Source organism: Salvia splendens, chromosome 2 (assembly GCF_004379255.2).
Source record: "Salvia splendens isolate huo1 chromosome 2, SspV2, whole genome shotgun sequence".
Classification (NCBI taxonomy): domain Eukaryota; kingdom Viridiplantae; phylum Streptophyta; class Magnoliopsida; order Lamiales; family Lamiaceae; genus Salvia; species Salvia splendens.
This window is the reverse complement of record NC_056033.1, coordinates 28,079,067-28,151,155: the sequence shown is the minus strand read 5'-3', so window position 1 is coordinate 28,151,155 and position 72,089 is coordinate 28,079,067. Positions and strand designations below refer to the sequence as shown.

The 72,089-nt window shown below is 39.5% G+C and overlaps 2 protein-coding genes across 2 annotated transcripts; both read right to left on the bottom strand.

Annotated features, from left to right (window-relative positions):
* Positions 1 to 27,074: 27,074 nt before the first annotated feature.
* LOC121777605 (receptor-like protein 9DC3) lies at positions 27,075 to 27,782 on the bottom strand. The gene has a single exon (XM_042174915.1). It carries the CDS (start codon positions 27,780 to 27,782, stop codon positions 27,075 to 27,077), a length of 708 nt encoding a protein of 235 aa, XP_042030849.1.
* Positions 27,783 to 36,847: 9,065 nt separating this feature from the next.
* Positions 36,848 to 37,333, bottom strand: LOC121777596 (B3 domain-containing protein Os03g0212300-like). Its single transcript, XM_042174903.1, has one exon. The coding sequence runs from the start codon at positions 37,331 to 37,333 to the stop codon at positions 36,848 to 36,850; it is 486 nt and encodes a 161-aa protein (XP_042030837.1).
* Between the last annotated feature and the right edge of the window lie 34,756 nt (positions 37,334 to 72,089).

Sequence of the window (72,089 nt, the reverse complement as noted above, 5' to 3'; positions counted from 1 at the left end):
CTAGTAGCATTGCTTGAAGCTTCTGGAAACTCAAATATGTAGAGATTTCCAACTCGATTACCCCTCCCAATCACTTTCCCCAGTAAAGCTTCCTGAATTTGGAAGCTATTATAAGTGAAAGATACAGTGCAAGCTAGAGTTTGAGTAAGGGCACTAACTGAGATGAGATTGAAAGAGAAGGTTGGAACATGTAAAACTGAGGAAAGAGTGATGAGAGATGTGAGATGGACAGTACCTAGATGAGTAACAGGAGCTGTATTGCCATTTGGGAGATTAACAGATGCATTTGATATTGGAGAAGCTGAATTGAAGAGAGATGGATCATGGCATACGTGGTGAGTGGCTCCTGTATCTAGGATCCAAGTAGATGAACTAGAGCATGAAGATGAAATAGAATTAATGCAAGGGGTGAAGGAAACAGTACCAGAGAAATTATTGGAGGCATGAGATGAGGATTGAGTAGAGAGGTCAGTTGCTGCAGAGGCTGATGTGTTGGCTGAAGTAGAGGAATCATGGAGTTTGTGGCTTTGCAAGAGACTGAGAAGCTGTTGATATTGACCAAAACTTGGCAGATTAGCGTTGTCTTCAACAAGATTAACAGACCTTTGGTGTTGAGAAGTGGAATTCCCAGCATATCCAGAGTTAGAATTTCTAACCGAGTGAGGATTGCCAGCATAGTTAGATGATGGTTTCCCCTTGCCTCTGCCAAATCCAGGAGGGAAGCCATGGAGTAAAAAGCATTTCTCAACTGGATGATTAGTTCTACCACAGTGACTGCATAGAAATTTGTTTAAAGCCCTGCCATAGGAAGATGTAGCATTAGCAAAGGGAAGCTCACTGAAGACTGGAGCACGAGCAGGAGCATCAATTGATCTCTATCTCTCTTCCTGGATAACTAAGGAGAAAACCTTAGATAGAGAAGGAAGAGGAATCATAGAGAGGATGTGAGATCTGAGTTGAGAGAAAGAGGAATTTAAACCGATTAGAAATTGCATAGTGCAATCATTTTCCTGATGCTGATTCCACTTCAAAGCGCTATCACAAGTGCATCTAGCACAAGTACACCATGATATAGGCTGAGAGTTCTTGTATTCATCCCAAATGATGCGGAGGTTGGTGAAATATGTGTTGACATCAGATGAACCTTGAGTTAGAGTCATGAGCTGCTGGCGAAGCTGGTAGATTCGAGCTGAATCACTCGTGGAGAATCTCTCCTTCAGATCGAACCAGATAGCATAAGCATTATCAATGTACATGATGCTCGAGCCAATTTGTGGAGATACCGAGTTGCGTAGCCACGAAACAACCATGCTATTGCAACGAATCCATGGTTGATAGAGTAGATCATCACGAGCTGGACGAAGGATAGATCCATCAACAAACACAAGTTTGTTCTTGGCGAGAAGAGCGGTGCTGAAGGATCTGATCCAAGCGACATAATTTGAACCAGTAAGTTGTTGTTGAACGAGCATAATTCCTGGATTATCGCTCGGATGAAGGAAATATGGACTGGAGGTATCCTCTGCAGGCAACAAAGGAGCACGATTGCGATTCGCCATCGTCAGAGAGAGGATGAACTGGAGGAGAAGCTGGAGAGAGATCTGGAGATAACTAGGATTGGAGGAGTAAGGTTGAGTAGATCAGAGAAGAAAAGGATCGGAAATTTGAAGATGTGAAGATATGAAGATTTGAAGATTTGAAGATTTGAAGATATGAAGAAAAGGAGGCAGAAGCATTTTTGTCACTGATACCATAATAGGTTTGTGGAGATGAACTCCATGAATACGAAGAAGATCGAAGAGAAGAGAGGAGATATTTTGGGAAAGAATATCAGTTTATTCATTGATTGGAAACCGAGTACAAAGGCAGCTTATATAGCTGAAACACAATTAACCACCTCACTTAACTAACTAACTAACACCAGCTGTCATTTAACTAACTCTAAACTAACAAAGCAACTAACTCTTCATCTTGTTCCACGGCTGTGTTCACGTGTGGATGAGGTGCATGGACGCTTACATGAAGTTGCATGGTTGAGATAACTGTGATATCGTTGATATACTAATCCATAGGTGCTGGTTTGAGAAGTGAACTTGCAGGCATTGACTTTCCTTTCTTTGTGTGTCTTTGGTCCTCCAAAGCTAAAGATGGGTTGTCTCTTTCCTCTACTGGTAGTCCCTTAATTTCCCTTGTTTCTTAGCAATTAACACTTGTTTTATCTTGGAGGAGAAAGAAGCAACTTGGCTGCCACTTAGCTGTCCCGGAACGTGGGCTCGCTGCCCTGGGCCCGACTGGCTGATCGGATACGGGCTGCAGTGAAGGGTGCGACTTGGGCTCGGGAGAAAGAGGCCTAAAGTATAGCAAAAGAAAAGATTTTAGTATCTTAGCTTTTTGGCCCCATTTATGAATATTTGTAAAGTTTCCTATATTTTTACTTCCATTCATGTAAGATGATCATGTAAATTAAAGTATTATTCCAGACGTATGCGAACACTTTCATTCAGGGAAAAGCTCTGTATCCTTGAACCACGTTCATTTTATTTTACAATATACATTAGCTTGTTTTAGTTCGTTCAATTATTTCTTTAACTCTTGTTCTGCGAACTAACAACATTAAGCATCCGAAAGGGAGTAACGAGTTCCATTTAAAACATGAATCAATAGAGCGAAAATTTTCTAGTTTGACATTAAACATTAATGTAAAGGATAATGAAAGAAGCGGGTATTACATCTACATTATTATTTGATGTACTTTTATTTGATGTTGCTTATAGTGTAATCTTCTTGTACTTTGGTTTGGCATTGCTTGTAGTCTAATCTCCTCAATGTCAATATTTTTGAATAGGTACAAAGCCCCCCAAAAATTCTTGGTAATGAGGACTTTGAGGAGGACATGCAACCTTTCCGAACCCATGTTATATTATACGTGCATAATTGTACATGACTTCAAAATATCATTCACCGCGACATGATGTAGCTATATATGTACATACATTATTCAGTAATATAATTACATTAATGTTTGGGATTCATACATTCAAATACCATTTTCATACATTAATATCGACATTAAACTAATTCTTTCGTACATTTAACTAAGTCTTTCTTACATTACAAAACCATATTCGTACATCAAGTTCTGTATGAAACCAAAATCAAAGGATAAAAACAGAAATTATAAGAAGGTGTTGGTAATATGCCCTAGCCAAATGGATTGTTAAACCCTAAGAGAAAAGAGTTGTCTCCTTGCTCTTGGTGAAATTTTCGTTAGTCAGTCGGTACTACAACCTAGCCCGATGGATCGCTAAACCCAAAGGGTATGGATGCAACGTGCTACAAGACATTAAACTAAATCTTTTATACATTAAACTAAATCGTTCTTATTACGAAGCCATATTCGTACATCATGATCCATGTGAAACTAAAAACCCAAAGGATACAAACAAAAATTATATAAGATAATGTACGAAAACAGTATAATAATGTACGCCGTCACTTTTGAACATAGCCATCATAAGGAGTTGATGTATTGGTTGATATAAAGATGCATCAAAAATAATTAAGTTAATCAACTAATATATTAAGATAAAGGTAGAAAATGCATGTCATAATGTATAATGTACAAAATATTTGGCAAAATGAATAATGTTACCATGTTGTAGGTTAAAAAATACGTGAACATTAATATTTAGCATACATTTTTTATTACTACACAGAAAATGAAGTGTCATAATCAAGTGTAATGTCATAATCAAAGTGTAATGTACTATTACAACATAATAATCAAAATATTTGGCAAAATGAATAATGTCATTTTTTTAGCATGTCATAATCAAGTGTAATGTACTATTACAACATAATAATGTATTTCTTAATTTATAGAACTGGTACTGCATATTAATGTAAAGCTTAACTAATAGTAATGTACAGGATTTAAAAAAAATAAGAGTACTCAAATATTAATGTACGAAATTCTTAATATAATTGAGGGAGAGAATAAAAATGAAAACGGCGTGTAATCGTGGAGACAAAATCTGAATCAATTAAACAAAATAATGCGCTGATATTTGCTGGAGAAAATTAAGGAATTTCCATAACGGACTAAAATGTGTCTTCCACAAATGACCTTGGCCGATTTTTTTTAATATTTTATTAAGGAACAAGTGGCACTAAATTCAGCCATTAGATGGACAAATCATGGTGGTGGTATTAGTTTTAGGTTTTAATACTTATTAAAACATTAATCTGAATACATCCCTATATGGGGTGCATTATATATAATATACATACATATATATACTAATAATTTCTTGATTTTTAATAATTTCATGATTTTTTTTCTCAAACCAGTGATTTCTTGATTCTTAAATTTTGCAACGTTACAATTAAACCTCGATATAAAAAATAATCAAATGATCTTAACTCATTGATATAATATTTTAAAGATACTCCCTCCGTCCCGCATTAATTGTCACACTTGTGTTTCTGCACTAGTTTTGTAAAAATGATAATAAATAGTTAAAATCGAGAAATAGTAAAATAAGAGAGAGAATAAGGTAAAGAAGAGTCTTCTTAACATTATTCTCTCTCTTACTTTACTATTTTTCTACTTTAACTATTTATTATCATTTTTATAAAACGAGTGCAGAAACGCAAGTGTGACCGTTAATGCGGGACGGAGAGAGTATTAAATAATATTTTCTTCATAAAACTTAATTACTATTAGTATATTCAAATTAATTTAATCAAACAATAATGTTATAATTCAAAAGTTGGATGAAAATAAATCACTAGTTGAATTTTGCAATATTAGATCTCGATCGCATTAAAAAATTATTTAATAAATTATTAGACCTATCTATTTTGCACCATTAGATCTCAATCAAGACTAATATGAGTACTATTTATGTTACAAATCAAATGATTAGACATGATTAATGTAACGACCCGTTAAATCGTTACCTACACGAAAGAATAAACCACGTATCAAATACACTTTCGACAACAAATCTAGACGAAAAGTTAGATAAGAATCGCGTCACATCAGGCACGTTTTCCAATTGGATAAGAATCGCATCACATCAGGCACGTTTTTCAACGCTGCATTAATTACTCGTCACATCAAAACGAAAAGACGTGAATTTTTTGTCTTTTATGAAATTTTTTTCTATAAATATGACCTCCCTCCTCTTTCATTTCTTTTACTTCTACGAACGAATCGAGAACCCGAGAGAGAGAAGAGAGAGGGAGGAGCCGATGGTGGCGGATCCGCGATGGCGGATTCGTGGCAGCGGTGAAGGGAGAGGGACGAATCGTGTCAACGTTTGTTCTACCGATTCGTTTTGTGTCAAAGAAGGTATATTGTTCACTTTCTATCATCCTACCCGTTTTGACCATGTTCTTGAGTCCTACATGCATGTAGAGGGTGTAGGTTTGATAGATCGCAAGTTTAACGGGAGGGAAAGTGTGTTTCGTAAGAACTTGATTGATTTTGCGCTGTTGATTGAAATCATGTGTGTTGGATTGAAATATTTGGTGAATAATATGAGTTTATGTGCAAATATGTGTATGAGGAACGTGTAAGCATGATTATGTGTTATCGAGCATGAAAAATCGGTGTTTGTGTTGTGGAAGTTTTAAAAACCCTATTTTCGAACTTGAACCAGAAATCTGTGATGCACGACCAGTGACTTATGATCTGTATTTGACCTATCAAACGAACGAATTTTTCTATGAAATTTTTACTGAGTAAACTTCAAGTTGTTTTCTGTGTCTCGTATAAATTTCAGCCCTTTTTGTCGAAAAATGAATTTTTGAAAAATGTTTGAAGTTGACTGCGCAATTCTGCCAGTAACGTGTGTTCTCGGCCAGAATGTTTCGAAATCTGTTTGACCGACCAAATGACCTCCGATCGATGTGATTCTTGAACTAGATGAAATTTGAAGTGTCTTCTGAGTCTTGTGAAAATTTCAGCCTTATTGAACATTGTATGAATTTACGGTGAATTTTTCAAATAAACTGCGCAGTGCTGCTAGAATTTTATGTTCCGATCAGAGAGTTGCATAAATGTTTTGACTGACCAAATGATATTATTTCAGTGTGAAATTTTAACTGGGTGAACTTGAATGTATCTAATGTGTTGTGACCAAATTTTAGCATCATATGAGGAAGGATGAAGTTTTGGTGAATTTTTGAAGTTTACTGCGCAATACTGTCAGAAATTATATGTTCTGACCAGAGAGTTCAATATGTGAAATGACTGACTAAATGGCGTGATTTCGATATGAAAATTTTCATGGATGAACTTGAATGTGTCCTCTGTATTGTGACCAAAATTTAGCATCTTTTGAGGTTGGGTGATTTTATAGTAATTTTTACAAAATGGTCGCGCAATTCTGCCAGTTTTCTGCCTTATTAAAATGACACCTAGTTTCAAGATTTAAAAGTGTTATATGATGCATGTATGTCCAAGAAACGTGTTTAAATGTTGAAATCACTTGTGATCAGTTGAAATGTGTTACGCGTGTCTTACACCTATGTGACGTATGCTGGGTTTGGGAAATTGAGGAAAACGACGAGAGAGAAGCGATAGGACATGCATAGTAAGATGATGTTGTGTGAGGCTGACTTGTGTTGTCATTGACAAGGGTGTTGTGTACTCGTGAACTCGAGGATCGAGAGTTGCTAAGTTGGGGTGTGAATTGCTAAGAGAACGAGGTGGGCTTTCTTTTACTAAACTCTTTTACGCTTTCAAAAGTATGATTATGGAGAAATAAGGGTGGTTTAAAGTGTTATGTCATGCCATGATGTTTTGTTTATGAGATTGTTGCCTGATGCCTAGTTCGTCTGAGCTTGCTCCGTTAGGCTATATGGCTGTAATGAATGAATGAAACGAATTCGGGTCTGAGTAGGGCCGCAAACCCTATCAGGCTGTGTACACAAGTGGGATCGTGAGCCGTCCTTGCTAGTCGGCCGGTCTCGTGGGCGAATAGTGTGGCCACACTTTCGTCGCACTATGGAAAGAGAATGTGATTGAATGATTGATGAGAAAGTGGGGAGATTGATTGTCTGGCCAGACTTTGAAATATTTTTGTGTTCTCGTGATATTTCTTAACTACATAAAACTCGAGATCACTGGTATGGATGACATAACTGTTTTTATGAAAATGTTTTCGGCATGAGCCCATTGAGTACAACAAGTACTCAGCCCTGCATGTGTTTTCCATATGTGCAGGTTGAGCGGGATGTTGCGGTGGATGTTGAGTCGGCATAGGGAATTTGGATGCGTTGTGTCTTCATACATAGGCGTCATCCTTGACTCTCTTTGAAACCTTATTTCCGCTGCTATATATATATATTTTTGAACTAAAATACTATTCTTTTAAGCTAATTGAGCATTTCTTATGAACTGTTATCCTTAAATGCTATACTTAAATGTTTGACCCTAGGTCACGATCGCCTCGTTTGTAACACCCCTAGTATGGGCGGTCGTGACAGAGTGGTATCAGAGCTTCGTTCTTTCGCTCTGGTCCGAGAGTCTTCTTTCACCTTAAGTCTAGAATAGTAAACCTTAAATTGGAGTGTCATGAAGGCTCAACATCCAAAGCATCACGCTCAACTAAAGAAAGTGAGGTATGTTTTAAGTTGTTGAAAGAATGTGAGATAGATGTATGAAATTGATGATGATATGATGAGGATGTTTTGGCAAGTGTACGCATGTGAATGAATGTTATACGTGAAGCTGAATTTTGATGATATGATTATGTGGAATATGAGTACGATTGACATGAAAATTTAAGCATGTGTGGTATGTTGATCATGATATTGTTATGATGTGATTATATGGAGCATGAGCAAGACTAGTATGATGACTAAGTATGTTTTATATGTGTGAAAGTACTACGACGTGAGCATGTCAACATAGGATGATGGAGTGTTTTACATGAATGACGAAAGTTGATGAGTTGTTTTGAGAATGTTAAAATTTTTAGAAAATAAATGAGTAATCTAAGAATGTTGTTTCAAACATATATGTGAAGTGCATGAGTGTTTTGTTTGGAATACAAATGTGTTATGAGTTTTGAAAGATTTGCATGGTTTGATATGTAGAAAAAAAAATGGAAAAAGGATTTTGTGGTTGATGTTTTGTAATATTAATGACTCGTTGTCTAGTGGAGTTTGATTGAGGAAAAAAATGTTTATGTTGTGGAAAGTTGTAAAAAAAATGAAAAAAAATTTTGAAAAAAAAAAATTTATATAAAAAAAAATTCCTTTTCGATTGGAAAATTTAGCTATGGAAGTGTGATGTTATATATGTTATGAGGTGCGAAGTATGAAGCGTTATTCTATGGAGTGTTTTATACGAGTGATGAAAGTGGATGTTCAAGTATGTTTTGAGTTTTGAGTCAAAACTTTTACTCTAAAGTTGAAAGTGAGATGTGAAAATTTTGATGAAAGTGTGAGAGTCTGAAGAAAATTTTATTTCAAAAGTTTTAAATGATAATGAGAAGTGTGAAAGTGTTTTGCTTTGAGATGTGAAAATGTCGTGTGTTATAGTACTTGTTGTGATATTTTGCTATCTACGAGATGATGAAATGTGTCGTGAACTTAGAGTGCCGAAGATGTAGACCTAGTTGACCACGCGGACCGTAGTTCTAATTTGAAAACTCACCTATTGCTTTCCCGAGCAATGAAAACGAACGAGAATGAAAAGTGGGGCGAAATTTCCAAATTATCGAGATATGAGACTAGAGTATCGAGATAGAGGATGGAGACCAGTGGACCATGAAATTTTTCTATTTCTTGGAATGACGCTATGAACTTTGTATGCGAACATAGAGTGCCTAAGAAGTATGTTAGATTAAATGATATCGAATTTAGTTGTTGACAACTGCAATATCACTTTTCCGAGTGATAGGACAAATGGAAATATGTGGTGTGAACTCGAACTTTATCGAATGATTACAAATTCAGAATCGTTTTTCCCTGAATGACGAGAACAAGGAGAATGCGAAAGGACGTAGCATATGATAAAGAGTTTAAGAAAAGAAGAAGTGCAAATTGAAGAGATGTTCCAAACGAGAAAATGTTCGAGGCAAGAAGAGATGCGAAATGATCCTACAATGGATGTAGAGATCATACCTGCGATCTAATAGATAAATCCGATCTTCGGTCAAAAGTAACGATTCGGCGAAAACGACCGTTATAGCATGTTGAGAGCGCGAGTATAACTACAACGTTTTAAGAAAATGACGATTATCACGTGCAAGGAATATATGAAGATATGGCTTTCGACTACTGTTATTAGTTGTAACGACACGATGAATCTCAACTTGGAATCCGCAATTTCGTAGAACGATGTTACCATGTTCGGCCTCAGAAAGATGAACGAGAGAGTGTGACCCTCGTGGCTATAATGAATGATTTTAATCAGCAGTACTTACTTGGATCCTAAGAAATTCTTTCTACGTTCTTTCGATTAACGGGGAGCCCTGTTCAATTTAAGACTCTGTTTGACTCAAACCTTGCAAGTAATGCTCATTATTTCTTTTTCCTATGTCATGTCATGACTCATTTTTCAGTTCTTGAAAATTTGTGCTTGTCTTTGTAACTTTGGACATCTTGATTAGTAGTCTTCTTTGATTCATCTTTTGTAAGGACAATATTTTGACTTTATGAACTTCCGCCTTTGAGCTTCATTTCTAAAGTTGTTTGCAGTTATGACTTTCAGTACGATCCCATTCTCAAACATGTTTCTTCAAATGATGGAATATTCTTCTTGGAACTTTTGTACACCTTTTTATTTCGTAACTATGCATGCGGCAAGTTCTTCCTTGCAGAAGTGAAATTTTTTTAGCTCAGTTTCACTACACATATTGTTTCATGCTCAATGATTTTTTTTTCTGCAACACCAAGTTAAGGCTATTGTGTCTCTTTTTCCTTAACGTGGTTGATCTAGCCGATCTTCCTAAAAAAAGTTCACTTCACGTTGGTTGCAACCCTGTGAATCCATTGATGTGACATCATTATTCAATAACATGATGTCGTCGAACCATGATCAGTGCTACCTCATGACATTTGTCTATGCTTCTAAATCCTCCCACGATTGATCATCTCGTGTCATGACATGTGTGAACCATCATTCATTGATTTTGCAAATTTGATTTGACAATTGAAATATCTTATTTGGCAGCCTACTATGTAATTTGAGACCTGATTCAGTTTCATCCTGTTTTCAAGGCCTATCTCATATTCTTTCGAGCTCTCGTCAGAAGTAAAGTCTCAACCTTTATGAGTTTATTTGAAACCTTAATTTCCAGAATGAACATGATCAAGATCAATGAAACTTAGACCCTGCCTTACTTTTTCAAACCAATTTCTGCAAGTTGGTGATTAGATCTAAAAGAGTCGAACTAGAAGTGTTGTTCTTGTTTTCTTGATTAATTCTACAACCTTTCTGATTAAGACACCTTCAGCAGTGTTGCTACAATTTTGAATTCAGTTCATATCCAAGTAAGACTGCATGATCAATTTTCGAGTTCTTGATACTAGACTTGGAGAAAAGGGAGGGGTTGAGCTTTTCGAATGCACACGGGGGAATAAGTTTCTATACTCAGACATGCGTAAAAGTGATGCACCAGCCAGAGGCAAATTTCTTTTCAAACCCCTGGCGACGAGCCGACTATTTTTTTTGTAAGGGATTTCTTTAAATCGACAAACCTCTATAATCTCCGCATTGCAAGCAACCATGATGATAAGGAAAGGGCGTCCGGCGTATCTTGTGTACTTGAACAGAGAGGAAAGGAAGGAATTGAGAGTGGAAGAAGTGGCAGTAGTACTAGATTTTCTCGATGTGTTTTACAGAAGCTTTGTCTGGACCGCCAACCGACAGAAAATTAGAGTTCACTATTGATTTGGAACCAGGGCCTGCGCCAGTATCGAAGGCGCCATACCGAATGGCCCCTAAAGAGTTGGCAGAGTTGAAGATTCAGTTGCAAGAATTGTTAGACTTGGGTTTTATCCGACCTAGTGTGACACCGTGGGGAGCGCCGGTGTTGTTCGTAAAGAAAAAAGGATGAAACGGTGAGAATGTGCATCGATTACCGTGAGCTCGACAAGATGACCTGAAGAATAAGTACCCACTGCCGAGGATTGATGATTTGTTTGACCAACTTCGAGGAGCGGGAATATTTTCAAAAAAAAAGGACTTGAGGTCGGGATATCATCAACTAAAGGTCCGACGAGAGGATGTACTTAAGACTGCTTTTCGCACTCGTTATGGCCATTATGAATTCGTAGTGATGCCATTTAGGCTGACCAACGCCCCGGCCGTCTTCATGGACTTGATGAACCGAGTTTTCCACGAGTATCTTGACAAGTTCGTGTTAGTCTTCTTCGACGATGTTTTAGTATACTCGAAGAACGAGGAGGAACATGGAGGGCATCTGCAAACTGTGTTGGAAACGTTACGAAGGGAGAAGCTTTATGCCAAGTTTAGTAAATATGAATTTTAGTTGACTCGAGTGAACTTTCTTGGTCATATCGTGACGGCAAATGAGATTCAAGTAGACCCCGCAAAGGTTTAGACTGTGCAAAATTTGAAATCGCAGAAAACGCCGAGTGAAATCCGCAGTTTCTTGGGATTGGCGGGATACTACCGATGCTTCATCGAGGGATTCTCTAAAATCGCGAGACCAATGACACAATTGTTGAAGAAAGGAATCAAAGAGGTTTGGACGCCGGAATGCGAGGCGAGTTTCCAACGATTGAAATAAAAGTTGACCACAACACTTGTTCTAACGGTGCCGGCAGCCAACAAGGACTTCGCCGTCTCTACTGATACATCAAAAGTAGGACTTGGATGCGTGTTACTGCAAGATGGGAAGGTGATAGCATATGCTTCCCGACAGTTGAGGCCGAATGAGCTGAATTTTCCGACTCATGATTTGGAACTAGCAGCAGTAGTGCACGCACTGAAAATTTGGAGACACCATCTCTATGGAGTGTGATGTGAGATTTATACGGATCATAAGAGTCTCAAGTACTCGAGCAGAAGGAGCTAAACATGCGACAATGACGTTGGTTAGAAGTCGTGAAAGACTATGACTGTGGTATTCACTATCATCCGGGCAAGGCGAACGCAGTAGCCGATGCTTTGAGTGGGAAGAACCAACCGCAAATAGCTTATTTCCTAACGCCAGAGGAAGCGTTGATTCGCGAATTCGATAGAATGAGATTGGAAATAGTAAAAGAGCCCGAGACAGTAGGAGAAAGAATAACGACGCTAGTGATTGAGTCAGATTTGAGAACCAAGCTCATAGAAGCCCAACGACGTGATGAGAAGTTGGAAGAATTTCGTGTGAAGGTGAGAGCCGAGAAGCTCGATCATTATCGCGAGGAGGCGGGTAATGTTTTGACGTACGATGGACGATTGGGTGTGCCGAGCGATGAGGCGCTAAAAGATGAGATTATAAGTGAAGCACAATACGCCTTATACTGTTCACCTAGGAAGTACGAAGATGTATCGAGATTTGAAGCAACGTTTTTGGTGGAATGGGATGAAAGGAGACGTAGCGTCACATGTGGAACGATGTCTAGCGTGCCAACAAGTGAATGCCTTACACCAGCGGCCATATGAGAAGTTGCAACCACTCGAAATTCCCGAATGGAAGTGGGAGCATATAGCCATGGACTTCGTGATGAGTTTGCAAAAGTCACATAAGGGCAACACTGCGATTTGGGTGATTATCGATCGACTGACTAAAAGCGCGCACTTCTTACCGATTAAAGATTTCCTATGGATCGGAAAAATTAGCTAAGATCTACGTGAGTGAGATTGTACGTTTGCATGGAGTGCCAAAGACTTTTGTGTCCGACCGCGATACGAAAATCACATCAAAGTTTTGGATGAGTTTGCAACGAGATTTGGGCACGCAATTGAACTTCAGAACTGCTTATCACCCGCAATCGGATGGACAGTCAGAGAGGACGATTCAAACGCTTGAGGATATGCTACGAGCCGTTGTCTTAGATTGAGGGGAAAGTTGGGAAACTGTTCTGCCGTTGGTTGAATTCACCTACAACAATAACTACCAAGCGACGATCGATATGGCTCCGTATGAAGCTTTATATGGCAGGAAGTGTCAATCCCCACTATATTGGGATGAAGTTGGCGAGAGGAAGATATTAAGACCCAACGCTATAAAGGAAATGACCGAAATTTTGCATCAAATCCGCGCAAAGATCAAGAAAGCTCAAGATAGGCAAAAGTCGTATGCTGACGTGCGTCGAACGGAAATCAAATTCTACGTTGGTGATAAAGTGTTCTTGAAAGTACCCCCGACGAAAGAAGTTGTGAGGTTTGGAATGAAGGGCAAGTTGAAATCGCGCTTTGTAGGACCGTACGAGTTTATCGATGAAGTAGGTCATGTAGCGTACAGTTTGGCGTTACCTCCCAGTTTGGGAATGTACGTGTTTGACCCCAAGCATGCGTCAAGAAAAAGTGATCCTAAACCCCGACATGAGCTACGAGGAAAGGCCAGAGGCAATCCTAGATCGGAAGATACAAGAGTTGCGAAACAAGTCGATAGCATTCGTGAAAGTGTTGGAAACACCATGGTTCCAAGGAAGCCACGTGGGAGTTAGAAGATGGAATTAAAGAAAAGTACCCCGAGTTGTTTATGTAAGACGATCAAATTTCGGGACGAAATTTCTGTTAAGGTGGGTAGAATGTAACGACCCGTTAAATCGTTACCTACACGAAAGAATAAACCACGTATCAAATACACTTTCGACAACAAATCGAGACGAAAAGTTAGATAAGAATCGCGTCACATCAGGCACGTTTTCCAATTGGATAAGAATCGCATCACATCAGGCACGTTTTTCAACGCTGCATTAATTACTCGTCACATCAAAACGAAAAGACGTGAATTTTTTGTCTTTTATGAAATTTTTTTCTATAAATATGACCTCCCTCCTCTTTCATTTCTTTTACTTCTACGAACGAATCGAGAACCCGAGAGAGAGAAGAGAGAGGGAGGAGCCGATGGTGGCGGATCCGCGATGGCGGATTCGTGGCAGCGGTGAAGGGAGAGGGACGAATCGTGTCAACGTTTGTTCTACCGATTCGTTTTGTGTCAAAGAAGGTATATTGTTCACTTTCTATCATCCTACCCGTTTTGACCATGTTCTTGAGTCCTACATGCATGTAGAGGGTGTAGGTTTGATAGATCGCAAGTTTAACGGGAGGGAAAGTGTGTTTCGTAAGAACTTGATTGATTTTGCGCTGTTGATTGAAATCATGTGTGTTGGATTGAAATATTTGGTGAATAATATGAGTTTATGTGCAAATATGTGTATGAGGAACGTGTAAGCATGATTATGTGTTATCGAGCATGAAAAATCGGTGTTTGTGTTGTGGAAGTTTTAAAAACCCTATTTTCGAACTTGAACCAGAAATCTGTGATGCACGACCAGTGACTTATGATCTGTATTTGACCTATCAAACGAACGAATTTTTCTATGAAATTTTTACTGAGTAAACTTCAAGTTGTTTTCTGTGTCTCGTATAAATTTCAGCCCTCTTTGTCGAAAAATGAATTTTTGAAAAATGTTTGAAGTTGACTGCGCAATTCTGCCAGTAACGTGTGTTCTCGGCCAGAATGTTTCGAAATCTGTTTGACCGACCAAATGACCTCCGATCGATGTGATTCTTGAACTAGATGAAATTTGAAGTGTCTTCTGAGTCTTGTGAAAATTTCAGCCTTATTGGACATTGTATGAATTTACGGTGAATTTTTCAAATAAACTGCGCAGTGCTGCTAGAATTTTATGTTCCGATCAGAGAGTTGCATAAATGTTTTGACTGACCAAATGATATGATTTCAGTGTGAAATTTTAACTGGGTGAACTTGAATGTATCTAATGTGTTGTGACCAAATTTTAGCATCATATGAGGAAGGATGAAGTTTTGGTGAATTTTTGAAGTTTACTGCGCAATACTGTCAGAAATTATATGTTCTGACCAGAGAGTTCAATATGTGAAATGACTGACTAAATGGCGTGATTTCGATATGAAAATTTTCATGGATGAACTTGAATGTGTCCTCTGTATTGTGACCAAAATTTAGCATCTTTTGAGGTTGGGTGATTTTATAGTAATTTTTACAAAACGGTCGCGCAATTCTGCCAGTTTTCTGCCTTATTAAAATGACACCTAGTTTCAAGATTTAAAAGTGTTATATGATGCATGTATGTCCAAGAAACGTGTTTAAATGTTGAAATCACTTGTGATCAGTTGAAATGTGTTACGCGTGTCTTACACCTATGTGACGTATGCTGGGTTTGGGAAATTGAGGAAAACGACGAGAGAGAAGCGATAGGACATGCATAGTAAGATGATGTTGTGTGAGGCTGACTTGTGTTGTCATTGACAAGGGTGTTGTGTACTCGTGAACTCGAGGATCGAGAGTTGCTAAGTTGGGGTGTGAATTGCTAAGAGAACGAGGTGGGCTTTCTTTTACTAAACTCTTTTACGCTTTCAAAAGTATGATTATGGAGAAATAAGGGTGGTTTAAAGTGTTATGTCATGCCATGATGTTTTGTTTATGAGATTGTTGCCTGATGCCTAGTTCGTCTGAGCTTGCTCCGTTAGGCTATATGGCTGTAATGAATGAATGAAACGAATTCGGGTCTGAGTAGGGCCGCAAACCCTATCAGGCTGTGTACACAAGTGGGATCGTGAGCCGTCCTTGCTAGTCGGCCGGTCTCGTGGGCGAATAGTGTGGCCACACTTTCGTCGCACTATGGAAAGAGAATGTGATTGAATGATTGATGAGAAAGTGGGGAGATTGATTGTCTGGCCAGACTTTGAAATATTTTTGTGTTCTCGTGATATTTCTTAACTACATAAAACTCGAGATCACTGGTATGGATGACATAACTGTTTTTATGAAAATGTTTTCGGCATGAGCCCATTGAGTACAACAAGTACTCAGCCCTGCATGTGTTTTCCATATGTGCAGGTTGAGCGGGATGTTGCGGTGGATGTTGAGTCGGCATAGGGAATTTGGATGCGTTGTGTCTTCATACATAGGCGTCATCCTTGACTCTCTTTGAAACCTTATTTCCGCTGCTATATATATATATTTTTGAACTAAAATACTATTCTTTTAAGCTAATTGAGCATTTCTTATGAACTGTTATCCTTAAATGCTATACTTAAATGTTTGACCCTAGGTCACGATCGCCTCGTTTGTAACACCCCTAGTATGGGCGGTCGTGACAATTAATTCACTTACTTTGCAACACTAGATCTCAAGTCTCAACCGTGTGATGAGAACTATTATATCAAACACTAATATTATAGGTTTTCTTGTATAGAAAAAATGGTTCAGCGAGAATAATTCATTATTTGATTTATTTATTTCTTATTATATTAATTTGAACTCAAGTAAATTAAAAAATTATCTAATCAAATTATAATATCATAAGTAAAAAAGATTAGATAAATCACTAGTTGAATTTTGAAATATTATATCTCGAGCATTTTACAAATCATTTAATCAAATTACTATTTGATCTATCTAGTTTCAACATTAGATATAAATGAAGACTAAAATGTCATAAGTATTTTTTCTTAAAAACCAAATAGTTGGATGACAATAATTCACCATTAATCTATTTATTTTACAACATTAAAAATCACAAGCACCAAGAAAATTATTTGATCAAACATTAATGTCATAGAATTACTTTTACAGAAAATAATACTAGTTAAATAAGAACAATTAGATGCTTGATTTATTTATTTTCTGTCATAATAAGTATATTTAAAAAAAATTAATGTAACAATAATTCACTAAAATTTCTCTAATAAGTCAAAAGGCTGGATGACAATAAATCACTAGTCGAATATTAAAATATTAAATCCCAATCATATTAACAAAACATTTGATCAAATCACTAATTGATCTATCTATTTTGCAACATTAGATCTCAATCAAGAGTAATGTCATTAGTATTGCTTTTACAAACCAAATAGTTGGATGAGAAAATTGACTAATTAATGAATTTATTTTATAATATTAGATCTCAAGCACATTAAAAATCATTTAATCAAATACTAATGTCATAGGATTTTACAGACAAAATCAAGTGATGAGTATAATTTGTTGTTTGATCTATTTATAATTCAAGTAAATTTAAAAATATATATTTAATCAAACAATATTTTCATTGGAATTTCTCTATTAAATCAAAACTCAAAATTTTAGATTAATGAATTTGTAATACATTTGAGATTTCATTTATAGATCAATGAGAATAACAGATCGAAACGCAAATATGTTGTATGCCATCTAGTCAATCTTTTTTCCCCCTTTTTCTATAAGCATAATTTTATTATCTTACATATTCTTGTATATATAATATGTTTCTTTTTTATCACACCATATGTTTTATATTTATATTTAATATTTTATCACATTAGATATTATGTTTATGTAAAAAATAAAAATATTAAAAAAAGACATAAATATATACATAATATATGATATGATAATTAAAATTGATAAGCATTTCAATTTATGAATCCAACTAAACTTAAAGTATTTGAAATTTTAAATAAAATATAATATTACATAATAAATATAAACTTACGTATTAAACATGGAAAAGAAAAAAAATTAATTCAATGTGCTTACTAAACCGAAAATAATAAGAGGCGGCAGTTTTAATTAAGAGGTAGAAAAGTAAATTTATTTTTTATTGAACCGAAAATTTATTAATAAATCATTTTTTTTATTGAACCAGTTTAGGGTCCTCAAACCAAAAAATGCATTCGTGTGATGAGTAAATATCACAGGTAAGAAATTCAATAGGAATCGCATCCCTTTTATTAAGAAATTATACATAGCACACTTGTACATCCAGTCATTCACCAAGTTTCCAATTTCTGTGGAGACACCCAACTAATCAATTTGAATCAATCAATTTTATTTCTAATTGATTTTTCGATTTTAGTTAAATTGATAAATCTAAGCTTAGATCTCCACATCTCCAATTAATTGATTGAATCTTCAATTTTCCCCACTAATGGCCTAATAGTTCTCGTACTACACTAGTACTAATAAGTACTGCTATTAGATTATCAATTTATAAAAATTCATAATATTTCAATAGGTCAAACTATGATCATTCATAGTATTAATTATAATAACATCATATATGGTATAGTATATGCAATATTAATAATTCATAATATTATTAAAACATAATAGTAACTTGAATAAATGTCAATTTTGGTCCTAAACAAATGACCAAAGTACGAATTTAGTCCAAAACATTCACTTTTTGAAAAACTGGTCCACAACAAATGAAATCATTGTCGGAGTGATCCTTTTTTTACAGTTCCGTAAAAAAACTGACGGTCATGCCACTGTGCAATTAGCATTGACCGTTAGTTTTTTTACGAAACCGTTAAAAAAGTACTACTTCAGCGACATTTTCATTTGTTATTAACCTGTTTTTAAAAAAGTGAATGTTTTGGATCAAATTCGTATTTTGGTCATATGATTAGGACCAAAATTGACCTTTGGTCTAATAACTTTATACAACATTAATACAAATACATACTTAGTATTAATTAAGATACTACGCCATATTATAATATATTGATTAATAAAAATTCATAATAACAACTTTATACACCAGAATATATTATGGTACTTCTTCGGGTCCCGGGAAAATGACCCCTTCCTTGGGCAGTATATGTTTTTTTGCAGTTTTATTTTATGTATTATGTAGAAAGAATAAAGTAATAGAGAAGGAATAAAGTATTCCCTCCTTCCTAGTTAAGATGGAGAAAAAATTCTCTAATCAAGGAATACCAAGGTGTCAATGCTATTTGGTATGTCACACTAATAAGTTTTTTACATATGGAAATATATATTCTCTCAATTCCAACTAGATAAATAAATTATGGAAACACTCTTAATATAACCTCACACTATTAATTATATAGAAAGTTTATGCATATTCCATATATAATACATGCACTACATATTTATACATAAAATAAGTATTCCATTATCGTTTCATATAATACAATTAAGGTGCAATAATAAAATAAATCAAGATAATATTTTAAATCTTTCCTTTTGTTAATTTAATTTATAGTATTCAAGTAGTTTTTAATTTATTTTATTTGTTACATATTAATTATATGAATATTAATATATTATGTTAAATAATAATAATAATAATAATAATATAATCTAAAAAAGAGTAGTATTTTATTATATTAATCCTTTGTAATATACCATGAAAAAATCATAAACAAAATACGACATATGATCATTGTATGATATAGCAATTAAATTTGAAATTATGAAAAATAAATTACTATAGTTATCGTGATCCCCAATCGAAAAACTTTAAATAAAATAAAACAAGTAATAATTTTAATTAAAATGTATAAAAAAAACTCTCTTCCAAACAATAATAAAATATATATTATGTGTATAAACTCTCCTCCAAACAATAATAAAATAAATATTTTATGTTTGTAAAATATGCAGTTCTAATTAGTTCTAATAGTATTACTTGCACAACAAATATTAGTAATAGTTCCAATAAAATAAAATAAAACAAGTAACGGTACTGACATTAATTTAATTTTGATTATTGTACATTAATTCTATGAACACTATATGAATCAATTTTATCATTGCATGTATGAAACGATGATTGAATACTTATTTTATGTGTAAATATGTAGTGCATGTATTATATATGGAATATGCAGAAACTTTCTATATAATTAATAGTGTGAGGTTATATTAAAAGTTTTTCCATAATTTATTTATCTAGTTGGAATTAGGAGAATATATATTTCCGTATCTCAAAAACTTATTAGTGTGACATACCAAATAGGATTGTCACCTTAGTATTCCTTGACTAGGGATTTTTTTCTCGTTAAGATGACCCCCTTTCGTTTTTCGCACGTCAGTGGCGGATCCAGAAAAAATTGCCAGTAAGGGCTCCACTAGGGCTTGAGGTGAAGTCGAGCAGAGGAGCGTTGCCGCGTTGGTGTCGCCGTGTCTCCGTGCAGCAGGCAGCAACGCTGGTGTCGCCGTGTAGAACAGAGAAGCGGCATTCCGGGCCTTCGGATGGCGCGGGCGGCGGCTGTCCGCAGCGTCGTGCCTCGCCTCGATAGAGCGATGCGGCACCGCCTGCGAAGAGACGTTTCAGAGATATTTTGGAATTGGGGATTTTCAGTTTTGCTGCTTTTCTCGTTTTTTTTATTTACTTTTTGTTATTGAATTATTTTTAATTAGTTGTTTTGAGTAGTATTTTTTATTTTGGGCTGAAATCAAATTGTATTTTGGACCTTTTTATGGGCTGAATTTTATTTATACTCACTTGTCTAACACTTCTTGGGCTGAATTTTATTTATTTCCTGTGATGGGCTTAATTTTCTGTAACTATATATGTATTATTTAACTTTAAAGTCATCTTCTTTCTCACAATAATCATCCACCATTGTTAATGCTCTGCAAAGTTTTACTTCTTTCATTAATCTCAGCCTTTCTATTAATTATTTCAAGATAATTTGTTCTACATTAGCATCACCTTAATAAGGGCTTAACCTGATTTTTTAAAATTTTTAAAAATTTATAAATACAAAATAAAAAAAATAAAAAAATGGGTAAGGGCTTAAGCCCTACCCTCTTATAGTGTAGATCCGCCCCTGTCGCACGTGTTTTGTAAAAATCATAATAAATAGTTAGAGTGGTTTCTATTTTCAATAATGGGTCATCTTGGACGGGACAAACTAAAAAGGAAAGTATGTCATCTTCGGTGGGGCGGAGGAGTACTTGATAGTATTAATGTGTATAACAAACTACTCCATGCGTCCCATTCCAAGTGAAACATTTATATTTCAGCGCGAGATTTTGTGTAGTGCTATTTTATGAGTAACTAGAGAGAATAAAGTAAGAAAGAAATAAAAGTTGTGACGCCCTAGAATTGCATTCCTTTCTTTCGAGATAAATCGGATTTATTAGCTTAATTAGTTTTCGTTTAGAAGGCGTGTGAACGTAGAATTTCCATTGTAATTTCCGACTTTGGAATAAATTAAGTATTGTTATCGGGAGAAACAAAGTGCAAAGAAATTATTTCAAGGATAAAAGTAAATGAGATACTTTTATTAGAGAAATGTGGTTACACTTTAAGGAAAATCAAGAATTATTATTGCAAGGAAATAAGAATGTTATAGTACTTGCTTACATAAGAAGATTCCCTACAAAAATTACACTCTAGTCTACTCTTAAAAGAGGCTACACTTAAGACACAGAAAATTACCAAGCTACATTCTACAAGTACAAGGCTAGGACTTGGCTTTTAGCCACTTTGAAAAACAACCAATAAAGATGGCATGTGCAAAATCTCTCTCCTTCCTTCTCAAAAACTTCAGGCGCCACACTCCAAATTTTTGACAGCCATGATCCCTCCAAAGTAACACAGAGGGATTAGAGAATCTTGACACAACAATCTATAAGGATTATGAACTTTATCAAAATAGCAAGTATGGCCAAGCAACATCATCAGATCTCCCAAAGAGGGAATGGAGACAATTAGTAAATGAATGTGAGCTCTTTTGGAAGCATCCAAAGGATGAATAAGTAGGATCCATGAGATCAGCCAAGGGGGCGGGGCAGTCCATAAGTTACACTAAAAAGGTATGATGAGCATTTCACAAAGCTCAAAAGGGAGCAAGCTGGCAGCCAAAAAATTGGACACTTTGTCCCTAAGATTTCAGGCACAAAATGCCAAATAGTTGAGCTATATAAGACCATCCACAATAGGCGCCCAGCGACCGCCCAGCCGAGCGCCGGCGCTGGGCGGTTCGCTGGGCGGTCTATTGCAGCCGCCCAGCGGACGATTGGAGAGAGAAACCGCGCAGCGCTGGGCGGTTTCGTGGCGCTGGGCGGTGCGCTGGGCGATCCGCTCGGCGCTATTGCAGCGCTCGGATCGCCCAGCGCGATTTTTTTTTAAATTCGAATTTTTGAAATTCGAATTTTTAAAAAAAAATCAAATATAAAAAAATATTATTTATTTATAAAAATTGTTTTCTATATATAAAAATCAATTTTTATAAATAAATTTATACTAGAAATTCGTAATAGCCCATATATATTTAATGGGCTTGCGAATTTATGAAACTCATTCTTGGTTGTCTCTCTTTTATAGAGACATCCTTGAATGTTTTATGTTCCACTTTCGATGTGGGACAAACTCATTCTTGGTTGCCTCTATTTTATAGAGACATCCTTGAATGTTTTATGTTCCACTTTCGATGTGGGACAAACTCATTCAAGGATGTTTCTCTTTTATAGAGAGATATCCATGAATGTTTTATGTTCCACTTTCGATGTGGGACAAACTCATTCAAGGATGTTTCTCTTTTATAGAGAGATATCCTTGAATGTTTTATGTTCCACTTTCGATGTGGGACAATCTCATTCAAGGATGTTTCTCTTTTATAGAGAGATATCCTTGAATGTTTTATGTTCCACTTTCGATGTGGGACAATCTCATTCAAGGATGTTTCTCTTTTATAGAGAGAAATCCTTGAATGTTTTATGTTCCACTTTCGATGTGGGACAATCTCATTCAAGGATGTTTCTCTTTTATAGAGAGATATCCTTGAATGTTTTATGTTCCACTTTCGATGTGGGACAAACTCATTCAAGGATGTTTCTCTTTTATAGAGAGATATCCTTGAATGTTTTATGCTCCACTTTCGATGTGGGACAATCTCATTCAAGGATGTTTCTCTTTTATGGAGAGATATCCTTGAATGTTTTATGTTCCACTTTCGATGTGGACAAACTCATTCAAGGATGTTTCTCTTTTATAGAGAGATATCCTTGAATGTTTTATGTTCCACTTTCGATGTGGGACAATCTCATTCAAGGATGTTTCTCTTTTATGGAGAGATATACTTGAATGTTTTATGTTCCACTTTCGATGTGGGACAAACTCATTCAAGGATGTTTCTCTTTTATAGAGAGATATCCTTGAATGTTTTATGTTCCACTTTCGATGTGAGACAATCTCATTCAAGGATTTTCTATAAAATTGTATTTTAAATTATGTCATTTTTATTTTTTTAAGATTTTAATTATGTCTTTTTTTTTATTTTTTAACTTTAAGTTGTAATGTTATTTTAAACTTTCATTTGTAAATTTAATTAATGTAATTTTTTTTAATTATGTAATTTTTTTTAATTATGTACTTTTTAAATTTTATTAATATTAGTGAATTTTCCCGTATATGTCTCGTAAATTAAATTTCGTATATTGCGTTATTGTTAATTATTGCATTTTGTATATATTTGTTAATAGTGATGTGGATAGTATGTGGCTAGGCTATGGCTGGGCTATTGCTGGGCTATTTGCTTGTTTTGATGATGTGGCAGAAGGATTTTTAGTGCTGATGATGTGGCAGTGGCTAGGCTATGGCTGGGCTATTGCTGGGCTATTTCTATTGTGGATGGTCTAAGAGACCACAGCCTTCGTTCCCCTCCCCACTTTCGGACACCCAAGTTTCACATTATATCATAGGAAGAGAGCAGCAAGGGGAAGGAGCGAGGAGAGGAGTTAGCTGCAAGAAAACAGCAAAGAATTTCCAACCGAGAGGTAATTACATCAACACCATATTTTGCATCATGTAGACAACCTCAGTAGGTAGTCAAGAACATAGGAAATCAAGGATATTACCTTGACAGTTAAAGACATGATTTCTATGAACAAATGACTATCCCAGCCACAACAATCAGTAGAACACAATAGCATAGATATCCAAAGGCTCATTTCAGGGAATAGAATCAACATAGTAGAATATAAACACAGAATCTTGAAGCAACACCATCACACACAAGGCCAAGTAATCTCAGAATTCCAGCAAGCTAACCCCCTTTTTCCAAGATCATAACTTTAATCCACAAAGTTGCAAAAAGGGAAAATCCTCTACATAATATCTGATATAACTCAAAGGATTGTGTAAGGGGAATAAGGGAGGGGGGCTTAGCTTTAGAGGAAGGAACCGTCCGGCGACGAGCCAGCACTGACGCGACGGAGGCGGCACAGGCAGCGGCTCTGCTCGCCGAAGCTGGTGGCGTGGGTGCGACGGCGGACCTCGGAGATTCCACGCGCCAGCCGGAGAGAGTACGCGCAGCGCTAGGAGCTCCCCGACACTTGTTCGGCGGCGGCGCTGCGATCTCCGGAGGAAGAGTCTCGGCGGAGAAAAATAGAGAAGGAGAAGGAGAGAGAGAGGCAACGCCTTCTCTGTCGGCGACTTCGTCGGGCGAGAGGACTCGACGAAGAGAGGGGCGGAGGTGATGCTGTTAAGATTTCCCCGATTTTCACAATTTGGATTTAAAAGTTTAATTGGTGAAATGGAGGAAGTGAGAGAGAGATAGCCGGCGAGCTCCGACGACACGGAGAGGTATCGTTGTCGCCGGAGGAGGCGTGAGAGTGAGGGAGAGTAGGCGCTGCTAGCTTCTTCAATTAGGGATTGGAATTGGAGAAGGAAGTGAAACGGGGGAATTGGGTCATTATTCATTTTATTTGGGCCACACTAAGTAATGAGGAAATTGGGCCAAGGAAATTATTTTAGTTTGGGGCCATTCTAATTGGTTGGACCTTAGTATTTTAAAAATGGAATAAGATGGACTCAAAGGAGTTATTAAGGAAAAAGTGGAATTACTTTATGGACTACACTAATAATATGTTGGAATGTGGGCCAAGAAATTAATTAGTATGGCCCAAGGTTTTAATCGTTGGACCGAGATTTATTTTGTAGAGCTCGGAATTGATTACGTTGGAATTAATTTAAGAATCGAGTTAGAGCTTGATTAATTAATTCCCAGATAAAGTATTAAATTCCCAAAGATGGAAAGTGATGAAGTGGGAGACGCGAAAGCCGACCAACGTCGCCCCGCGATGCCATGGGCGGCCTTAAGAAAATTCGAAGAAAAGAATTAGAAGGGAATTTTTCCAAGAATCCATATTTAATTAAATAAGAGCACAAATAATTGTGTTAGAGAAAATAGAATTTTCCGAAATTAGTAAAGAGAATAATTGAACTCTGCAGAGCAGTGAAGCCCGAGGTAGGATTAAGCAAAATTCTATAAGCCGAGACTAAGATATAGGTGCTATCATTTAGGATGCATGCATTCATTTCTCAGGAAAAATAGTTCAAGTACTAATTAGCGTGTTACGCTATTTATTTTCAAATGATAAATTATTCAAGGGCAAGTGAGGCAAGACGAGAGTTGTTATTTGGAGATAAGCGTATAAGGTGGGCTTTCTTTTAATATCCAACACATTAGTGTAGATATAAATCAAATACTTGGCGAAATTATTAAGTATCATCTTTTCTCAAAATGAAGCTGTCATTATTTTCAAGTTGTTGTCATGTCATAAAATGTTTGTTTTGAGGCCTATCGGTTGGGGCTATATGCCGAGGGTTTTGGCGAAGCCAAAGCTATGTAACGAATTCGGTTCCCAATAGGACTGCAAATCATATTCGGAATATTGTGCACAAGGGTCGTGAGCCATCCAAGAGGGTTGGCCGGCTATGGTGTCCGTGAAGGTGGCCACCTTCACGGTACACGATTCTCAGATATGGTATGAATTTGAAGAACTTAGACTGATCAGTCGGACTTTTAAGATCACAAAAAAATTTAGTAAGCTCGGGCCTTTTTAAGAAAACCCATGTGTGTTACTGTGATGGCTTGACAACTATATAATGTATGTTTTACTTTTTGGCACGTGTCCACTGAGTACTCTTGTATTCAGCCCTGCATGTATTTCTAAATGTGCAGGTTGAAAGTCAAGAGGAAGGAGTATTGATCGGAGTCGATGTTATTAATTAATCAAATAGATCTTTCGACGATTCGTGTCTTCATACACGAAGTCGTTTAGTAAGGACTTATTCCGTTGTACTTTTGTTAAGTGAGAATTTCAAAGTCTCACCATCGAACTCTGATTTAGTTGATGAGATGATTATTCTATTTCTGAGACCATGTAATTGAATACTTGGCTTCTATTTTATGGTATCAATCGATTTGGCCTTTTCGGTAAGTTCCTTGAGTTCTACCCCTTTTTCTTTCTCGATTTCTTTAATCCCTGTTATTAGTCGCGGATTACCCGCTTTCGCCATCCTTAGCAAAATGCGGTCGTGACAAAAGTAGAGAGAATGATATTTCTATATTTAGAAATATGCCATAGAATGAGACATTCAAAAAGAAAATGTGTAATTTAGAGTGGTACGGAGGGAATATATGTTGTATAGCAGTCCGCAATTTTGATAATCATAACATTAAATCATGTAGAAATTTACTCATTTGATTTAGTACACTTATTTATTTACTACTTATTCATATTATAATTTTTTTGAATCACAATTAGTTTATAATATAAATATAATCATACGGTTAGACTAAATCCATTTTGGAGTGCTATGTTCCTTCATAGCCGAAACACTTCTTTTTCTTTTTGGCACAAAGCTTAAAAAATGGATGTTTTTAATGAGTTAAGAATATATAATAAACCAAAATAAAATAAACGATAATATAAGAGAAAAAATAAATATAGAGTGAAAAAATGTTAATTATAACAATATAAAAATTATTTGACTAAAGCTTTTGATATATGCAATAAACTTACACATTAAGGATACGGTAATAATTATTTTTGGGAAATGGAGTTGTAATTAGTATATAGAGAGATATTGATTTCAATTTAAATTTGAAACGAAATATATATTTTCTCTTCAAAATTAAAGGATAAGAGTCATTATGTAAAAATTTATGGAACTGTCACTGTGTGGCCAGTCACATTGTGGCCGCATAGCATTACTGAGTATCGGTTTGATGAGTAAATATCACAGGTAAGAAATTCAATAGGAATCGCATCGCTTTTATTAAGAAATTATACATAACACACTTGTACATCCACTCATTCACCAAGTTTCCAAATTTTGTGGAGACAGAGCAAGGAATCTTACTCCAACAAGACATGGTACATCCCTCTGCCACGCCCGTCGCAAGATACGTTTAGAGGCAACCCGCACAGCCCCTCGTTTCCAACGTAAGAACTTTCTGGAAACTTCTTCAGGGGTATCTTCCCGACAAGATGATTGTATGACACATTCAAGAATGAAAGGCTTGTGAGTCTTGCAAGCTCCCCGGGAATCTCCCCATCCAGGGCGTTGAACGAGAGGTCTAACGATTGCAGCCCGGACATATTCCCGACCGCAGATGGGATATGGCCAGACAGAGCATTGCGCGATAAGTTGAGCACTTGAAGCCCGGTGGCATCCCAGAGCGAAGGCGGGATCCTTCCCACCAGCTTATTGTCTGCTGCAGAGAAAGACGAGACTTCTTTAAGGGTGTTCCCGATGTCTGGGTTAATAGATGAGAAGCCATTGTTCGAGAAATCCACGTATCCAGCTGAGAGCGGTGGCATTGGAATCTCTCCACTGAGAAGGTTGGAATGCAGATCAAGGAAACTCAGTGCAGGATTGAGTAAGGCTGTTGGAGATGAGTGAGTCTGTTGTGAGACAGATCCAAGAAACGGAACAGCATTGCCAACTCTCCACAGCCAGCTAGGGATCTCGCCTTCTAACTCGTTGTGCGAGAGATCAAGCGTATCCAGAGATGGATGGTTTTGCAGATTCGGGAACTTGTGGAGGTTGCAAGATGCTAGCATGAGAGTATCTAGCAGCGGAAACAGTTTAGACAGTTGCACTCTGTTACGGACGTTCTCCGTAACGAGGCCGGATGGCTAACTTCTCGGAGAGATAAGGTGATCGAACCTTCAACGTGCTCGAAGGAAAGCTCACGAATTGCTGATTTTCGGACGTTCTCCTATGAACAACAATTTGGAAACGAAATATGATATTCTTGTTACTCAAGACAAATTTGTGGAAAATAATATATATTCATTGAATGATTAGAATGATAACAAGCTCTCCTATTTATAATATTAGAATACTACTACCCTAACTTAATGAACAAGAAACAAATATCTAAACAAATATGGGAAAGATATGGTGAATCACAATTAACTAAATAGAATAATATCCTATGAATATTCCCTAATAATATGTAGAGGATGATCGTATCAACTCCCCCACGGTTGAAATCCACCTTGTCCTCAAGGTGGAAACCACGAAGCAACAAAGAGAGTTAAAAGAAGAAGCATTGGTGATTTATCTCCTCCCGGATCAAATGTGCCTGGTCGCTGGAGTTGAGCAAATGCGGATCCGTTTCCTACCTCCTCCTTTATCTCTAACTCCCATTGTGTGGGATTAAGAAGATCACCACTTTTGACATCATCAAACACCACGTCAAATGTAAATTTCCTCCAATCAACGACATCTGTCATCTCCAATTCCTGATGTGGTGGAACAATAAAATCACCAATCTTCTCATCATATACCCCGACGAGCACTTGCCGAGGCATATTGTCGGTTTTGACGTTCACGATCTTTTCCAGGGACTCGTCGTTTGGAACATCAAGATTAGCGCCCCCGTTGTGAGCGGGGTTGTTGGAAACATCTTCAACTAGATTTTCGTCATCAATATTCTCCTCAAATACGCAATTCAACCGGACGAGAAGGGCGGCTTGCTCCAATCTATAAATACGCAATTTCTCGTTGTAATCACTTACGACAGCTGGTTGGGCCGGGCAAGGCAAACGAACCTTGAGACTGGGAATATTGGGAAGACCATGTTGCTTCCCTGAATCAATAAACTTGCTGGACTGTTGAGGCCGGTGCGTGGAGCCAGATCGTGGCGGGGCGAAAGTAGGCAACGGCTCTGTGCGGTTATCCAACGATCGGTTGCACCGTGGTGGCTGGTATGTAGGCTGTGTGTACAACACTTCCGGCGGGTGGTAAGTCGGCTGCCATTGCTGATATCCTGCGTGGAAGGTCCCCTGGCGGCGATAGTCGGGTGGGTCCCAACACGAGGGCTGATGGAGCTGCTCGGCGTGGCCGTTTTGAGGCTGCTGGTGTCGCCACGGATAGTGTTCAGAACTCTGGCTTTGACGGTTGTTTCCACGATCGTGCCAGCCCCCTTGATCCCAATTGTTATCAATGATTCGAGGTTGGGGTTGGTCATGAAAGCGCCCCCGATACCTCCTGTTAGGAATTTGTAGAGGATCTTGTCCATCCGAGAACAGGAGCGACGGTGGTTCTCGCCATGGCTGTCTTGCGCGGCAATGTTGGTCTCCATCGTTGGCCGTGAAATCATGTAGCCAATAAGGTGGCTCCCCTGTACCTGCTCGGTGGATCTTCCTGCCCCTGTACCTGTCCGGCAGGTAGGGCGGCGGACTGTGGGCCAGATAGTTGTGGTGGGTTCGCTGCGCGTACGGCGGTGCTGGAGTCAGAAGTGGGGGTGGCCGGTCGTTCGCGTTCATACGCGACTCTAATTTGTCCACCCGTCGATCCATACTGTCGAGGCGTGCATTTAATTTATCAAACCCTAATGTGATTGGGTCGACCGAAGCCTTCCCCGATTGGTCGGGACGACGCAGCGGGCCTATATGCAGCGCCGGCGTCGCTTCCCTCGTCGGTCGTTCCGACGTAGATGGGCCATGGTATGTTGACGTCATGAGAAGGGAATGAAAGCACCAGTTGTTACGGACGTTCTCCGTAACGAGGCCGGATGGCTAACTTCTCGGAGAGATAAGGTGATCGAACCTTCGACGTGCTCGAAGGAAAGCTCACGAATTGCTGATTTTCGGACGTTCTCCTATGAACAACAATTTGGAAACGAAATATGATATTCTTGTTACTCAAGACAAATTTGTGGAAAATAATATATATTCATTGAATGATTAGAATGATAACAAGCTCTCCTATTTATAATACTAGAATACTACTACCCTAACTTAATGAACAAGAAACAAATATCTAAACAAATATGGGAAAGATATGGTGAATCACAATTAACTAAATAGAATAATATCCTATGAATATTCCCTAATAATATGTAGAGGATGATCGTATCTCACTCTTTCTTCAACATGTATGGACAGTTTGTTGTGGGAAAGGTCTAAGCTCAGGAGATTTGTCAGCTTGCTGAAATCCGAGAGGCGTAGCGAGCCACTGAGTTTGTTTGAAGCAAGGGAGAGGCACGAAAGATTCTGCATCTGGAAGAATCTCATTTTTCTGTGCACAAACGCAGATCTTGGTGAGTTAAGTCGTATATGTAATCTATATATAAGGAGAAAAAATTTACGAGTAAAGGAATATCAAGCTGGCAATCCTATTTGGTAGTATGTCATATCAATAAAATTTTGACAAATGGAAATATATATATCCCTAATTCCGGCTAGATATATACAATATGTAAACAATCTAAATATAACAACACACAATAAATTATATGAAATGTTTATGTACGTTCCATGTATAATCGAGAAATATTTAATATTCATATATTTTAATATTTAATCATCTTTTATAATTATTGACAATCATCTTACACGTAAATATAGAAAAGTGATTAATCATTTTAAGATTTTAGGAATTTATTATTTTTCTCAAATATATATAAAAATATGTACAAAAATAATCTAGACAAATAAAAGTGTAATTATAACTTCAGTTTTGTTAGCGAAAACTATAAATTAAAATAACAATACGAATGATTATATATGTATAAATTAAACTAATAATATTAACAATCGTATAGTGTAGCTCCTGTTTTATTTTATCATTGCATAGTAATTATATGAATATTATACATTATATTATATTATAAAATAGTTAATAATAGTTAGATGATCTAAAAGTTAATTTTAATATATTAAATATTTTCAATATAGTATGAAAAATTTCATAAACAAAAATACGACTGATGATTGTTGTTATACATGGAATGTGCATACTATATATAATTTAATAGTGTGTAATTATATTTAAATTGTTACCATAACTTATGCATCTAGTTGGAATTGGAGACCTATAGTATTTCTATTTGTTAAATATTTATTGGTAGGACATACCAAATAGGATTGCCTAGACTAGAGAATTTTTTTCTTATATATATATAAGACGATTTTTGCCTTAATTTTAATATTTATAAATTTTTGGTATGAATTTGAATATTTATAAATTTTAAGGAAGATTGTCAATAAATTTAAATATTAGGTTGATTTGTAATTTGAATCATTAAGCGATTTTATGCTGGACATTAAATTTCAAATGTTAAATGTAGACATTAAATTTCCATATAACCGAATAACGTTAATTTGGGCTGGACATTAAAGATATAAATAAATTATGCACCTGCCGTTACATTCAATTTAGATTTTTTTTAATATAGATAAATTGTCAAAAATTGTATATACAAAATGCCCTTCAAATTTGAATAGAATAAGATTAAACTTGTTTTAATTGATAGCATCATTATGTGACATTGCTATAAAATATTATTAATAATATAATAGGGGTCAGATGATGGGAGATTGTTTGACTGAATACATATAATACAATCTAGTACTAATATATAGCTCGTGCTACACAAATTGATAAGGTCACGAAAGTTGAAATTATATGATAAATCACTATAATTTCAATATTTTACTAAATTAATACAATATAAATTTCATAATTATTTTCGTATCGCGTTAAATAGTATTCATAATAGGGATGGTCCAATGGTAGCAACCCGTGGCACACAACATGTGGCATATCCGTTTTATTTTATGGCTACCAGATAAATTGTTATAGTGAATAGTATATAATAAACCCCTATAATTTTTTTAACTCATATCGTAAAATTATTTTTTATTAATATTTTGCTATATTCTATAGTGCATCAAATGATGACATAATAAGGTAATTCGATTATGGAAGGTCGTTGCACTTGGCGCCCACCTATGCTCGTGACCAATGTTTTAAAAACCGGACCGGCAAGCGAACCGGAGACGTTATTGGTTCACGGTTCAACCGGTCCAACCGGTCGAACCACCGGTCTAACCGTTTTACTGTTGCAAATATATATAAAAATATATTAAATTTAGTAAATGATTTACAATTAATAATATATCACAAAACATTAAACCTTATAGATAATTAGTGATGTATAAATATAAATAATATTAAAATTTAGTAAATATATTAAGATATATATATTTAATATTAGTTAGTCTAGATAAAAAATTTAATATTTCATGTATTAAAATAGATAATGTTTATATTAATTTAAGAAAATTTATTTCGTAAAATAATATATAATTAAATAAGAATTAAGTACTTATTAATTAGTTTAGATAAGATTATTCTGTCAATAGCTAGGGTATATAAATTAAGTATGTAATATAAAAAATTTATTTATAGTAAATAATGAATCTTATATGGTACTAATAATAATATAGGTGGTAAGTAGAGCATCATTAAAATATAAAGGATGATAATTATATATATATTATAACTAACAATTATATTAAAGAATAATAAAATTAAAATGAATTATTAGTTTTTGTAGATAAAATTAATGGTTAATGTATAAAAATATTTAATGTTCAAATTGTTCAATGAGCCCATGTGGTGGAGTGGTAGAGGTCTTCTTAACTAGAAGAGAGGTCATGAGTTCCCTCTACCAACAACAAATTTAAAAAAAAAATTAAAAAAAAAAATAAAAAACCGGTTTTCGGTTCACGGTCCAACCGGTCCGACCGGCCGGTTCCTCCAGTTCACGGCGGTTCAATGCAGTGGTGGTTTAAAGGGGTGAACCGGACGGTCCGGCCTACCGGTTCGCGGTCCGACCAGTCGAACCGGCCGGTCCGGTTTTTAAAACATTGCTCGTGACACATTCTTCAAGTGTATTCGTATTAATTATGTATTCAATATATATATATATATATGTATGTATATACTAGATAATTAAATTTTCATTCATGTGATTTTGACAATAGTATCAAATGATCATATATTGACTATATAAAATATATTTGAAATCATAAGCTTCAAATATAATTGAAGAAAATGAAATAAAATATAATGTACTCAGGAGATCCAAATTTTAAAAATATACAAATTAGTTTTTCAAATAAAATGATAATTTAAACGATTTTATGAAAAAATAAGTTTAAAAGAATTGTTTTATAAAAAAAACGTTAAGTATTGAGGGAAAGCGTGGGAAAGTATAATATACTAGCAACACTAATCTTCAAATAATTTTATAATATAATATGTTATTATTTCCATTTTTAAATCAAATTTTATTTAATTATTATTAATTTAATTATCAATTTTTACTATTTTTATTTTAATACTTTTTAACTCATTTTTCATATTTTTTTGTTAAAACAATAAAAGCTTAATGTAAAATATTTGTTTAAATTTCTGAAAATAAAATATTTTTATTAGAAAAAAATTTAAGTACAATATTATTTTTATATTTAGTTGAAAGTATTATATTCCATCCTTTAATTAACATGGGGGGTTATAATGTAAAATTAAAGTACAATTAAAATAGGTAAATTCCTTATTTATTGCAAATGATAGAGAATGACAAATATACCCAACTTTGTATAAACAAGTTTTGTTAATTTATGATGAAGGGGTGTCAAATTAATATGATTAAGGGTGCATACGGGAGAATGTTTAACGAATTATAAATATTCTCCTACTAATTAGCAGAGAGTTACAAATTTACAATTGTGCTTTTTCTGCAAGAGAATTATTATCATTTAAATGCACAAAACTAATCAATGCTACTCCAATTTAATACTACTATGATTTAGCCTCCTATCAATTAAGAGAACACGCATGTGTTGTTCTGTTTGTGCTTGGTGGATGAAGATAGGTTGTACACATCACTTTTTTCTTTGTATTTTTCAATCAACAAATTTATTGTAATTTTTACATTCATTTATATCCAAGTAGTACGTCTTATAATGCCAACGGTGAGAATGCACACATAGACCCAACTTTATAAAAATTACACTATGAAACACAGAAAACTGAATCAATCACAGCTCAAAAACACATCTACAGCTTAAAACACATGAGAAAAAAGAAAATCAGCAACACAAGAGGATTGTAAAAAAGAAGAAAGGGAAAGGAAAACAGAATACAGAAAGTGGAAAATAGAGATACTGTGATCAGCATGATATTTAGGCCTCGCTTGATTGGCCAGATAGGATGAGATAAGCACTCCTATCTCTGACTTGTCTATGGTTTGATTGCCCTGATAGTGTTGCACAACGACCCGGGATACAACCACCAACCCGGGCCGCATTAAGATACCAACACAGTTTTTAGGGGTATGCGTATCAGGCTTATCGGCTCCGATACGCCTTATGCCGTCTTTCCCGATTGTAAGATTGCCTAAAAGACCCCGCAAATTGCCGATTGTATGTGGTGTTGTGGCAATATAGGCTATACAAAGTGTTGTTCGAATTGAAGTTCAGCGGCGGCGATTTGTGGTGAGGCTCGAATTCCGGCGGCTATTTGGTATCAATTTCGATTCAATTGTTCATTAATTGCATAATTGTCTCTTTAATCCAAACATTGAAGTTGTGTGTATGTTATTAGCGATTGCGCAGCGTACTTTTTCGATATCATAGCCGGCGGTCAATGGATAATGGAGGGGATTTCCGTGAGGTATGTGAATTCATAGCACACCATTGTTTACGCATTTGATTAGATCTGAATGTAAATTTTTCCATCTTTTCTGTGATATGGATTGAACTCTATACAAATTGGTAATATTTTGGTGTCTGAATGTCTATGTTTCCAAAGTTTACGTTGTTGTTGTGATTGAAGTTAGTGCAAGGCATAAGGTTTCAATTTTATAATAGGCAAAAACGATTGCCTTCGCTGTGTAAGTTTACTAGGAATCTTAAATCTCGAATTGAAGTTTGCATTGTCTGTTATGGACGGCTTGATCAGGTTTCAAGTACACAAAATGACATGACGACCGTGTTGATTTTGCTTGAAGAGGTTATACGCAACTATCAAATTAACCTGCTGCTCATCTCTTTGATGATATCATTGATTTGCCCTAAAAACCGCAAGCGTAAACGTTGGGATCGTCTAAATCAGCCAGTGGTTCTAGATTCTATTCCGGCTCATGTCCGTCAGCTGGATAGACTAGTTCGTGTAACAGATAGGGCATGCGTAGATAATTTACGGATGGATAGGAACACCTTTGGGCGTCTATGTCGCATTCTCCGGGACCGGGTAGGCTTAATTGATCAAAGACTAGTCAGTGTGGAAGAACAAGTAGCCATGTTCCTTTGTGTGTTAGCACACCACAAGAAATCTCGCATCGTTGGGCATAATTTCATGCGTTCGTCTCAGACTGTATCAAAGTATATACACATTGTACTCCGTTGTATTCTCACACTACATAGTATTTTTTTGGTGAAGCCCACCCCCATAGATGAAACTTGCTCTGACCGTAGGTGGAAATGGTTCAAGGTACATATATATTGTAATACTTCCTTAAGTCTTCGATATAATGCTTGATTGTTGCTGTTGTCTATATACAGGGTTGTCTGGGTGCTTTAGATGGTACTTATATCAATGTGCGTGTTCCCATTGCTGATGCTCCCCGATACCGTAATCGAAAAGGCCACATCACCACCAACACATTGGCCGTGTGTGACCCCAAGCTCAGATTCATTTATCTACTACCCGGATGGGAGGGCTCTGCGGGTGACTCTCGGATTTTAAGAGATGCCGTCAGCAGACCATTAGGCCTCAAAGTTCCTAAAGTTAAGTTTCATATAGTTGGTTCAGTTAATATCACTTGAATTCGTAGCAAGTTTTCTGATAAAACATGGTATCCAATTACAGGTTGCTACTACCTATGTGACAATGGATACCCCAACGCTGAAGGTTTCTTGACTCCTTATAAAGCAGTTCGTTACCATCTTAAGGAATGGGGCGTCGGTCGGCAAGCTCCCCAGAATCCGGCAGAGCTTTTTAACCTCAGACATTCTAAGGCGAGGAACGTCATCGAACGATCGTTTGCCGTGTTGAAAATGAGATGGGGTATCCTCCGATCTGCAAGCTTTTATCCGATAGACGTTCAAACCGGCCTAATAATCGCATGTTTTCTTCTTCACAATTACATAAGAAGTCAGATGGTGGTTGATCCTGTGGAGGCTGAGTTGGTAAACGAGGAAGAGTGTGATGACGAAAGTGATAATGAGCCTCCGTTGGTCTCTGATAATATCAGCAGTGTGGAACCCTCAGCAATATGGAATACAAAAAGGGATGATCTTGCAAGGGCAATGTGGGCCGAAAGAAATAATGGATAGGTAGTGGTTCTGAAATTGATTCTTGAGTTCTGCCTTCCTTAAACCAGAGCGTAATTTGGATACATTGTTCTGTGTATTGCTCGTTTTCTTGTACGCATTCTTAACAATTTTCGATTGTGTTGTAACCTGACATTTTTCCACAGAAGGGAGACATCAAATTTTTATTACGCCTTCGTGCAATATTGTTGTTCGTTTGGAGACATCATTTTGTATTAGTATTTGTTGCATCAATTTTCATACAAGCGAGAACAATTGTTAATAGAATTCGATGCATCAAATTTCACAGATGGGAGACATCAACTACATTTCATATTCGAAATAACCACATCAAATACATAGGAGCCAACATATCAACTTAACAACGGCTGTAATAACAACACTAACTGAAAATTTGGTGAACTTTAATCACCTGGACACAGCCGAAACACACATTGCACCCGCAAGAGTTCTACTACATACATAATACATTTTCACATCATTCCTAATACTTACGGTCGATCAAACCATACATAAAACTGGACGTCAATCCGATCAATGAGCTTGAAGTGGCAGCGCGTACCAACAACGATGTTGTTGGCAATTTTGAAACGCCGCCATCCACGTTTAACCCAAATCTTGGTGTCACTGTGGTCCAGAACAATGAACCACGAGTCTCCGTTCACGTTGAAGTAAACCGGATCTTGAAGTGATATCATCCGAATGTGGCGACGCCAAAACGCCATCGGAATCTCTAGAGAACGGGAAATGTTTGTGCTGTCCAAAGTTACAGTGAAAGTCGGGCAACCATCATCAGCTAAAACCCCGGGGTCCGGCACATACTCTTCCTCATCCGAGGAGTCGCCCCCATCCGTGTCCGAGGGCACATAGTCGTCGGACGTTTCCACGTCCGGAGCATCACTGTGTTCTGAGTCGCCGTATACACCTTCCTCTGCCACGTTAATGCATAGCAATGAATTAAATACAGACGCATCCATATATTAAACAAGATTAAAGTTTGTCTACAGGAATTAACCGTGTAAATCACTAAGTCGAGGACATCCCGTCCTCGGGTTATAGCGCTTCACATGGAATATGCCCGCATCTACCATAGTGAATGTAAGCACGTCATCGTGAATAATGTTGTTCGCGAGGCGAAATTCGGCCCAACCATTGTGGAAATGGCAACCACTCGCAATGTTCAGGAGTCTCACCGGCCAACTCCTTCCACCCGGCATGACTAGACGACAGTCAAACATGAGCCTTGATCCATGAAGAGATACAAATTCTGGTGGTATGCGCTGCAAATAAACGACCCCCTATTTCAGTACAACCAACTACGCTATAAAACAACCAAAAATATACGAAAAAAAGATGAAGTACTAACCAACTCATTTAGGCAGTGCTCTATCGAGATTTTCTTCATGAAGGAAGGGTGCCGAGAGTAATCCATAGTCGCAGGGAATGTTTGGTGAAATGTGGATGGGTGCTGTTGATATTGTAGTGGCCTATTTAATCACCCTCAACCACAATTGTAACTGTTGCACTACAGGGATTTAATAAGCCATCTCACTGCCGTGATTGCTACAACGCATGCTGTCAGTTGCCTATACAAAAAAGGTGGGTAGTATTTGGAATTATATGCACAGAGATTACTTATAGAATTGGAGAAGTGATTCATCACGGGTGGAAGTTTTAAAAGTTGTCATGTATTGTTCAAAGTGTATGTTTGTGGACTTATTAATATTTCTACTACCTGCCAACATCAATTCTAAAGTTTAGCTATGTAAGAAAGACTATATTTATTGCTCAACCATAAATTGCTTCGGATGAAAAGGGTGCTCCCTTTGACAAATATTGTGTCATCGTCACTCATACACCAATTAACACAATGAGCTTCAAAATACCTCCACAAGCAATGTTCTTCTACAGGGGTAAGTGGACCCAAGAGATGGATGCCATGCTCCTTTCGACGCTAATCACTCTGAGGACCGGACGTGAGTGGGAAGATGGCAAGGTGCCGAACGCGGTGCTCCGCAATGTCCGTGATGTGATCAATCATCCTTTTGGATTGGATCTTACAACCGACGACATAGCAGTGCGTGTTAAATTATTGAAGGCTAGGTACGTGCGTTTCAAAAAATTGGTCAAGACTAACGGTGTCCAGTGGAATACTCAAGATCGAATTGTGTCCGCCTCGGATGCGACGTGGAAGTTTATATTCAAGGTTCGTAGTAGCTCATGTTTTTTTTACTAAGTCCAGAAAATATATGCTTCTTAAAAGGAAATCATGAATGCGCATCATTTCTTTAAATGTAATGCACTCTGTTTGCGTAACTTTGCTTGCTAGAGGGATGCTTCGGCGGCGGCGTATTACTATCGTGATGAGCCAGATTTCAGCCTGCTTGCGAGTTTCTTTGGCGCGTACGACGTCAAAGTTGAAATCCCTGACGAGGTTATTACAATTTCAGACAACAGTGCGGAGGTCATAGTGCTATCTGACTCCGACATCCCGGCTGAGCCAACGCAAAACCGGCTAATTCATTCACCCGCGATCTCTGATGAAGTGACATCACCGATGCCGGTCTCTTCAACGTTTGTTCGGCGTAATCTCTTTGAAGTAGACATACCAAGCTTCCACGCGCGTCCCAGTTCTTCATTGCCTACTGTGTATAACAATGAGAAAAGGGTCAACTTCTCCTCATCAGATGGAGAGTCGTGCGCTTCTTGGAGTCCTTCCCCGAGGTAAGGTTATGGTGCCCTGGGGCGCCAACCATGCGTTACAACCTTTTGTTTTGAAGTTCAATGGAAATGACTAGTTTTGTGGTGGGAATGGTTCAACTGATGTAATATGAGGTCTTTTAGCTTATCTAATGTTTGGCTGTATATTGGGAAGCATCATGTGTGTCGACTGGAACCACTTAAACAGAACGCTAATAAGCAGACACTAACAAATAAGCTAACATTATCAAATAAGCTAACAGTATCAAATAAGCTTCCATCAAAAACTATGCATAACAAAGTGTCATGTTCAGGTAAAGACCTTAAATAACAACAATGCATACAAAAGCAGGGCCATAAACAAGAGTTCCCAAATGAGCCCCTACTGTTACCCCAAAAAAAACTACCAACTGCTGCACCATAAAAGCAAAAAAACATCACCAACCATTTCTTCACCGAGATCAGCCTTGCAACATGTTGTCAGTTTCCAATAGGTCGAACACAAACGCTGCACGAGCAGTTTCCGGCAACCCCCGAAACAGGTCAAGTAGCTCGGGTTCTTTGACCAGCTTCTTACTCACATAGAATTGTAGCTTAAGAGATAAGCCTGGTAGACCCTTCAGTTGGTCAAAGACCTCAGCCCGCTTGTTGCTTAGATCGAACTCGTATCCTATTCTCTTCGAAATCTCGGACAAACGATCATTAGTATCGCTGTGAATCTGTCCCATGATCGTTAGCACGCCGTCCATCTTGTCGTCGACCTTTCGCTTCTTCATCACCTTCTTAGTAAGTTTTTGTCCTGGACCGGACCTCGACCCAGATGCAGCACCCACGGCATGTGCTTCACGCACCCCGTCCCCCGAAACAGTCCCGACATCAACACCAGCACCAGATCCAGGCACTCCACCCTCTGTTACAGATTGGCTGTCGTCTAACATGTCTGGAAGGATCCCGTCCGGGATTGGCTCGTCAGGAAATAGCTCTGCAAACGTCATGTGGGGGGAAATGGCCTCATCGACTGGAACTTCATTTTGTTGGCCGTATATTGAACCCGCAGCAGCAGCCACGTCTATACCACGTTCACCATCGGCACGGTCCTGACCAAACACCTCCTTCCAGTCTTCGTATTGAGGCCACGATTTGTTCCTCATGTACTTCGCATGTCTGTCTTTCTGGGTACAAACATCCAGAGCAAACATATCAAGATTTATACACCCACTGATCACTCCAGCAGTAGGCTCGCATTGAAAAATAAAACATTTTTCAAACCCCAAACCAAATAGCACATTACAGACCTTGCTATATATCAAGATTTATATACACAATGATCAATTCAATGTAATGAATCCTAAGCAGTAGGCACGCAGGGAAAAAAACCATTTTGCAAACCACAAATCAAATAGAACAATACAAACCTTGCAAAAAAGTGCCCACTGCTCATCATCGGCTTCGATTCGGTATGTACCATCCGAATTGAAGCCAATGCCGCTGTGGTTTAACATCATCTTTAGTGATCCATAATTCCTCTTCCAAGTAGTTATTTTGGAGTAGATGTGCGGGTGTGGGAGGATATCGGTATTTGGAAATTCACGCTTTATCGCCTCCCTCGCGCGTACCAGGTAACCAGAGCGAAACCCGTTGTCGGATTTCCATCCATTAGCTGCCAACTCCTTTAGAGTTGCCATTAGGATCTCTTCTTCACGGACCGACCATATGCGTCTAGACCTGTCAGCTTTTGAGTTCCTAGTCGGATAGAAATCGTTGCTACCTATTGAAAGAAACAACTGAATATCGATTTTTTGTGTATGCATACCATAGTAAACGATTACATGAATCAAAAACAATATTACCCTCTGGACTTCCTTCGTTCTCGCTAACGTCATGGTGTTGCGAGGCCATATCACTCAAAAACTACCAAGAGTCAGAAGTAACAATGCACTTTAAATCCTATACAATCGGACACCAAAACATCAAACACCAACATTGGAAAAAGTATAAACGACGATCAATTCATAAACGTAGATTATCACGATACGAGCGAATCAACCAACTCAAGGTGTACCAAGATTAAGAAGTAACAATGGGCGATAAATTCCAACTCAATTTAGTCCAAATGAACCCAGATAGTATACATTCAAAGCAATCACCTTGGTTAATCATTGGATTTGAAGAGGTTTTTGAAGGATTGCATACCTGTCGATACGAAAATTAGGGCGAATGACGATGGGAATTAAGTAGTTCGACAGATGTTGCTTGGAATCTGCAAAATCGTTCTTCACGACCGCGGTATTCGGCGAGGCGCGGGAACCATTTGGGCGAAATATTGAATACCCGCTATTTAGGGCTGCAAGGACAAAATGGGATATTCAGTAAATTTATGAGGACAAAACAGACTATATATCATCTTATCATACATTTTCGATTATCTAATCAAAGACAATAAAAGATTTCTTCAAAGCAACATCAGGGCTATCAAACATCGGTTTGTGATAAGCCCCATCTGACATATCATGCAAAACCATATAAAAAAACCATATCTCACCCCACCCTATGTGGCCAATCAAACGAGGCCTTACAGTGGGGTCCAAATTACATGAAAAAACTACTCACAATAAAAAAAATGACAGAAACCCACTAAAAGGGACCAGAATTGAAAACTAAGCCTTCAAGGGGATTCGAACACACTATCACCTCGTTAAAATATTTAATCACCAACCAACTTAGGGGTTCCAAGGAACCCCCATACCCCCACATAGGTCCGCCACAGACTGTGATGTTGTAAATAACTGAGCCGATCTCGGGCTTCAATTTCAGTTCGATTGCAGCATTTGCATAGTTCGAATTTAAGCCATCCATCATCGGAAATAGAGTGTGAACACAAGTTTATTCTGATTTTTCGAAGCGAGGGTTTAATAATACCGTAGAATAACTGTTTGACGCGGATAATTACAAGTGGCGCGACAGCCTCTGCACTGCGAGTTGGTCAAGTTCTTTCAGTTTGAGCCACTTATACGAGCACTTGCAAGGTGTATTTATGTGTTATATACAAAATGTTTAACCAATATTATAAAAAATTTTAAGTTTGTATATTTTAAAGTATAAAAAGTTTACTTAATGTTTCAAATTTTAGTAGACTCAGTTAAATTCCATCTAACATTTCGGTTTTTTCGGTTCGGTTGGGTTTTAAAAATATAAAAATTTCAGTTTTTCAGTTCGGATCGGTTCGGGAGAAATAAAAAACCGAAAAATCGAATTATATTTTAAATATTATATTATATTATATATATATATATATATTATATATTATATTTGTATATAAAATAAAATATTATATATATATATATATATATATATATTAATTTCGGGTTTTTTTCGATTTAGTTCGGTTTTCGATTTTTCGGTTTCGGTTTTTCAGGTTCGGTTCGATTTGAGTTTTGAACTCTATTCGGTTTTGGTTCGGTTTAGGCAAAAAATCGAACTGAAACCCGAATGCTCACCTATAGGTGTGTGAAATGAATGAGATTGTGAGGCATTTATAGGGGAAGAAATTTAATAAATTATTTTTTTATAAAAAAAATAAAAATCGGCCCAGGCGCCTCGCAATGAGGGCCTACCTCAGGGCCGATGGGCGCTGGCTTGGCCTTGGGGCGGAGCCCTTGGTGAGTGGAGATCAGCCCCCTCTCCACAATGGGGGCCGATGAGAGGTGATGATGGGGTGGCCGATCTCTCGGCCCTCGTGATCGGCCACCATTGCTAGTTCTAAGTCACGCTATTTCGGTGATATCGTTTGTTTCAATATACCAAGGCCCATAGTCCTTTTAGGAATAAGAGCATCCACTACGTTGCCCCCCACCGTCCCTTAAACTACTATTTGAGGGCCCCACTGTACTATTTTACTCCATCCCTTAACTAAGGGACGGAACCTGCAACGCTCCGTCCCTTAAATTACTATTCATTCAATTTCATTTTTCATTTTTATTTCCAACCCAATTCAATTAAAACAAACACACTTCATTAAAAAACACACAACATAAAAAAAAATTACAACTTCAAATTAAAAAAAAACACACACAATTAAAATCCTAAAAAATTAAACGTTGCATAATTTAAAATACAAATTTAAAGAAAATAAAAAAAACTACTCCACCGGCGAATCATCCCCTGAAGGCGGTCGAGGTGGAGGGGGAGTCGGAAGGCCAAGTTGTGCTGCCATATGCACAATTCCGTTCCACCAGGCCGCGTATTGGGAGGGCGAGAAGCTGGAAGTGTCCGCCATTGTGGCGGTCATGTACACCGCCATAAGGGTGTCCGAGCCTCCCCCCGAGCCCGCCTGGCTTGATTCACCTCGACCCTTCCTCGCTCTAGCCGCCTTCGTCCCTTGCGGCCGACGGCGCCCATGGCTGGATCCCCCGTCATCGCCGGCGGTACCCGCAAACTCCTGCGGTGCACTCTCTTGTCCGCCGTTGCCCTCACCGGTGTCACCAGACGAGTATTGGCCACTCGCCGTGTGCTTCGTGCGCTTCGAAGTTGAGCCCTAGCTGGACCGGACACCGCCGGCCCACCGTTCCTCGTCCTTGACAGCCTGCCAAACATCAACAAATTTGAATTGTTTGCCGGTGTCCTGGTTGTAGACGCTCAAAGCTGCCCTCAGAATGTCGGCTCCCGTGGCGCCGCTTTGGTAGTACGTCGCTTCGGTCGAGTAGATGCCGCAGAATTTTTTAACCCGTCTGTCGACTCGGTCAAAGTGAGAGCGGAGCATTTTATATGTGCGCTTGCGGGAGCCTTTCGGCTTGATCTGGTGGTAGAGCTCGCAGACCTTTTCCCAGAAACACTTCCGGGGTTGTTGATTCCCGACGATGGGATCGTACGAGACGGTAACCCAGGCGTTGTACACCGCCAGCGTTTCGAGGTTGCTGTACGGATGCCGACCTAGATCCTCTTCCTCTTCCTCCTCCCCCTCGCTCGCCTGGGGTTCCGCTCTGGAGCTTCCACCGCCTCGGCGCCCTCCACCGCCTCGGCCTACTCCCGGCGTGGGATCAACGGGAAAATCCTTCCGAATCTGGGATAATCCCTGCGAATACCGCGGGGCGGAGGGACGGACATATGCATCCACGTCAAAATTGGGTGGTTGGTACCCCCCCGGCGTCGCCGAACCCTGGGTGCCCGGCGTCGACGAACCAGAACCACCCAGTGTGTTGATTATGGTCTCCCAATCGCCGAACGCGTTGAGATCCCACCCCCCGGAGCCTCCACCGCCAGAGTTGCCGTCGCCGGAATCTTGTGATGAGTTGTTAGATGAAAATTGGAGAGGAAATTGAGATGATTTAGGAAGAATAGATGTGTAGCTGTGTGTGAAATGAGGATGAATTAGGAGTATTTATAGAGTAAAAAAATTAATTAAAAAAAAAAAGAAAAAACGTGAATAAATAAACGGTAATGTTACCGTTCGATTTTTTTTATTTTTTTTATTATTTTTTTAAAAAAAGATTTATTGCTTCAGCACGTGACGACGCCCACTTGCGGGCCGGCGAGTGGGCGTCACCCACGACGCAGGAGCGCGCCACGTCGCCAGGGCACGTGGCGAGACAGCCCATCGCTTGTCTCGTAGGCACAGGACGCGGGACGGGCTCGGGACGGGCGCGGGACGGTTTGGCGAGCTGCAACGCGTCGCGCGAGCGATTTATCTCTCCGCGATGGATCGCGGGACGCCGGCGCGCCGCGTAGTGGATGCTCTAAAGACTACTCGAACTTAAATAACGTGAATCACTTTTACCGAAGGCTATGAATTATAGGATTAACTGGTAAATTCATATTTAGTACATTAGTATTTTTTAAAATGGAAGCTACAAATAAAGCTACCCCATTTGATAATTTTTAGTATGAGATTTGAACAATATCATCGGCAATCACATTTGGTGGGATAGCTTATGGTCCAATTCAAATGTGGCCCAATATTCAATAACCACTGCTAGGGTTATAAAACCAATATTCAATTTATATTAAAACCAATTTCAAATTTCATCGTAAATACTAGAAGTTACTCATACTTCATGGTTCTAGGGATCAATATTCTGATCATTGAGAAAAATTAAAAAATTACACTCTATCCGTCTCAATAAATATGAAACATATGGTTTATGACACGAGATTTTATGCAGTATTGTTTTGTGAGTTAATGAAGAGAGTGTAAAGTAAGGACAAGAAAAAGTAAAGAGGGTGTTCTTTCCTTTTTAGGAAATATTTCATTTTTAGTGAGACAATCCAAAAAAGGAAAACGTTTCATTTTTAACGAGACAGAGAAATTTTATATTTCAGTTTTAAAAATATGGATTGAATGACATTCATTGCTTTTATGTGTATTATTTTGGTGCAACAATATAATACAATATTCTCCTAGGGATGTGTTCAAGTCCATAATTAAAATTATGTAAAAAATCCATGTAAATCTCACCCATTCAATTTATTAATCTAATGTCATGTATTTTGCCACGTGGAATTGCCGGAAATTATTAAAAAATCTAAGAGGGCATATATGGGAGATTACATATTGGACGGTTATTTGCAATCCCTTAGAGCATGAATAACCCCGTCCCCAGTTCCGGCCCCAAGTCCCCTCCACGTCATCATTCCTCTACAGTTGCGGCCCGGCTCCAAAAGCCTCTAACCCTGCAGGCCGCAACTCGGGCCGCAACTAATAAATGACACTATTCACAACTTCAACATATTTAACTCGTAAACGCAATTCGTTGAACAATTAAAACCGGGAAAATGCATTGTTCATTATAAATTAACATTACATTACTAGACGAAGCAAATTTAAAATACAAGAAACCCGGGCCACGACTACTACTTCTTCATTTGGGCACAAAGGTAGGCGATTATCTCACGGTGCAACTCGAGCTCCTAGTCCGACATCTTCGATGTATCCCTCGATGTCAACTCCGTCAGCTGGCTCATCCGCCATGTAATATTCATCTCCGCCAAAGTGTCGGACATCTTATCCAGAGACGGATTGGTCGGCGCCATAGCGGAGTTGCTCGCAGTTGCCTTCCCCTTTGCTTTCCTCTTGGCCGCCTTTGTTCCCATCGGGCGGCTCTGAATGCTAGGAGAGGAGACGAAGACGTCGTCGTCGGTCACGTTAAGGTCGATTTCCGGACCTCCTTCGCTCGAAGAGTAGTTTCCGGAGGCGAAAACTTTGGTTCTCTTCGCCGCCCCAGTTGCCGCCGGCTCGGCACCGCTGGTGAACTTTGGGCTCTTCTCGACAAGCTTCCAAACCTCGTAGTACTTGAAGGCCTTCTTCCCGTCAGTGAAGAACGCATCCTTCGCCTTCTCGATGAGGTCCGCCTCGCTGTGCCCGCTCGGCCACATCCGAACTACGTTGGCCCACTTTCCGTTCCACTTGCTCATATCCGCCTGGACCCCGGCCCCAATGCTTGCGCAGCTTCACGTAGCTACGCTCGATCGACCCTTTAGGACGACCAGCGTTATACTTCTGAGCAATCCGCTCCCAGAAAGCCTTGCCAGTCTGCTGGTTGCCGATGATAGGATCCTCGGCCACGTCGATGTAGTTCCTCGCAAGCCACATTGTCTCATGCGGAGTGTACTTCTTCGGCCCATCCTCCTCGCCGACCTTCTCCTTGCCTTCATCTCACTAAATTCGAACTCTTCCGTGTTGACCGGCGAGGTTATGTCGACGTTGCTACCGACTCCTGGACTAGGCGTCGGCTGCGATGGTTGCGACCCCGGTATGTACCAATTGTTCGAGTTAACGAACTCCTCCATCTCATGTTCATCCCTGTTGAACCAATCCATTGATGCCGATTCAAAGTGTATAATAGAGATTGAAATGGAATGCACGTAAGATTGATGCACAAATGGAATGCTCGTATTTATAGACACAAAATCAAAAAAATAAAAATAAAAAATATATATATTGGCGTTGCGGCCCGGCCCGAGACCCGTGTAACGCTGGGCCGGGACTCGCCGGTGCGGCACGACGCGCGATTAACGCCGTCCCAGGCCGGGCCACGGGACGGGCTCCAGGCCGGGAATGCGGCCCCGGGACCGGCCTGAGCCGCGGCTTGCCTCCGTCTAACGCGCGGGACGAGCCGGGACTCGTGAATTGCGGCCCGGCCAGCCGCGTTATGTATGCTCTTAAATCTCTCATTAGTTACCTTAATTAATTTATTCACATCATTTTATATATTTCAAATACAGATTGCAACATAGGCATTCATTCATTTAACATTTCTTACTGTATTAAAATGAATTCTACACACTGATATTTTATACTGGGATCTTGGTATATAAGCTTCGTCTTCCACTTTTTCGCGATGGATTGAGGTCTCCGTGTTCAGTGGATAGGGAATCGCCACAAACTAGGATTGAATATAGAGAGCAACTGAGAAGCTAGGTTTTCGTCGATTTAGGGTAAATGGGAGAAAAAAATCGAGAGAAATAGCGGATATTTCGCTCCTTCCGTGTACCAATTATACCCCCATAATATAACCAGAACTCCTAAATAATGTAACTCGGGGTATGATATATACTTTACATCTAATCCGTCCATCAAGTTAATCCTAAGGCTAGAAATACATTTGAACTTAACACTAAAAGGGTCACTTGGACCCTAATGCTCCCATATTCTCCTATCTATCATTAGATGTCTCTTCAAAAAAGATTTAGAAGTAACATATTAAATGAAAATTCTAGAGCAAAAACTGTTTACCGATAGTACAAGGATGGATTATGATTATTTATATGTTTCAGAAGTTAGCATGATGTCTACCATACTTCCGTAACGGCAATAAGTTAATAAGCAGTATGTTCAATTTATTTTAGTCATACAATTCTTCAGATAGGTGTTTCGATGTTGGATGGTGTAAAATAAATACGATCCTTAACAATATAATTCAATTAGCCTTTAGTCTAGTGTCGAAATGAGTTCGTAATAAATCGGGACAAATACATAACTCATACAAAATATTTCACCTTCGTTTCATATTACTATAAAAAATTTGAAGTTATCTAAAGTAAATAAAAAGTTTCATTCGTGTTTCAATTTAATATATTCCATTAGAGCATTCACAATGGATGCCCGATCTCAAACCCGATCGCCCGAGATCGGGCTCGGGCATCGTCGGGCATCCATTGCAGACATCGGGCATCCATTGCAGCCCAGCACCCGAGCCCGATTGGTCAATTTTTCATTTTTTATATACTTTTTTAATTCTTTAAACCCTAATTAAACCACTATAAAAATACCCAACTTTCTCTTCACTTCACACACTCTACCCCTCTCACTTTCTCTTTTCTTTTCTCATTTTCATACTTTCAAGAATGGATCCGAATCAATTCCCAAACCCCCATGGTGTCGACGACGATATGCCGATGTTTGGCGGCGGCGGCAGTGGCAGCGGCGCCCAATGGCCCGGCCACGAAGACTACCGGGTTGAGACGCCTGGATCTGTAGGGTCCACTTTTGTTTCGGACTCTGAGTTCGATCCGTTCTTCAACACAGACGCATATCGGGTTGAGGACATGGAGTAAGGCATGCACACGGTTCAAAAACCACCGGTTCCGGTTCAAAACTGGCGGTTCACGGTTCAACATTTTCCTGAACCGGAACCGGCCCGCCAAGGGTTCCGGCGGTTCCGGTTCAAAAATTCGCCGGTTCATGGGGCGGTTCAAAACTGCCAGTTCGGCGGTTCGTAAATTTTTTTTTGCATTTTCTAATTTATTTATTTATTTTTGAAATGTGCGTAAATAAAATTCAAAAAATCACGATGAAAATTGCAATTTTATGGAGATTACAAGTTACAACAATTACAAATCACAAAAAACTTGAAGTCTTAAACAAAAAATTTAAATACAATGACACTACTAGTCTACAACGAAGCTAATTACAAATTACAAAAAAGACTTGAAGTTCTGAATAATAAATTTATAAGTATATATACTCTTAGTCGGCGAATGAGATGTTTCTATATAACAAAATTGAGGACACCTTTAGCAATTCAACCTTAAATATTGAGTTTAGTCTAACAATCAACAATTATAGTAGAATTGTCAAAAGTTTCTCGGATTTAGCCATATAGAGAAATCTACTTAACCGACTAGATTATATACAAATACAATTATTTAATTGTATTTGCATATTTTTAAAGTAGAAACAAATGGGAAAAAAAAGAAATAAAGGAAAAAGGACTTGACCTCAACTTAAATTTAAAATTTAAGTTGAGGTGCCTACGTATCCCTAATGCTCATTTGCATTAGGGAATCAAAGCCACGTAGTTCTCTTACCTTACTTACCTATTTGGCTTGCTTGACCGACGGTTGACGGTTGGCCTACGATTCATCCCCTGTGAATTCTTCTTGTGATTCCTCCTGACGATCATCCCAATCATTTTCTTGTTCTCTGAAGTCAGCTTTGGCCCAATCATCAAGTAACATCACGACATCCATATTTTTCGCGAAAAGCTTACTTCTTGATTCATCCAACACACGTGATCCAACACTGAAAACGGACTCGATAGCGACAGTGGAAGCCAGAACCAAAAAAATCTTCTTGGTCATTTACCCAAGTATGGGAAAATCTTTCTCGTGTGTTCCCCACCAATCGAGGACATCGATTTGGGTGGGAGGAGTAGGACCTTCATCACCAAAGGAAAAGAGTGAATCGAAATATAAATCTAACTCACTTACCATACTTGAGGTCGACCTTCCGTCGGTGCTGTAGCTGTATAGGTCGGCTAATTGGGATTGCGCGTAATGCCCATGCATGAATGTCTATTAAAACAATCAGTCCATACATCTCAGCAAATGTTCATTTTGTGTCCCAAGTTGAGTAAATAACGTGATAATTCAAATTTTTTCTCCAAACATTGTCGAACGGTAGATCGTTGAACAGTCATTCGACCTACTCTTTTGACAGCTACGTTCAAATCACTTTGCATAGTAACCTCAAATTTTTTGTCATCATAAACATTAAAAGGAAAATGCTTCATTGCAGCCCATCTAGTCATAACGTCAGCAAAATTTTTAGGATCATATTTAAAAAGAGGCATACCTGACGAACCTAAGCCACCGGGTTAGAAGTTTAGTTGGGTTTGGGTAGAGGCAGTGCCACATTCTACCGGATGCTTTGTCACCAAATGACGACGGAAGGTGCCATATCCCCCACCACTCGCAAATTTGTAAACTTTATCACAATAGTTACAATATGCATGAAACACCGATGTCTCTTCTTGAGAGAGCGGATCGTTAGGACTTGGAATTACCACCGAGACCTTCTTGTAGTGTTTAACAAAAATAGCAGATTTCAATACCTTTTAGTGGGTGGAAGGGGAGGCATGTCCTCATTTCCGCCGGTGCTAGACGGAATACGAGAATGAGATCTATCATCAATTTTGTCCGAGTCCGACGATATAGACACGTCGTACTCGTCATCTTGTTGTTGGGAACTACCACCGCCCCTCCCCCCACCTTGATGCATTTCAGCGAGTAGCATGGTCATCCTATGATCTTCTTCTATCTATAAATATTATATAAGTTGAAGTTTTAATTAGGAACACAAAATTTAAAAAAAAAAACTCAATCTTATGAAATTATGAATTGTAAAAATAATTTTATTTTTTAGAACTTACTTACTTGCATGCGTTCAGCAGCCACTTGGGAAACCTCTTCCATAACTTCTCGACGACTAGGTCGCTTTGATCTTTGGGGACGACTACTTTGATCTTGGGCAATTCCTTTGCCCCGATCACCAAGTCCCGGTCCACCACGAGAAGAAGACATAATGCAAAATGAAAGTAGTATGGAATATGGAGTATTGAATAAATGGTAAATTACGAACACAACAACAAATATAATAGTAAACAACTTGAGTAATTAGAGAGAATGAGGATAGAACATAGAGAAATTGAGATTGAGAAGGAAATCCTTGTTAACACAAGAATGTGGTGAACAAAAATGATGGGGGAAGTGGGGTATTTATAGGAGTAAAATTGGAAGAAATAAAAAAAATAAAAATTCAAATTTCAAATTTCGGCCGGTTTACCGCCTGAACCGGTGGTTCATTCCACGATTTCTGACGGAAACCGTCGGTTTCTAGCAAAAAACCGGCAGTTTCTGACCGGTTTTCAGGCCTATACACTGCCACCTGAAAAAGTTGCTGAACCGTCAGAAACCGGAGGTTCAAACTGGTGGTTTAAGTCAGAAACCGTCGGTTCTTCTGCACACCTAGCCTGAAAACCTACACCCTAGCCGGAATCCTACAGTTAAAACCACTTAACCGCCTGTTCAAACCAGCGAACCGATGGTTTTGAACCGCAGGTTAAGGTTCACGCTTTTTTTGAACCTGAACCGGCCCGCTTGAACTGCCGAACCACCGGCGCTGATTCCGGTTCCGATTTGTGAACCGGCGGTCCGGTTCGGTTTGTGCATGTCTAGACATTGAGCCTAGTTGTGGGCAACCTCGTGCCCCTGAGCCGCCGAGGAGGAGGAAGAAGATGGCGCGGAAGGAAAAGGCGCCATCCGTCCCAGTCCTACTCCCATCCAACGATCCCAACGAAGAGTACGCAACATGACGTACTGACTACGAGTTGGAAGAGTACGTGAAGGTGGCTCAATGTTGGGTCGATATATCGGAGGATTCGATATACTCCAATAACCAGACTTCGGCCAGGATGTGGGATCGCATTGAGATCAGATACAACGAGGTGAAACCGAGTTGGGCGTACAAGCGGACCAAGGTTCAGCTTCGCAAGTGTTGGGATCGGATCAAGCTCCACGTCAACAACTTCTCCTATATCTACAACAGGAACAAGGATGCAAGGGGCAACGGTGAGAGCATGGAGGATGTCCTCAAGAAGTCAATGTCCGAGTACCATTCGCAGTTCGGGTAGTTCAAGTTGTACAACGTTTGGCTGATCTTGAAGGAAAATGCGAAATTCAACGGAGGGATACCGGTTAGATCCTCCTCAGCTGCGAAGCGGACGAAGAACACCGCCGCTCGCGGTTACACGAGCTGCGGCCCATCTCCTGTGGATCTAAACGCTGGGTCGGAAGAGAGTTTCGGCACGCCTACATCTACTTTTAGACTTCCCTTTGGCACCAAGGCTGCCAAAGCCCAACCTAAAAGGAAGGCAAAGGCAGCCGCGTTTGGATTGGCTCCCCCGCAGGCTGCGCCTCTTCCGTCTAGTCAGCTCTTGGCCTCAGTGATCGAGGAGTTCGGTGGTTTTCGCGAGGTGGTTGAGTATAGGTTTATACTTGACGAACAAAACAACTTTCATACCGAATCCGATCTGGATGCCCGACGGAGGACTGAGAGGATGATCAAGAACTTGAGCCAGAAGTTGAACTTAGATGACTAGTTAGGTTTTTATTAACTTAGCAATGCAGGTTTTTTTTATGTTTTTTTAAAGTTTTTTTAATGTAATTTAGTAATTTAGTTTAGTAATGTTTTTTTATGTAGTTTTTTTTAATTAAGTAATGTAGGTGTTTTTTCAAATTTGTAATGTTTAATATAATATATTTTGGTATTTTATTAATTAACAACAAAAATAAAAAATAATAATATTAAAAATTAAAAGTAAATTGAGTTTAATTGATAGGGCACCCATTAGGCTCCCACTAGGGCCAAACCATTGCAGAAACAAGGGACATGGCAACCACTAGGGATTCTACTAGGGCATCCATTGTGGATGCTCTTATTTTTGTTTGAATATCGTTACTCTTTTGGTCTATATATATAAAATATTTCATAATTATTTTATGTTGGGCCTTCACATGCATATAACACTAAAACCAACGATATCATCCAAATAACGTGACTTACAAAGTGGCTCAAACCGTAAGAACTTGACCAACTCGCACTGCAGAGGCATCCTCCACTCATAATTATATCCGCGTCAAACCGCCATGACCATAATTCTAAGTACACATGCACAAACCGAACTGGACCGCCTGTTAACCGGCGGTTCATGAACCGGAACCGGCGTCGGCGGTTCAAGCGGGCCGGTTCAGGTTCGGGAATATCGTGAATCATAACCGGCAGTTCAACGGTTCAAACCAGTGGTTCAACGGTTCCAATTGTGGGATTCCGGCTAGGTCAGGCTAGGTGTGCAGAAAAACCGCCGGTTCAGGTGCTTTTTCAGGTGACAGAGCATAGGTGGCAGTGTATAGGCCTGAAAACCGGTCAGAAACCGCCAGTTTTCGGCCAGAAACCGCCGGTTTCCGTCAGAAACCGTGGACTGAACCGCCGGTTCAGGCGGTAAACCGACCGAATTTGAAATTTGAATTTTTTTTATTTTTTATTTCTTCCAATTTTACTCCTATAAATACCCATACTTCCCCCATCATTTTTACTCACCTCCTTCTTGTGTTAACAAGGATTTCCTTATCTCAATCTCAATTTCTCTATTCTCTCATCATTCTCTCTAATTGCTCAAGTTGTTTACTAGTTACTACTTACTACTATATTTGTTGTTGTGTACATAATTTACCATTTATTCAATACTCCATATTTCATACTACTTTCATTTTACATTATGTCTTCTTCTCGTGGTGGACAGGGACGTGGTGATCGGGGCAAAGGAATTGCCCAAGATCAAAGTAGTCGTCCCTCAAAATCAAGGCGACCTAGTCGTCGAGAAGCTATGGAAGAGGTTTCCCGAGTGGCGGCTGAACGCATGCAATTAAGTTCTAAAAAATAAAATTATTTTTACAATTCATAATTTCATAAGATTGAGTTTTTTTAATTTTTTTTGTATTCCTAATTAAAACTTCAACTTATATAATATTTATAGATATAAGAAGATCATAGGATGACCATGATACTAGCTGAAATGCATCAAAGTGGGGGGGAGGGGCGGTGGTAGTTCCCAATAACAAGATGACGAGTACGACGTGTCTATATCGTCGGACTCGGACAACAATGAAGATGGATCTCATTCTCATATTCCGTCTAGCACCGGCGAAAATGAGGACATGCCTCCTCCCCCTCCACCCACTAACACTACAAAAGCTTTGAAATCTGATATCTATCATAATCTAAAGTGACAGTTCAATGAAAAGACAAATTTACCCTTTTTGGTGGGAAAAAAATACAGTATGTGAGAGGGTACTTTGGGTAAATCCAGTTGGCTAAATTTGGAGTTTATTTTCTGATTTTTTTTTTGTATACTGCAGCCTATATTTTCAGCAGTTTCCAAGAGAGAAAAATTGAGTGAATAACAGTTGTGCGATGATTTTCAAGAAATAAAAAGCTGTAATCTTGCAAGTATAGACAAAGCGTACCAGCCAATCTTTAAACTATTTACAAAATTTCTATATAAACCAACACAAACAAAATCTCTATATATCCCAACACATAAACAAATAACAATACTTCAATGCAATTAGAGAGAAAGATGAGAAGAAGAAAAAGAAGGTGAAAAGATCTGATCGGCGGCAAGGCTGCGAGTCTGCGGCTGCACGATGCTGCCCACGAATCCGGACCAGCGACCTGCTGCAGGAGACGACGGCGTTTGATGATGGCGAGTAGCAGCCGTGGCGGGGATCAAACTCCGAGACAGTCGCGTCCTCGGTTGTCTTCTCCGGGCAAGCAGACCGGCGGAGTGGGTGTTGGGAGAATCAGTTGTCGTTCTACAATACACCCTAAGGCACAACTCCCTCTATTCCCTCATCGCCGAACGTCATTTTCTGCAAGAGTACGGACAAGGAGACCGGCAGAGGAAGGGCGATGGAGGAGCGGCGAGGCAGTGCGGAAGGCGTGGCGGCGATGCAGGTTGATGGGCTTGCCGGCGTGGTGGCGATGCACGAGTCAATTCCTCCAATTGAGAGAGAAAGAAGGAGATGCGAGTGAGAGTGCAGCGCCGATTTGGGGGGGGAGGCGCTGCTTTTTCATATAGGGTTTAATTTATGGAGTACTATTATTTGGGTTTATTTGTGTTGGTATTTTAGTTTAAGGAGTGTATTAATTGAGCTTTATTTGTGTTGGTATTTTAGTTTAAGGAGTGTATTATTTGGGCTTTATTTGTGTTGGTATTTTAGTTTATGAAGTGTATTATTTGGGCTTTATTTGTGATGAATTTTATGATTAAAAATTTATAAAAATTTAGAGTTCCAAATTGGGTGTTATGGCTATATTATCATTATATTTATGTTTTAAATATAATGATAATATCTTTTAATTTAAATTCTCTTTTGTAATTAAATTTGCATATTATTATTTTACCTTTTATTAGATTTTTAATTTAAAAATATGGGTATAATTATTGGAAATTGTTATCTATAGTAAAATAAATCTTTAACTTGATGAATTCGAATAGTTTTATAGAAAAGTGGTCCTTCTAAATTTTATTGAAAGATGCATATATAATTGAAACTTAATTATAAATAAATTATCTAACGTAAATTCAAAGTAATTAATACATGGAAGTAAAATTATTTTGTTATTAATACATACTCAATTGTTTGCAAATTGTGTTTATATTTTCATATATTAACTTATGAAAATTCTTTAAAGACACCAAATCTCTTGAATTACTAAAATTCTATAAAAAAAAATACTACTGTCCATATTCCTGAAAATTTGCCACTTATTCTCATTTTGTTCGTCCCTAAAAATTTGTCACCTTTTACTTTTACCATCTTTTGTAGTGGACCTCACAGTCAACTAACTCATTAACACTCATATTTTATTTAGTTTAAAACTACTTCCTCTGTTTCATAGTAGTGGAGTCATTTTATCATTTTGGTACATTACATAGTAGTGGAGTCATTTACCCTTTTAATAGATTTTCAGTGGGATGCCCCAAAAACATGTTAATCGCTTATAGTGGACGGAGGGAGTACTATGTTATCATGATCAAATTTATACAGAATTTTTTACTTTTGTGTTTTCCAAATATATAATATAAGGATATAAATACATCTAATAAAGTGTTATATACCATATGCTTCCTTTATTCAACTATAACACATATTTTTCTAATGTCTTACTCCCTCCGTCCCATTGAAGATGACTCACTTTTCTTTTTGGTTTGTCCCAATTAAGATGACCCATTACTAAAAATGGAAACACTTTTATCTATACTTTATTCCTTCTCTCTTACTTTACTCTCTCCACTTAACACACAAAATAAAGCAACCTAAAATCCCGTGCCGTCCAAGGAAGGGGTCATCTTCCTTGGGACGGAGGGAGTATTACATTTTTTGAAATGGAAGCATATTTCCAATTTATCCTTTGTCTTATTATATTCATATTCTCCACTCTAACTTTTTATTTTAATATATTTAGCCGTTAATATATCTTTATTATTTGAAAATCATTTTTCCGTGCATAGCACGGGTGATAACACTAGTTTTTGTTAAACACTACAAGAAGGTACCGGTGGTGATTTCAAGTCCTCATGATCCGCACTCTCAAGAAGAGATATCAGTGTTTCATGCATATTGTAACTATTGTGATAAAGTCTACAAATTTGCGAGTGGTGAGGGATATGGCACCCTCCGTCGTCATTTGGTGACAAAGCATCCGATAGAATGTGGCACTACCTCTACCCAAACCCAACTAAACTTCCAACTCGGTGGCTCAGGTTTGTCAGGTATACCTCTTTTTAAATATGATCAAAAACATTTTGCTAACGTTATGACTAGATGGGCTGCAATGAAGCATTTTCCTTTTAATGTTTATGATGACAAAAAATTTGAGATTACTATGCAAAGTGGTTTGAACGTAGCTATCAAAAGAGTAGGTCGAATGACCGTTCAACGATCTACCGTTTGACAATGTTTGGAGAAAAAAGTTGAATTATCTCGTTATTTATTAAACTTGGGACACAAAGTGAACATTTGCTCAGATGTATGGACTGATTGTTTTAACTGGCATTCATACATGGGATTACGGTTCACTTTGTGGACAATAGTTGGACTTTGAACAAACGTTTAATTGGTTTTAGAGAATTTGAGACACCACACACTGCACTCGAAATTGCTTCTTTAATTATTCAAGTTTTGAATGAGTTTCAATTATGCAATAAGATATTTTCTGTTGGTTTTGATAATGCAACTGCTAACACTGCAAGTATTAATAACTTGATTGCAGCTTGTGCTCTGGTTATTGGAGGTAAGTATTTTCATCAAAGATGCATATGTCATATTTTGAATTTATGTTTACAAGATGCGCTTGAATTATGGCAAAAGCATGTTAGTCCTATTAGAACTGCAGTTAGATTAATCCATCAAAAGCCACCTATTGCCAAAGCTTGGAAGAAGTATTGCCATCAAAAGAATGTAAGATATACGAATTTTACCATGGATGTGTCTCATAGATGGAATTCGACATATGATTGTCTGAATTCTACTTTGACGCATAAAGATTCTTTGTGTGATTTTTTTAGAACCTATCCCATTTCTGATTTATATCTTTCGCATAGTTGTTGGGATCATAGCTTGACTTTATTTAAATTGTTCAAATATTTCAAAAATGCAACTGTTGAACTATCGGGTGTTTATTATTGCACCGATGTTCGTGTTTTAGAGCATTGCATGTATATATCACTTGGTTTTAAAACTGCGATGAAAAATGCTTACTCTTCACCTGAATTGATGTTTGTTTTATATAATATGATTGAGAAATGACTTAAGTATTTCAGTGAGATTCCAACGGTGTTTTTTATTGCAAAGGTCTTGGATCCAAAATGGAAATTAGCCGGTACCTCCAAGATTTTAGATTTTTATTATAACAATTTGAGTTCGATTGATCTTGGTCCACTTAAAGCATTGCAATCGGATACCAATGACGAATTCAGAGTAGACCTCTCAGAAACATTTCAAATAAACCTCCCGAACCGGTCAATTATCCAACAAACCTTCTAGTTTAACTTGCATGCTCTCTACACCGAATATGAAACCAAGTATAATAGTACCCACCAAGTCAGAAGACCTCCCCCTCCTCAACAACATAACTTTGGCTTCGCATTTCAAGCCGATTATGATGACCCCGACGCGCAATCCCAATTAGCCGACCTATACAGCCACATGATAAGTCGTATTCTTGGCCTTGGTTACTGGTCAGTATGAAGTGCATATTTGAACTTTATCTGCAAAACTTGCTTAAGCGTGCATGTTGAGTGTTCTAGCCAGTAGGCAAAGCTTCAGATACTTCAGGTGAAAAGGGCGTCAGGACGATTACGTACTGACCAGTATACATGCAAAAATGGCTCGAGATGGAGAAGAAGGATAGCTGGGACTGATCAATCACAATTAAGGGCAAAGAAGTCATCTCACCACAAGGTTTTACCCAAAAATCAAGGGTAAGCCTCCCTATAAAAGGAAGCCACTTGGAGAGAGAAAAGGGACATCTATTTTTTCATCATCATCACTCTTAGGTAGAATTCTCTCGGTAGTTCAGTCCTTCAGCCCAGTCCAGAGTCTCATTCCTCGCCACTGCCATGGTCACTTGAAGATCAAGAAGTTCCCAGAGTTCCAGACGTTCTCATCCAGTCAGCAAGATCGCAGTTAGAAGTTCCATCGCCCGGCGTGGCAAAACACTTTTGTTTCGCTTTCGTAGTTAAATTGCTTGTTTTTCCTTACGCTGGATCTTTGTTTGCTTTTGAATTTCACTGCCTAGAAGTACTTTGTTTGAAGATCCAAACATGTTTTATGCTATGAAGTTGTTTTCTGTTCAGTTTACTTCGCCGATCTCTTTTCCTTCTGCCTAGTTAGCTTAGATCTAGAGTTTCTGGTCGTTTTGAGTATCGAATCGTGTGTTTCCAGTTAGTAGTTTATTTCTTCGAGTTAGCATAATCTGTTTGCTTTTATTTCATAGAGGTTTGTTTCATGCAAGGTGCAGTTATGTGTTTTCTATTTTCTTCCATGCTGATCAGTAGGCGGGATTTCAGTTTCGATGTTTGATTTTCGATTTGGAATTTTTGATTGTAGATCTGTGTTCGTGAGTTATTAATCTGTGTTTTTGTGGTGCTGAATCGGTTTGTTTTCTGATTTTAGTTTGTGTTTGTTGAAGAAGATGATGTCCATATCCAAGTTTGGGACCACTTTGCTTTTTAGACGCTTTTTGCTTTTTAGACGTTTTTTGCTTTTTGTCCTTCACCTTTAGTACACCCTGCAGATCTGTCAGCCTAGTCACCACAACTACCACTTATTCTCTGCTTTTCTGTTTAGCCTTTTATAGAAACCTAGTACTTTCCGCATATTTTCTGTTACACCGCATCCACCATAATTCCACGTACACCACTACATGTCGACCGCCATTCACCCTTTCTAGTCAGTAGGACACCATCTTAATTTCCCGTCTAGGTAGAGACTCAACCCAAGGAGGACACCATCTTAATTTCCCGTCTAGGTTATCGCAATTCTGCCTACATACTGCGGAAAGAGCTATGAAGGACCTTACGAGTTCCTGCATGAGTTTTGTAAGATTTGTAGGGCGCAAAGGAGGCCAGCAGGGGCGACCGAGGATGACTATAGATTGAAGACTTTGCCGTTTGTTCTAAAAGGGGAAGCCAACACTTGGTTCATGCGTCTGCCACCCAACTCCATTGAGAGTTGGGCCGATTTCAAGTCAGCATTCTTAGGCGAGTTTTTCCCATCGTCGAAGACAAGTGCGCTGAAGAGAGAGATAACTAATGTGAAGCAAGGGTACGATGAGCCTTTGAGTGATTACTGGGCGAAATATATGAGCCTCTTGGATGCGTGCCCCAACCATCGCATGGCGGATATTGAAGTACACCATGTCTTTTATGAAGGGATGAACAAAGCAACCAAGGATCTAGCGAATTCCTCGTCAGGAGGAAGCTTCACGCAACTAAGGGTCAGCGAAGCTAAAAGGGTCCTAGGGAAACTGTTGAGCGCAAAAAAGGAGTATGACAATTCCAGAGATGGTTACAGCAGAGAAAGGATTGCCAGTGCCTTGTCTACTGACCAGGAGCAGAAGATAGAACAGAAGATGGATTTGAAGATGGACGAATTGAAGAAGACGCTCTTGAGCACAATCGAGAAAAATGCGCCACCAACTTCCCCAGCTGGAAACTACAAGGGTGCAGAACAAGGGAACCAAGGGCCGAGCTATGATCAGCCCAATGACTTCGTGAATATGGAGCAAGTCAACGCTGCTGGGTGTTACAATTCTAGTGGGCATTGGATCCAAGGGAGACAACGGGATGCACCATGGAGGGATCATCCGAATTTTCGATGGGGAGATGGGAGCCAAAATCAAAACCAAGTCAAGGTCAGAACCAATACAACCCCCACCCGAACCAGAATTTCAACCGTGGTCCGAAAAATCCAAATAACCAGTTCAACTGGTCAGGAAGGAACCAACAACCCCACAGTCAACAACCTCAAAACCAACACCCACAAAACCCAAACCCTGTTTATGTACCACCCCACCAGAGGAACTTTCAAAATTATCAGAGTCAACCTAACCAAGGACCACCACCTCAGCAAAACCCAACCTAGTTCCAAAACCAGAACCAGAACCAATATCATACTGACCAGTACTAGGGCTGGCAATTTTCGACACGACACGATAATCCGACACGAATCCGCACGAAATTATTGGGTTGGGGTCAAGTCTTATTGGATCCGTGTTCTTATCGGGTTGACCCATTAAGAACCCGATAATTTCGGGTTGGGTTCGGGTCGGATGCAGGTCGGATACGGGTAACCCATTAAGAAATAATATTATTATTTTTATTATTATTTCAAAAAATATATATTACTTTATTTTTTTAATTTCTTATAAATTAGGTTTAAATAGTATAAAACGAATTTTAATTGTGTAAATTAGGTTAAAAATTAAGGTTTAATCGTGTAATATTAGGTTTTAATCGTGTAATATCAGGTTCGGGTTGTTATCGTGTCGTGTCAACCCATATTATATCGTGTCGATAATGGGTTCGTGTCGGGTGCGGGTCATGTTCGGATTTGAAGGTAGCAGGTCGGGTTCGTGTTCGGATTTACAGTTTCCTTAACAGGTCGGGTTCAGGTTAGGCCTTATTGGGTTGGGTCATTATCAGGTTGACCCGATAACGACCCAATCCGCACGATTTGCCAGCCCTAACCAGTACAACCCTCCTGGCCAGTATAACCAATACCCACCTAACCCGAACTAGCAAAATTTCCAAAATTCCCAGTATAACCAGCACCAAGGGCCGAATCAATCCCAATATCCTAGCAGGTCAAGGAGATCTATGGAGGACATGATGGGAGAATTGCTCGTATCGCAGCAAGGTATCAAGGGTGAGTTACAATCCCATAATGAAGTAGTCCAAGGGATGCAGAGTGCCCAGAAGGAGCATAAGGCGAACATGGATATGATGAATAGACAGTTGGCCCAACTGGCCAGTTCGATGGGTAAAATGAAAGGAAACTCAGGGAAACTCCCGTCCACAGTCCATGTGCCTGAAAAGGCGAATGTGAGAAAAGTCACACCAAGTGGAGCAACATTATTGGGGGACGTTGTCTCGGAAGAAGAGCTACGCAGACCTCTACCCTAGATGCAGGACCCATTTTTCTTGGGAGAAACACCATGTGGAAAAGGTGAGCCCGAGAACGTACTGGTCAGGAAGGAACCCCATCAAAAGGTAGAATTCAGAACGAAGGAAACTCAGACCCAGAATCTGCCCAAGGAAGGTCCCAAGAAGGTTGCTGAGGGACCGGTAGAGGAGAGAAAGGGGGAGAAACCATTCCCTTACCGTTTCGTAACTAAGAGGAAGAAGGAAAACCCAGTGGATTACTTGTCAATTTTCGGGAAGCTGGATGTTACCATACCATTCCTCCAAGCCGTGAAGATACCCCCACTTGGGAAATTTATTAAGGAGTTCATAGCCGGGAAAGCCCAGGAGGATGGAAAAATTATGGTAGAAGAGATCGCGTCAGCAATAGTGCAGGAGAAGCTACCGCCCAAGAGGGCCGATCCAGGTATGTTCACCCTGCCTATAACTATAGGAGATGTGAAAGTCGAGCATGCAATGTGTGATCTTGGAGCTTCTATTAATGTCATGCCTTTGTCGATCTATAACCAATTGAAGGGGGTTAGATTGTCGAGTACTAGGGTGTTGATCCAACTGGCTGATAGGTCATGCATAAGTCCTGAGGGTGTTTTAGAGAATGTGTTGGTCAGAGTGCATGAGTTTACCTACCCTGCTGACTTTTGTGTGATCAAAATGAATGAGTCCGAGGCTAGTGAATCTAGTGGAATATTGTTAGGTAGGCCATTTTTGAGAACGACCAAGACGATAGTAGACATGGCTAAGGGAACAATTTGCATTGATTTTCATGGGGAGAAGTTTACTTTTGATATTAATGAGGCCATGAAAAAGCCTATCGATTCTGAAAATTTATTCCATGTTGATGTGATTGACCCCTTAGTCCAAGATTTTCTTGAGACCGAACTATTGCAGGAAAAGCTCCAAGCTTTAGATGTCTATGAGCAAGCTGACGTAGAAGCCGCTGCATGGTGTGATCTGATCAGTAGCCAAGGGCTGACTGATGAAGAGTTAGAATGAGCAATTAAGGACTTCTGCCAGAAATCAGAGTTCATTGGAGCCGCAGGGGCTCAACTACCAGTCAGTATAGAGGAATCTCCAGAGGGAGAATTAGAGAAAGGAGGAGAGGCTGAGAAAAACCCTCTACCCGAAGACACACTTCCACCCCAAGTTGAGCTGAAGCAACTGCCATCGAATTTGAAGTATGCCTTCCTTGGAGAGGAGAACTCACATCCAGTGATCATCAGCAGCAGCCTTACGAAGGAACAAAAGGCTAGGCTACTGACCGTGCTGAGCAAGAACAAGAAGGCGATTGGATGGAGTCTCACAGATTTAGTTGGAATTAGCCCCGACGTCTGCATGCACCACATTAGGTTGGAGGAAGGAGCAAAGGCACATCGAGATGCTCAAAGGAAGGTAAACCCTAACATGCGAGAAGAGATATTGAAGGAAATCTTGAAGTTGTTGTCACTAGGGATTATCTATTCAGTGCCGGACAGCGAGTGGGTCAGCCCCATTCACATGGTTCCAAAGAAATCAGGGATCCAAGTCGTGAAGAATGAGAAGAATGAGCTAATACCAACGAGGCTAGTCACGGGTTGGCGAATGTGCGTCGATTACCGTAAGCTGAACAATGCGACCAAGAAGGACCATTTTCCCTTGCCTTTCATCGACCAAATGTTGGAGAGATTAGCTGGGAAGAAGTACTTCTGTTTTCTGGATGGGTACAGCGGTTACTTCCAAATTTACGTGGATCCTGAAGACCAGGATAAGACCACCTTCACTTGCCCATTCAGAACCTATGCATACCAACGCATGTCTTTCGGTCTATGCAACACTCCAGGTACGTTTCAACGATGTATGATGAGCATATTTTCCGATTTGATTGAAGACTGCATAGAGATATTCATGGATGACTTCACGGTCTACGGAGACTCTTTCGATTCTTGCCTTCATCATTTGGATATAGTTCTAGAAATGTGTCAAGCAAAAAGTCTGGTGTTGAATTTTGAGAAGTGTCATTTTATGGTCACCGAATGGATTGTTCTAGGACACGTGGTTTCAGAGAGGGGAATCCAGGTGGATCGAGCTAAGGTGGATGTTATATCCAAATTACCGTTCCCTACTGATCAGAAGGGGATAAGGGGTTTTCTGGGGCATGCCGGATTTTATCGAAGATTTATCAAGGATTTCTCCAAGATTGCCCAACCCCTTACCTGACTCCTTCAGCATGAAGTAGAGTTTGTTTTTGATGAGCAATGCAAGGCTGCGTTAAACCTTCTCAAGGAAAAGTTGATATCCGCACCTATCATACGGGCTCCTGACTGGGACTATTCTTTCGAAGTGATGTGCGACGCCAGCGATTATGCAGTGGGAGTCGTACTGGGACAGAAGATCGATGGGAAGAGGTACGTAATTTTTTATGCATCTAAGACTCTGAATCAAGCCCAGCGGAATTATGATACCACTAAGAAAGAGATGCTAGCAGTGGTGTATTCTTTCGAGAAGTTCCGGCCATACTTGTTGGGATCCAAGGTCATCATTTATACTGACCATGCAGCGATTAAGTATCTGATTGCCAAGAAGGAATCCAAACCCCGCTTGATCCGATGGTTCCTTTTGTTACAAAAATTCGATTGGGACGTGGAAGATAAGAAGGGAGTCGAGAACAAGGTGGCGGACCATTTGAGTAGAATAGTGCAAGAGGGAAACAACGAAGAAGTGTACGACAAGTTTCCAGAAGAGCATTTATGTGAGGTAAATTTTGAGTCCAGGAAGATTGACTGGGAAGAAGTGATGAAGCTTACTAGCCAGTACGATACTGAAAAATGAAAAGAAAAGGTAGGGCAAGAGCCGTGGTATGCAGACCTGGCCAACTACCTAGTGACTGGAGAACTTCCAGAGGTGCCGAGTATTACCAAGGCCTAGAGAATGAAAATCAGGAGTGAGGCAAAATACTACTTTTGGGACGACCCCTATCTGTGGAGAGTAGGATCCGATCAAGTGATAAGGAGGTGCGTTCCTGACTGGGAGCAAAGGGACGTTGTGACACATTGCCACTCTTTGGCATGTGGAGGACACTTCGGTCCTAAGAAGACGGCAAGGAAGATTCTGGACAGCGGCTTTTATTAGCCAACGCTCAACAAGGATGCGTACGAGTTCTGCAGAACTTGTGAGCGCTGTCAACTGACCGGAGGAATATCTGCCCGGGATGAAATGCCGCAGGTACCCGTCATTGTTTGTGAGTTGTTCGACATATGGGGAATGGATTTCATGGGTCCGTTTCCTTCGTTCTATGGCAATTTGTACATTTTAGTTGCGGTGGATTACGTCTCCAAATGGGTGGAGGCCATGGCCACAAGCACGTGTGAAGCAAGGGAGGTGGCCAAGTTCCTAAAGAGTCATATCTTCAGCCGGTTCGGAGTACCAAGAGCGATCATATCGGACCAAGGTACACATTTCTGTAATCGCACAATTGAAGCATTAATGAAAAAATACGGCGTACACCACAGACTATCAAGCCCCTACCATCCGCAAGCTAACGGTCAAGCAGAGATTTCTAACCGCGAGATAAAGAAGATCTTGGAGAAGACTGTAAATCCTTCTAGGAAGGATTGGAGTGCAAGGGTAGAGGATGCTCTATGGGCATATCGTACAGCCTACAAGACCCCTGATAAGTCGTATTCTAGGCCTTGGTTACGGGTCAGTATGATGTGCTTAATTGATTATATTTGCAAAACAGTTGTTTAAAGTGTGCAGGTTAAGCATTCTAGCCAGTAGGGAAGTTTCGGAATGTTCAGGTGAAGGAGGCGCCAGCATGATCTCATACTGATCAGTATTCGTGCTAAAACGGCTTGAGATGGAGAAGACGGATAGCTGGGACGGATTACCCACAATTAAGGGCAAAGAAGTCAAATTGCAACGAGGATTTACCCTAAAATCAAGGGTAGCCTCCCTATAAAAGGAAGCCAAATTGGAGAGAGAGATATACACATTCACTCATTCACCACCATCTTTAGGTAGAAAGTTTTCTCGGTAGTTTCAGTCTTTCAGCCGTGTCCCGCTTCTTGCCTCGCCGTAGCCATGATCACTTGACGTTCAGATGTTCCCAGAATTCCAGTCATCGTCCATTCCAGCCAGCAAGATCGTAGTTTAGAGTCTCATCGCCCGGAGTGGCAAAACACTTTTACATTGCTTTCGTAGTTTTAAATTTCTCGCTTTCCTTACGTTGGATCTTGTTTGCCTTTGGATATTTTCTGCTTTTGAAGTACTTTGTTGAAGATCCGAACGTGTTTATGCTATGAAGTTGATTTCCGTTTCGTTTATTGTGGTGTTTCTTAATTCCCTTGCCTAGTTAGCTTAGATCTAAAGTTTCTCGGTGTTTAAAGTGCTGAATCTCTCAATTCCGTTTACGTAACAAATTTCTTTAGGATAGATAAACAAGTACTGTTTGATCGGAAAGTAGATCGTTGCATGCAAAGCTTAGTTTTAATTTCTGAATCGTTCTTTCATGTTGACCAGTATGCAGAAGTCCAGTTTCAGTGTTTGATTTCAGATTTGATTTCTTAGTTTTGGATCTGTGTTTGTGAGTTGTTAATCTGAGTTTTCCGTGTTGAATCTGGAATTGTTATCTGAATTTTGGAAGTGTTTGTTGAAGAAGATGATGTCTATTTCAATTGGAGGGGACCACTTACTTTTCGAGATGCTTTTGCTTTTGTCCTTCACTTTTAGTTAAGCCCTGTCAGCCTAGTAATCAAACTTCCACTACACTCTGAATATTCTGTTTAGCCCAAAATAGAAACCCGTACCTTCCAAATATTTTCTGTTACAAAATTGTCTCCTCATTCCACGTACACAGTTACATTCCAAATGTTTTCCTTACCGTCTGACCAGTAGAACACCTCCTTTAAGTTCCAGCCTAGGTAGAAACTCAACCCAAGCGTGGTAGCTAACCAAATCTTCCAATTGTCACCGCGGTAGTTTAAGAACGCACCATCTCTGTGGGATTCGACCCTTACCACCACTATACTGATCAGTAGAAGTGGGTTGAGGAATCTTTGAAACCAAGGTCTAGGTTAGTTAGGATCTCTATCCTGATCAGTAGGATATATCCTTGCTTGAACGACACCTACGCACCCAGGCCCTTTCAAATGGCGCCGTTGCCGGGGATGGATAGCGTTATTTGCAATTACTGTGAGTGATACTTCGGTGTATATATTGTGCATAACCTTTCTTTTTTTCTTTTCTTTTCAGTTTATGAGAAGCAGTTCGGCTCCTGACCAGTGGAGGCCGAAGATACTTCAGCGAGGATCGATACTCGTAACCACTCGATCCGGGTTGTCGACGGCTTTATCTGACTTAGGTTCGAGTAGCGACGAAGAGCAATACAACATAGAAGGACCAATACCAGAGGAGATACCACTGTTGGAAGGCATTCCAGTTCAGATGGCCGCCAACGGAGATGAGGATCCAGAGATCGGTACCCTTAACGCGCATACCGAGGGAGAACCATCGCAAGCCATAGTCGTCACTCCAGGGCAAACCGCCTGTGATGTGAAGCCTCATGTGATCGCGATTCTGCCTACATACTATGGGAAGAGCTATGAAGGGCCGTATGAGTTTCTGCATGAGTTTTGTAAAATTTGTAGGGCGCAGAGGAGACCAGTAGGAGCGAATGAGGATGATTATAGGTTGAAGGCCTTGCCATTTGTGCTCAAGGGGGAAGCCAACACCTGGTTCATGCGCCTGCCCCCCAACTCCATTGAGACTTGGGCCGATTTCAAGTCAGCATTCCTAGGCGAGTTTTTCCCGTCATCAAAGACAAGCGCGCTGAAAAGGGAAATAACTAATGTGAAGCAAGGGTATGATGAACCCTTGAGCGATTATTGGGCAAGATACATGGGTCTTTTGGAATCATGTCCCAACCATCGCATGGCGGACATTGAAGTGCATCATACTTTCTACGAAGGTATGAACGCGGTAACCAAGGATCTAGCAAATTCATCGTCAGGAGGAAGCTTCACACAATTACGGGTCAGCGAAGCGAAGAGAGTCCTAAGGAAGCTACTGAATGCAAAGAAAGAGTATGACCATTCAAGGGAAGGATACAACCGAGAGCGGGCTGCTGTTGTCTCGTCTACTGATCAGGAAAATAAACTGGAGCAGAAAATGGACTTGAAGATGGATGAGCTGAAGAAGTCACTTCTGAGTGCGATCGAGAAAAGCACCCCACCACCTCCCCCAGCTGGGAATTACAAAGGTGCAGAACAGGGAAATCAAGGACCGAACTATGAACAGCCTAGTGACTACGTGAATATGGAACAGGTCAATGTTGCGGGGTACTTCAATTCCAGTGGGCATTGGATTCAGGGTAGACAACGGGATGCACCATGGAGGGATCATCCAAACTTTCGATGGGGAGACGGGGGCCAAAATCAGAACCAAGGACAGAACCAGTATAACCCCAATCCAAACCAAAACCCTAACCGTGGACTAGCAAACCCAGACTACCAGCCCAACTGGTCAGGAAGAAACCAACAAACCCAAAATCAAAGCCCACAAAGCCAAAACCCGAATCCTGTTTATGTACCACCCCACCAGAGAAACTTCCACAGTTTCCAAAATCAGCCAAATCATGCACCCCAACACCATCAGAACCAAAATCAGTTTCAAGCCCAGCACCAGAATCAATATCCTCAAGATCAGTACGTCCCTCCTGCCCAGTATAACCAATACCCGCCTAATCAAGGTCAGCAAAACTTCCAGAACTATCAACACCAAGGGCCGAATCATTTCCAAAATCCGAACAGGCCAAGGAGGTCCGTTGAGGACATGATGGGTGAAATGCCAGCGTCACAACAGAGCATCAAAGGAGACTTGCAATCCCATAACGAGGTCGTGCAGGGGATGCAAAATGCCCAGAAAGAACATAAGGCGAACATGGATATGATGAATAGGCAGTTAGCCCAACTGGCCAGTTCGGTGGGGGATTTGAAGGGAAATGCAGGTAAACTCCCATCTACAGTCCAAATGCCCGACAAGGCAAATGTGAGTAAGGTTACGTTGCGGACCGGAACTACTTATGACGCGCCTCAACCCAAACGACCTAGTGGAGGATCTAACGGAACGAAGATAGGAGGCGATACCGTTTCAGCGGAAGAACTAGGGAGGCCTATGCCTCAGATGCAGGATCCATTCTTCTTGGATGCTACACCAATTGTAGGAGATGAACCCGAAACCCTACTGACCAGGAAGGAACCTCATCGAGAGGAAGAGCCCAGAATGGAAGCCCAGACTCAGGAACTACCCCGGAAAGACTCCAAGAAGGTTGCTAAGGGACAAGTAGATGAGAAAAAGGGGAGAAACCATTCCCATTCCGATTTGTTACAAAGAGGAAGAAAGAGAACCCGGTTGACTATTTGTCGATGTTTGGGAAGTTGGATGTCACCATACCATTTCTCCAAGCCGTGAAACTACCCCCTCTTGGGAAATTCATAAAGGACTTCATAGCCGGGAGAGCCCAGAAAGATGGCAAGATTATGGTGGAAGGGATAGCGTCAGCAATAGTGCAAGAGACGTTACCACCCAAGAGAGCCGACCCAGGTATGTTTACCTTACCAATAACTGTTGGAGATGTGAAGGTCGAACATGCAATGTGTGATTTGGGGGCGTCTATAAATGTCATGCCATTGTCTATCTATAACCGGTTGAAGGGAGTGAGGCTGTCAAGTACTAGAGTATTGATCCAACTGGCTGATAGGTCGTGCATAAGTCCGGAGGGAGTTTTAGAGAATGTATTAGTTAGAGTGCATGATTTTACATACCCTGCTGATTTTTATGTGATCAAAATGAGTGAGCATGAAGCGAAGGAGTCTAGTGGAGTCTTGTTAGGAAGACCATTTTTGAGAATGGCCAAGACGATCGTGGATATGGCTGAGGGGACTATTTGCATTGATTTTCATGGGGAGAAGTTTACCTTTGATATAAATGATGCCATGAAGAAACCTATTGATTCTGAAAATCTATGCTATGTTGATGTGATTGACCCTTTAGTCCAAGATTTTCTTGAGACCGAACTATTGCAGGAGAAACTCCAGGCTTTAGATGTTTATGAACAGGCTGACGTAGAAGCTGCTGCATGGTGTGATCTGATCAGTAGCCAGGGGTTGACCGATGAAGAAATTGAAGGAGCAATCAAGGATTTTTGTCAAAAGTCGGAGTTCATAGGAGCCGCAGGGGCTCAGCTACCAGTCAGTATAGAAGAACCATCAGAAGGAGATTTAGAAAAATGGGAAGAGTCCGAGAAAAACCCCCTAACCGAAGACACACTTCCACCCCAAGTTGAGCTGAAGAAGTTACCCTCGAATTTGAAGTATGCCTTCATCGGAGGTGAGAACTCCTATCCAGTGATCATCAGCAGCAGCCTTACGAAGGAACAAGAAGCTAGGCTACTGACCGTGCTGAGCAAGAACAAGAAGGCGATTGGATGGAGTCTTACAGATTTAGTTGGAATTAGCCCCGACGTCTGCATGCACCATATTAGGCTGGAAGAGGGAGCAAAGGCACATCGAGATGCCCAAAGGAAAGTAAACCCTAACATGCGAGAGGAAATATTGAAGGAAATCTTGAAGTTGTTGTCGCTAGGGATTATCTATTCAGTGCCAGACAGTGAGTGGGTCAGCCCGATCCACATGGTTCCAAAGAAGTCGGGAATCCAAGTCGTCCAAAATGAGAGGAATGAGCTGATTCCAACGAGGCTAGTCACGGGTTGGCGAATGTGCATCGATTAGCGCAAGCTGAACAATGCAACAAGGAAGGATCACTTCCCTCTGCCTTTTATCGACCAGATGTTGGAGCGACTCGCTGGGAAGAAGTACTTTTGCTTCTTGGATGGGTACAGCGGATATTTCCAAATCTACGTGGATCCTGAAGACCAGGATAAGACCACCTTCACTTGCCCATTCGGAACTTATGCATACCGGCGCATGCCTTTCGGCCTATGCAACGCTCCAGGTACGTTTCAACGTTGCATGATGAGCATATTTTCTGATTTGATTGAGGATTGCATAGAGATATTCATGGATGACTTTACGGTCTACGGAGACTCGTTCGATTCTTGCCTTCATCATTTGGATATAGTTCTTGAGAGATGTCAAGCGAAGAGTTTGGTTTTGAACTTTGAGAAGTGCCATTTTATGGTCACCGAAGGGATTGTTCTGGGACACGTGGTCTCGGAAAGGGGAATCCAGGTGGATCGAGCAAAGGTGGACGTTATATCTAAATTACCGTTCCCTACTGATCAGAAGGGGATTAGGGGTTTTCTGGGGCATGCCGGATTTTATCGACGATTTATTAAGGATTTCTCCAAAATCGCCCAACCCCTTACCAGGCTACTTCAAAATGACGTGGAGTTCGTTTTTGATGAGCAATGCAAGGCTGCTTTCAATCTTCTCAAGGAAAAGCTGATATCCGCACCTATCATACGGGCTCCTGACTGGGACCATCCTTTCGAAGTAATGTGCGACGCCAGCGACTTTGCGGTTGGGGCCGTGCTGGGTCAGAAGATCGATGGGAAGAGGTACGTAATTTTTTATGCGTCCAAGACTTTGAATCAAGCCCAGCGGAATTACGATACCACTGAAAAGGAGATGCTGGCAGTGGTGTATTCTTTCGAGAAGTTCCGGCCATATTTGTTGGGATCCAAGGTCATAGTATATACTGACCATGCAGCCATTAAGTATCTGATTGCCAAGAAGGAATCCAAACCACGCTTGATCCGATGGGTACTCTTGTTACAAGAATTTGATTGGGAGGTGGAAGATAAGAGAGGAGTCGAGAACAAGGTGGCAGACCATTTGAGCAGAATAATGCAAGATGGAAACAGTGACGAAGTGCATGATAAGTTTCCAGAGGAACATTTATGTGAGGTGATTTTTGCGCCCAGGAAAATTGATTGGGAAGAAGTGTACAAACTTACTGGTCAGAATGATACAGCAAAAGGAAAGGAGAAGGTAGGGCATGAGCCATGGTATGCGGACCTGGCCAACTACCTAGTAACTGGAGAACTTCCAGAAGCACCAAGTGTTACCAAGGCACAAAGAATGAAGATCAAGAGTGAAGCAAAATACTACTTTTGGGACGACCCCTACCTATGGAGGGTAGGATCCGATCAAGTGATAAGAAGGTGCATTCCTGACTGGGAGCAGCGGGATGTTCTAACCCACTGCCATTCGTTAGCATGCGGAGGACATTTCGAATCCAAGAAGACGGCAAGGAAGATTATGGATAGCGGCTTTTATTGGCCAACACTCAACAAAGATGCGTACGAGTTCTGCAGAAGTTGCGAGCGTTGCCAACTGACCGGTGGAATATCTGCCCGGGACGAAATGCCGCAGGTACCCATAATAGTTTGCGAGCTATTCGACATATGGGGAATGGATTTCATGGGGCCTTTTCCTTCGTCCTATGGCAATCTGTATATCCTAGTCGCGGTAGATTACGTCTCCAAATGGGTAGAAGC

Coding starts and splice junctions, on each gene's coding strand:
- LOC121777596 (XM_042174903.1), bottom strand. CDS start 37,333: ATGGATGCGTCTGTATTTAATTCATTGCTATGCATTAACGTGGCAGAG.
- LOC121777605 (XM_042174915.1), bottom strand. CDS start 27,782: ATGCTAGCATCTTGCAACCTCCACAAGTTCCCGAATCTGCAAAACCAT.